Source organism: Colius striatus, chromosome 2 (genome assembly GCF_028858725.1).
Source record: "Colius striatus isolate bColStr4 chromosome 2, bColStr4.1.hap1, whole genome shotgun sequence".
NCBI classification, from domain to species: Eukaryota; Metazoa; Chordata; class Aves; order Coliiformes; family Coliidae; genus Colius; species Colius striatus.
The window spans coordinates 42,377,785-42,449,873 of NC_084760.1; the positions used below are offsets into that span (position 1 = coordinate 42,377,785).

The 72,089-nt window shown below is 40.9% G+C and overlaps 2 protein-coding genes across 2 annotated transcripts; both read right to left on the bottom strand.

Annotated features, from left to right (window-relative positions):
* Positions 1 to 15,958: 15,958 nt before the first annotated feature.
* On the bottom strand, positions 15,959 to 51,505 carry CDC5L (cell division cycle 5 like). Its single transcript, XM_061990165.1, has 16 exons — positions 51,349 to 51,505; positions 48,927 to 49,030; positions 47,863 to 48,024; positions 46,897 to 47,024; positions 45,964 to 46,063; positions 45,498 to 45,716; positions 43,976 to 44,120; positions 43,294 to 43,482; positions 41,543 to 41,691; positions 38,924 to 39,086; positions 37,373 to 37,537; positions 35,787 to 35,867; positions 35,201 to 35,446; positions 32,405 to 32,602; positions 19,081 to 19,293; positions 15,959 to 17,440 (listed from the first exon to the last, which is right to left on the bottom strand). Exons 1-16 carry the CDS (start codon positions 51,391 to 51,393, stop codon positions 17,336 to 17,338), a joined length of 2,412 nt encoding a protein of 803 aa, XP_061846149.1. The 5' UTR covers positions 51,394 to 51,505; the 3' UTR covers positions 15,959 to 17,335.
* Positions 51,506 to 52,710: 1,205 nt separating this feature from the next.
* On the bottom strand, positions 52,711 to 58,608 carry LOC104552682 (zinc finger protein 420). The gene is made up of 3 exons (XM_061990791.1): positions 58,524 to 58,608; positions 57,651 to 58,280; positions 52,711 to 56,842 (listed from the first exon to the last, which is right to left on the bottom strand). Exons 1-3 carry the CDS (start codon positions 58,564 to 58,566, stop codon positions 54,216 to 54,218), a joined length of 3,300 nt encoding a protein of 1,099 aa, XP_061846775.1. The 5' UTR covers positions 58,567 to 58,608; the 3' UTR covers positions 52,711 to 54,215.
* Between the last annotated feature and the right edge of the window lie 13,481 nt (positions 58,609 to 72,089).

Consider the following 72,089-nt stretch of genomic DNA (forward strand, 5'->3'; position numbering starts at 1 on the left):
TGTACCTGAAGTTGTCTTCATTACTCCAGAAATATGGAGCATTATCCACAAAACTACTCCAGCTTCAGATATCACTGGAGCAGACATGTGTTTCTCAACTACTGAGTTACCCCTTCTTCATGGCCAAAGGGAAAAGCAGGTTCCTCTCATCCTGTGTTATTGAAGCTTCATGTATCATACAGATAAGCTCGCAATACTTCTTTTTCTCATGTCCCTGTGATATATGAAGAATAAAACTAGGGACACATCGTTGAAAGCTGTCATGTAACATCATTAGTACCTCTATATCAAGACTCCACAATGCAGCTTATGGTTAATCTGTCATGTTTCCAATCTCTGCATCTAGTTATCTTTTGTTGCAGATGCCATGAAGGCATCTGCAGGGCCCAGTGAGACACACACACTATGGGTGTAAGTTTGCTTCTGTGCTGGGGATATGCACGTCTCAGGCTGTAGCAGAGAAGCTGTGTTGCTTTGCTGTGTTGGCAGAGCCATCTCAGGGTGGTTCCTTGTCATGGGGACCAGCTACAGCAACTAACCCCAACGGGTTGAGTTGGGTGATGGGAGTGAAGCCAGTGTCCAGGTTGAAGAGTGGTGAAGATGATGACAGCTACCTTGCAGAGACTGGGAGACCACCAGAGAGCTGTGGGCTCTAGTTTGGGAGCTGTCAATTCAGATATTTTCCTTAGTGCCTTCAGAAGCTGTGTGACCTGGCAATTTGCCTTGTGGAGTTTGCACACATTTAATGAACTTATTAGGTAATTCAACAGCCATGGGCAACCATGTATAAAACTCCCCCTGAAGTCCCAGAGCCTGAGCACACACAGGCATAGGGGCATTTAATGTCCTGCTATGTATAAAAAGGCCAAAGGAAACACAAATGACATTTTGTTTCTTCTTGCAAACTCTGACCAGCAAGAATGGATTGCATTTCAGGGACTTGTTTATTCATCCAAAGCTCAAAAGATTTAAGAGTTTAAATAAAATGTCTGAATGAGGCTCCATGTATGAAATGCTCTTTTTAAGAGACAGACGTCTGACGCCTTGGAGGAGCTCCTTAGTGACAGAGAGGGCTTTAGCAGCTTCAGTCATGTGCAATTAAACCTGATCAGGGCTTCAGACTGATAGACAACATAGAAAATCATGCCCACTTCAGCCCTCCAAAATGCTTCGCTGTGCCACATATTTGTCACAGCTTTAGCTTGAAGTTGCAGCATGAAATATACAGCCAATCACCAGGATTAGGAATAGAAATGTTCCTAGGAATTCAGAAACTTTACCAAAACGTTATTCTGACTGCTTTCCAGATTGAATCTCTCTCTTTTTTTTCTCTCTCTCTCTTTCTTTTGGTTGCTTTAATTTAGTAGAGGAAGTGAAGGCAAATAGTTTAATCATAACCATCCCTAGGGGCAATTTAGAATCATTTTCTCATTAGTGCATATAATATGTAGTATAAGTAATGTTCAATCAGATGGTTGCTACAAAGGCCTGTGCAGACACTGAAATGAAATGCACTCCAATGCTACGAATAGCTGAATGAGAATAATTTTGGTTTTTTATATCTTGCTTCTTTGTTGATGGGTGAGTAGGACTTTTTTCCCATCCTTTCTTCTCTCTTTTTTTTTTGGGGGGGTTGAGGGGAGCGGGGAGGAAATCAAACTTTCTCCTAAATAGTAAAATCAAGCTATAAACATGGAGGGATTCCAAGACTGTTAAGGCTCCAGAGAATTCAACCATAGACAGCCAAAGGCAGGAAGTATTTGCCAAGGGAGAAGAAAGTAAAAACACAAAGGAGCAGGAAATACATGCTCCATAAAGATGACTTAACTGACAGACATGTCACACATCTACAAGAAAAGTTTAACAGGAGTACCTGAGGGTATTTTGGATGAGACAGTAGCTTCAAAGTCTTCTCCTCCCTAAAAAGCTATTCAATCTAAAATGCATTTAGTTCCTCCCCAGTTTCATGATATCACCTTGCATGTATCAGGCTTAAAGTTGGATCATGGAAATGATCCCAGTTAAAAAAGCAAACTATGAAAATTCAAGATGGTGAGGCAGGAAGTTCTCACACAATATCTCCTACCAAATCTGGCATATCATGAGATTACAGCCCAGGGTGTATATGGGTAGAAAACCAAAAGTAAAATACCTAGTACTTGAATGGTGAGGCAGCTCAAAGATTGCCCGATGTGTCTTGTCAGCTGGAGTGGCCTTCTCAGGGCCAGCTATGCCACGTAAGTGGGATCTCATAGAATCACAGAATGGTAGGGGTTGGAAGGGACCTTTAGAGAGCATCTAGTCCAACTCCCCTGTAGAAGCAGGCTCACCTAGATCAGGTTGCATAGGAACATGTCCAGGTGGGTCTTGAAGACCTCCAAGGAAGGAGACTCCACAACGCCTCTGGGCAGCCTGTGCCAGGGCTCCCTCACCTGAACAGTGAAATAGTTTTTTCTCATATTTAAGTGGAACTTTTTCCCATTACCCCTTGTCCTGTTGCTGGCTACAATAGAAAAAAGGGATGTCCCAGCCTCCTGACACCCACCCTTTAGATATTTATAAATGTTAATAAGATCTCCCCTCAGTCTCCTCTAGACTAAACAGCCCCAGTTCCTGCAGCCTTTCCTCTTATGGAAGATATTCCAGTCCCCTGATCATCTTGGTGGCCATGTGCTGGACTCTCTCCAGAAGTTCCCCGTCCCTCTTCAGCTGAGGAGCCCAGAACTGGACACACTACTCCAGATGAGGCCTCACCAGGGCAGAGTAGAGGAGAAGAACCTCCCTTGACCTGCTGGCCACACTCTTCTTGACGCATCCCAGGATGCTCAGTGAGTACTACCTGTCATTTCAGCACAAGCTCGTAGCTGAGGCAGGTAAATGTTTTCTTCTTCCCAGAGGAACAAGTTAGTAGAACCTCTACTTGTCTGCCCCTCTCTGTATTTCTCAGCATGCTCACAGAGTGCTCAGGGTCATACCTGCTGGCTTTAAATGGACACTCTGGAAGAAGGATAGATTCTGGGATTTCCTGCTTTCCATCTGGCCCCAGGGAGGTGACTGGGGTTGCATACTGTCTGTTGGATATCAAAGTCTCTACAGTAAAATGTAGTGGCTTCACTGGCCTGTTTTTTATAGGTTGGAAGAGACACAAGTGTTGCTCCCAGCATCCACAGAGATCAAAGGTATGAAACAGGACTCCATAGCAAGAGGTTTTGCAGATCATTTTTCAGGATCATTCAATGAGGGTTTGAACCTCCCAAGTTTCACTTAATTCTTCATAACTGAATAAAACCAAAAATTCAAAGTGAAACTCAACCCAGAAATCCACGTTCAGCTTGGTTTTGGATGGAAACCAAAGGAAATCATTTAATCCTAACATGGTTTCCACCAGAAGCTCTGTATTGGTCTGGGTTTGGTTGAAACTCAGCTTTTGCTTCCCCTTGCTGAACAGTTCATGTAAACTATGGGATAAGAAGAAACAAATTCAGGAAATACTTGTGTGTTTTCCTTTAACGGTTTAAAAATATCTTCTGAATTCCATCAAACACATCAGTTCCATGAAACACCAGCAAATACATCTGTCCAAATTCTCTGTAAATTGGAAATAAGAGAAATTTGTTTCTGTTTATCTTCAACACAAATACAGATATCCCAGAACTAGAGGAACTCAGAATATGTAGCCTGCAAACTTTTCCCACAAGTAGGGGGAAAAAAACAGAACGGAAATAGAGTCTTTGTTCTGATAAACAAACAAAAAAATAAAGGCCTAGACAATGTGATAAACTAGATTTTTCTTCTTATTTTTACAGAGTCTGAAGGAAGCAAAAGCATTAGAGTTACTGCTATCGCAGATTTGAAGGATGTTTTCTGAGATCTTAAAAACGGTGTTGTTATACCAATGTCATCTTGTGCCACAGACTGAGGGTAAGTTCAATTATTGACTTATCTCATGGGTCACCGTAAGGAAAACTCTATTAAATGAAGGTGATAGGATAGTTCAGAGAGTATGTTAGTAGCGAGGAGTGGGCATTGGAAAGTGGATGTTTCTTATTTTAGGATGTGCTTGTAAAAGTCCCAGGAGAGACTGTCCTACAATGGCAAGTTTACTGGATAGGATTGTCTGTCTCACCCGCTGGACCATGACAATATGACGATCAATAGGAAGGGACAAGAAATCATAATTTATGCTTATGGGATGAATATTCTTTTGCAGAATTACGTTGCTAAGCCAGCAATTAGGGGTTGCCTGAACTCAGAAGATGGAATATTGTCTCCTTTGAGCTCATAGATGAGATTGTGTTGGTAAATCTGGACGACTGTAAGCCAATGTTCCCCTTTAGGCATGATCCATGGCAAAAGTACTTATTTCCAGAGGTTTGGGTATGATTGTTACTCCATAGAGAGTGCTGGGCATCTGCAAACTGTGTGCAAGGCAAGCTCACTGTCTGGAGACATTCCATGGAAATCTCACTCACTGACTTTTTGGTTGTTTCTTCTCAAATTCCTCATTAATATAGTCTCCATTAATAAATCTATTCATTGCTCAACCATTTCTGTACAAAAGAAAAGTATTGTTGAGGAAGTGCTTGATTGCACCATTTTTTTTTCTGTACAAATATTTATTAACCAATAAAGTTAGAAAGAACTTGGCATAGTTAAATCCACAGGGATTGGGTGCTTCCTCATTGGATCCTCTTGAAAAGACTCAAATTAATTTTGCCTTTGCCATGATCTGATCAGCTCTTGTTTCACATGTGGCTGAGCTTCCAAACAGAGATTTATACCTTGTGCAGATAACTTTTGTAATAACACTGGTTGCTCCTTTTGACTTCATTTAATACGTTGAGTACAGTACATAAGCATAGTTTAAACACAGGTTAAAAAAAGTAAATATCAAGAAAAGCTTTAAAATACTGACTCACATACATGATGCTGCTGTACTTCTCTCCTCGCTTTGTATGCATCAACATAACGTGTTTTGGCCAGGTCATTGTCAAAACAGGCAGAGATTAACTGACATGGCCATTTGCTCTGTTACAAAAAAAGATGAAAATAACTCATGAGTCATGACAACAGCAAATATTGTGGAGCTCAATCCTGCATCCTGTTTGCCATTTTCTAGCCTCAGCGTAGAAGGAAAGATGTGTTTTTGAGAAACAATCTGGTGCTATCTTTAGTAGCTGTGCAGTGTTTACACAGCTAGGGAAGTCTGTGTCTGGTACTGTCCTTAATGACAGGCAGACGTGGAGGAGGGTGTCCTGCTGCAGGCTGTGGCCATGGAGTGCTGCTGGGCAACTTGGGAAGGGTTCGTATCTACATCAGTAAACACATCTGCAGGGCAGACAACCCCTTCAAACACATCAGGACCCAGAAATCAGGGAAAACCCATAGCTTTGAAGGAGTCCTTCAGCATGTGCTTGGCATTTATTAGTGTGTGAAGATTTGGTCTTGACTACTTGCTTAGACCCTATGGGGAGAGGACTTCTGCTCTGAGAAAGAGCTTTGGAGGGCTCTTTCATCCCACCATGTGGGACAAGTTCCTCCATGGAGGGGACACGAATAAGAGTACCATTGCCCCTTTGCTGTTATGCCTTTACTGTTTCTGAAGTTCCCCTTCCCATGGACAAGGAGATGGACTTCACCTCTGAATCATTTTTACAGCTTTATATGAACACCTTTGCATGGGCAAGAGCCCACTGTAGTCTCCCAAGGGACATTGTCACCATCTTTTATGCAGTCTTAGAGCTTCAAATCCAGCAGCGATTCTGTCCACTAAAATCCAACAGAAATACCCACTGATAGGTCTGCATCCTCTTGCCACAGGCTCCATGTGCTGACACAGGAGGAAGAACACAATGGTGATCCTGCAGCTAAACCCCAAGGGGTTCCTTGGCAAATGGTGGGCTTAAAATCCAGCACTGGTCATGCAAGTGAGCTCCATCTCTCCTTGGCAGCAGAGAGGGAACCTGCTTAATTGTCTCCAAATCTTGAAATATATCAGGAACAAAGTTTTGGGTGCAGGAGGGAAGAAATCAGTCAACTCTCGGGTAGAGTGAGAACTCTTGGCAAATAGGCTCATAGTATTGGCAGGAAAAAGGGATCATTTTAAAATTAAGGCTACCAAGATGATTAGGGGACTGGAATATCTTTCTTATGAGGGATGGCTGAGGGACCTGGGAGGGAGCCCTGGCCCAGGCTGCCCAGGAAGAGTGTGAAGTCTCCTTCTTGGGAGGTTTCCAAACCCAACTGGACACATTCCTGTGCCCCCTGATCGAGGGTAACCTGCTTTAGTAGAGGATTGGGCTGGATGAGCTCTAGAGGTCCCTTCCAACCCCCACCATTCTATGACTCTATGAAAATGTGAGCTAGAGGTGCTTGAAACAATCTAAAAGCTTTAAACTATGTTAGAAGTATAATTCACTGCAGTCTTGCTTCAACAGCTGTAGCTGTTCCAGCATAGTATAAGAGAGAGATCTTTTAAGATCTTTTAAGATCTTTTAAGAGAGATGTCTATCGTGAATTAACCAACTTGTCCTACCTGATAGCATTAGGCCACGGCTGTGACAACATCTGCTGGGATGGGCAAGCACCATTTATGGCTGTCATCTTGGAGGCAGGCAGGAGCCTGCCCACAGAGAATGGATTTGGGTCTGTACATGCTGGCACTGGGATGTGTAACATGGTTCTGTAGCCCACAGGATAGGGAGCTCAAACACAAAAAAGGCTTTCAGCACCTGGTCATTATCTGGGGTGAAAGAGCAGCTCTCCCTTGCCTACTTTCCATTAAGTAGTTACAGACGCAGCACAAGGCTGTGTGACAGCAGTGTGCTGGAACCAGGGTCTGTATTGTGTGGGGGTTGGATACTCCGTTTGCATCACCAATTCCCAAGCTTTCCTCAGGTGTTAGCAGGGGCCAGGGACAAATTTTAACGTGGCTAGAATTCTGGGAGAATTAATTTAATAAGGGAATGGCCATGGCTCATCTCAGGAACAGATATGTGCATGGTTCATTTTCCCAATGCAGATGTGGCACTGCACTGCAAGGAGGACTCTGTAACCTCAGTCAGGCAGGCTGTGAGCAGCTCTGGACTCGACACCTAGGTTTGCTCAGATATTTTTCATTGAACAGTCACTGGATAATAACAAAGACAAATCCTACCAGAGTCTCCTAACCTGTTCCTTGGAGTGCTCCTATCTGCAAGGTCTGGGGAGGGGGTTAGAGAAGCAGTGTCACTACAGTGCAAAACTGAGCAGCCTCCAGGCAGTGCTCCCCATCAGAGTCTCTTCCAGCTAAGGCTGTTTCTCTTCTTAGTTTTTACTGGGCCAAGCTGAGGAACTTGAGCCAGAGATGGCCACAGACCAAATACGTCACCTGAGTCCCATTGTCTCTGGGAGTGTGGTGATGCCAGACAGGAGGCATTTGAGGTCAGCTCTGCACGTGTGTCAGGAGCAGAGAATCATCACCTTTTTTTCTTTTTTCTAAATTTCTCTGGCACATGTCTTGTGTGTCAGGTTGCTCCTTTACAGACAGGCATGTGTGCACTTCATTACAGCTCCTTGTCTCCCTCCCTTCCTCTGCTTTGCCCTGATTCTGCAGTATCCTCCTTCCAGCCTGGGGCTTGGAAGCTGCTCCCAGCCTTTGCAAGAAAACTGCTTCCAGCTGTGGGCTGTGACAGGCTCTCAGCCGTTGTGCAGCTGTCCTCAGGCTTCTGCTCCCTGAACCAGTAGAGATGAGTGGGGAAAGGCTGATCATTACTGCTGACTATCTTCAGGAGTAGCCACCCAAGCCTGAGTCTGGAGGTTGCCTTTGGAAGGCCTCACGGCTCTTCTTGCGCTCAAAGAGAGTGCTGGAGGAGGCTCAATGTCAGGTACTGCTGAGGGTCCTGAATGAGCCCTGCTGTAGTTGGAAATGAGTGACCACAGGACACAAAGGGCAAAGGTAATGTTAAGCTATAGAGCCTCCCTCTTCCCCGTCTTGCCTTTATCCTAGGCAACTACCACTAGAACTTTGGACCTTTATGGTGCAGACACAAAATATTGAGAGAGGTGGGACTGTGGCACTACTCCTGCTTCCTTTTCCAGAAGTATTTCAGTGGCAGCAACTTATCACTGGCAGATGGTTAAGATACGGTCTGAGGTTGTTAGCCCCGGGTATCATTCACAGCCTCTGTGTCAGCCTCAGATCTGCTGAAATTACCTCTAAAACATCACACTGGATGCTCTGTGCATGTGTCTCTTAGATCCAGAGGGTTATGAATGGAGCCATCAGAGCCTGACCAGGGCATCCCAAGATCAAGATGTTGAGATGCAGTAGCTTAAACTGGAGCACTACAGGAAATCTGTTCAACCAGCAACAGGCACCTGACCTTTCTGACAAGCCAAATCAATGTTGCGGAGTACACAAGCTAAAGGAAGGTTTCAGGAAGGTGGGTTGTAGCAATCTGGTTTCACCTACAACCATCAGTGCAAGAAGGGTCTGAGGGCTGCTTGGGGAATCTCCCCTTCTTGAAGCAAATTTGGCAAAAATCGTTCTTCCATGTGCTGTGCCCAGGCAGCTCTGTCTGCAGCACAGGCTTTCTCAACTTGTTACTGACTCAGTCTGGGTAGGTGACAAACACCATCAGACTGCAAAGGAAGCTGTTCGGGCTTCCTTAAAGCACTCTCTGACTTTGGTCACACAGCCTTGTATTGTCAGGACACTACAAATCAAATTTCTCTGTCTGAAAGGTTAAAATTCCTGTGAACTGCTTCAGCCAGTTTCCTAAGGTAACTTTCCTTTTGTGCTAAGGGCTCTTCTCAGCTGTGTCCAGGTTGGTTGGATGTCTGCTTCTGCTTGAGAACAATGGGACAGAGGTGCTAGATTCATCTTCCAGAAGACACCAGAAATAGCCCAAGTGCATTGAGTTAAGATCAACAGGAAGACCTAAGTGCTTGCAAGTGGGACTTGCAGAGAATTTAGCTAGTTTGGCCCAAGAAGCTCTCTGCAGTCCTTAGGCCTCCTCATTTCAGAACTGGCCTAAGCTGGAAGCTTCCTTCTAGTCATAACACCACCACTATGATTTGCACGATCCAAAGTGTCTCCAGGAGGGCCAGGTACAGTGTAACCCAGCCTCCAGTTTGGAGTTCAGCACAGTGTTAAGTGGTTCACTCTTATGCTTCAAGACTTCTGGAGGTACTAATCAGTACTTCTCCATCCAAATGCAAGGAAGTGCTTTAGAAAAATCTGTCCCAAAGAGTTGTCAACCCTCTATCCTGCTGAAGAGGACTTTCCAGCAGGCAGGTAGGTGCCTCCTGACCAAATGGCATCTCTTGACCTCTCCTGGCCAAGTTTTTGTCGTCATTTGTGGTTAGCCTGGCTCAGGCTTTCACTGTGAACTGTTGTTCTTCTGGCTGATTCAGCAGCTGTTCCTTCAGTTCCTGTCACAAGCACCCCTGGCGTGGCTTGGCACTTCTCCTGCCATCACTCACCCCTGCTGGAACATGGGAAGGCAGACAGACGTTTGTGCGTTCTCTGGTGATGCACAAGCCGGGTCCTGTGGTCACTGAGGAACTGTAAAATTATAACAGATCCTTGCTGTTAACCAAAAGGCATTTGCAATAAAAGGAAGTTAAATACAGTGCTGGATGGGTTGTTTTGCTGCTAACAATAGATTACAGGACCTGCTAGGAAATTGGATTTGGTACTCTATCCTTGCCCTCAACAATTAAATTCTCCCTCCCCCAGTTTAACGTGATTTAGAATTAGGTGGGGTGTATTTTATGTTGATAGTAGGTTCAACGATCTTTTTTTGCCTGGACTTCAGTAGCATTGCCATTATTAAGAATGACAGCACAGGACATGCTACAGCAAGTAGGAAACACATAAAATACAATACTTGAGTCTCCTTTCCTTTCTGTACAATCCTTTCATGAGGTAGAAGATGAGCTGGTACTCCAACCCTCCTACCTGGAGACTGGGCAGGAGGTCAGAGCCAGAAAGTTCTGCCTTCACTGGAATTTGGACACTTTCCAGGCAACACAGCAATGCCAGATGGTCCATTTCTGGGACTGGTGAAAGTGTCACCAAAGGTCCTGACCTTCAAATTCCTGACAGTGCTGAATGTTTAGCATCTCCTTCAGAAAGGCATTTTGTCACACAGCTATGACACACTTGGGTGACTAAACACCTGCAAGCACAGGGACAGAAACTGGCCCGGGCCTTCTAAACCATCCATGTAATATATGGAGGAAAACCACTCCATGGGGAGAAGGGAAGAGACTGTGAGAGGTGCAGGGCTGGGTCTCTCCTGGCCTGAAGGAAAGCAGGGTTTGTGCTCTGCTCCTTCAAGACTTGTGCCCTGTCTCCCTAAGAGAGTGTTTCAGCCCCAACATGGCCAGGGATGGTGAGGCTTTCCTTCTGCTCTCCCAGTAACTTGGATCCCTTTTCCATTAACTGCTATGCAGACTGGGGAGCTTCATCCCAAGCAGGACTCAGCTTGGCCAAGGCTCAAGTGGTGCACGTGTGAGTCCTGTTAGGCTGCTGGTCAGAGGTGCACACAGCCAAAAGAAAAAACACACGGAGCTACTACATGGTAACAAGGCAGATTTCTGTAACACCAGGAAGCCCAGGGATGGGTTCAGATATGTGAAGATGCACGACCAAGCTGCACCTTTGGGATTTAGCCCACACCGCTCAAATCTGTCAAACCCAGCTCTGACATCTCTCAAGTCACCAGGCGATGGTACAGTCAAGATACTTGAGCCACAATCAGCTCATCAACAGTGATAAAAAAAATACTCAAGTTGACCATGGCGTGGTAGGTTCTGTGCTCAGAGCTCCTTTACTCCAGGTTAAGAGTGATTTCTGGAGCAGATGGGACCCATCACTGTGTGAGAGCTGGTGAACACTAGTATTTAAGACCAATATTGTCTCTTTTCAATTAAAGCAGCTGGAAAAAAAAAGGAATAAAAATCTTTGAGGTCACTGTTGTAGAGCTATGGACATACATGCAGTATGCTTTGAAAGCAGAGGATCTTTCAATAAATTAGCTGGAAAAGGGAGGTGAGATTCTAGTTTTAGAGTTCAGCAGTTCATGAGTATCATGTGTTCTCCACCCATATGGTCTAATGAAAGACCCCTACCACTTGTCAACCCCTTGACAGTGCTTTGGTAGGAGCACAGACCAAGGAGGGGCAAGTCTAGACATTGATTTGGTTGAGTTGGAATTAAGAAAGAAAAGCAGGAGGACACAATCTAAGGAATAATTTAACTTACAGACATTTTATGGTCTGCCATGTAGATTAATTAGCATGTCCAATAAGCTCACTCTTTTTATATGATCCAGCTACAGTGATGGTCCTGCCCAAGCCCTAATATAATTCAGGAACATTAATAGATAAGAGAGAGACAGTTCTGAAACCAATGCTTTACACAAGGGCCAGATATTATAAAGATCGGTGCAATAATTAGTTTAAAGCAAAAATATGTCATACAGTTGAATTGCTTCAGGGGTGCCTTTGTGTCTGAAGTTCAACCAGTGGATTCAGTCCTTTTAATCAGAATTATTTCTGGAATAGATTTCGCTGGCCATAGAGCTAGAAACGTAATCCTGGCTGGCTCGCTCAGCTTTATTAAAGCATCTATGACTATTTTTCAAAAGAGGATCTCTTTCTTCTCCTGACAGAAAGGCTCATCAAATACAGACAAGACAGAAGAGGAAAGGAAATCTTAGCTTCATTGAAGTTGAAGCCAAATCTCCCATTGGTTTCACTGGGGCTACAATCTCACCTAAGCTGCATTACATGCTTTAAAATGCTACTGGCATGATAATTACACAAAATAGACCCCACATTTCTCTTATGGGAGAAAGGAAGGAGTGGGAGAAGAACCTAACACACGTGTTTGTCTGATCCTACGAGGCATTTACCTGTAGCATGTACTTGGCAAAAGATCTGATATATGAACTGAATAAATAATAAAATGGTCTGTGCTTCCTCACGTCACAATTCGTAAATGCTCTCGATATACATAAATGATCTTGTATGTCCTTTGAGAAATCTTTAAGGAATCCAAATACATCAGAAAGATGGCTGTAACTTGGAAACCTGAAAGTGATCTAATGAGGCAGACCCTGTCAAATCTGACTTTCACTTTGACTTGAAAGTGAGATTTTTCTAACCCTGACACTAAGGCATCTCTTAATAAATTATTGAAATAACCCAAAAAACACACCCAACAACTGGCAAACTATCAAACCCACCATGAGTAATCATACCAGCAGCAGAAGTGATGCTGTAAAACACGGCTTGTACCCACTTACTCACCTTTTCACCCACTGTGTGGATCACAGTAATGCCTGAGGCAGCAGGAATTAGTTAAAGCCACCTCATTTAAATACATCAAAAAAATCCATGAGCCATAGGCTAGCTGGAGGGGAGAGACTTACCTAACAGCAGTGCATGCGTGCAACCAAAAGATGAAGCTCCTCTTTTTATCCCCTGCTTTTTTATCCACTGAGGCCTTGACTCAACAAAGCACTTAGGACACCCTGTTAAACTTTCAAAGCGTTGGGACAATTATCTAAGTAAACTCAGTGGAGATACAGAGATGGATGGGGTCCCATACGTGTTAAGCACGTCTTCTAAGTCCTTCTCTGAATCAGGGTCTGATCTCACTCCCATGTTAGTTAACATGAGTGCAAGTCTTCCAGGCCAGCAGAACTAGGTATTCTGTTGTTTGTAAGCAAAGGTACAAGCTGGAGTCCTAGAAAGGCAGACAGTACAAGTCTGGAATCAGTTATAAGGACACTTTGCTTTTAGATGAGTATCTGGCTATTCTTCAACATGCATTTCTCTCAACTAAGAAAACGGGGGAAATGCTATTTGATACCTCACTTTTAAATCCTGCTTGGAAGACAGGTGGCACTTTGAACTCATGGTATGGAAGATAACTGCAAACTGGATTCCCGAGATGAATGTGAGGCAGATTAAATCCAGACCACAATAATGTCATCTTCTCCAGCAACATCACTGTCCTGGGATATCAAAGGCAAGCCAAAGTTCACACACTAGTTCAAGATACTGCTAGCTAGTTTGCAGCCAAAACAAAAAGTTCAGACACGGGTTTTGATGCATTTTATTTAGAAATCTACATACAAGCCATGTTTGCAGAAAGCAATGAATCTCCAGCGTTTATCATCAGGGGCTCAGATCCAGTTGTACCAGTTGGAGTGCCTCACTGCAGGTCCTTGGCTCATGTTAGCTACTTGCCTTGGAGCACTGCAAGCCATGTTTCACCATCTTTTTAAGCAGTAAAGCAGGACAGTTCCTGAAAGAGGCAACTCTGCCCCACTTCCACCTCCACTTGAAACACAATAGTTGGCCCAACTCACGTCTGCACAGACAACTGGACAACCAAGCTGGATTAATACCTTTTAAACCAAGTGTGGCTGCCCCAATGCTTGCACCAGCAAACAAGGGTGTAAAAGCAGAACAAGCAGCAGTGGGCAAAGACAAGATGTTCCTTCTGTTGGCACTATCTCTGCTTAAGGAAGCCAGAGGATTACAGAGTATCTCGGCCATTGCTGGCAGCAGTGACTAATTACAACCTTAAAACTGCTTATTTATCTGGACATGTGCCATGTTTTGAAGAGCTGACTCCAGCTCTGTTGGATTCCTCACAGGGAACCTTAGGAAAATCTCCTCCTTAACTCTACCTCATGCTTCATTTTTGTTATCTGCTGGGTCTGGATGAGACACTCAGCTGCTATAATTTAACGCTGCTGTCCTGTTCACTTTCCCAGGTACCTGAATTGAAGGAAATGACATGTCTTATCAGCTCCATGGACTTTGAAGCAGGCTCCAGCCACAGGATTGATCCAATATGTAAACACGAAGTCTGATTCCAGGAAGGGAGGAAAATCATCAGCTAAAATTCTTTAAAGACATGCAGATATATCTTGGCACACTAAATGGAAATGAAGGAATTTCACAGGGAGAATGTCAAATAATTCTCAAAATAATTGTTAACAGACACAACACAATCCCCCATCCCACCTCTGTCACTCACTCAGGTTATGGCTTCCCCACTGCAGTAAACTGTTAACTAGTCTGCACTGTCTGAGGTTATACTCACTATTGTTCTTGGAAACATAAATCAAATTAGGAGCTGGCTTCAGAAATTTAAAATAAAAATTTGTTGTCAAGGTGCACCACTCACTCTTGTGTCCACCAAACATCTGCATTCAATTACAAAGCATTTTAGAAAGAGATTCAGGAAGCATTGTTGCAACATAAACCGGGCCCAAGCCCAAGAAAGAGATCTAGAAAGCCCAAGCTCCATCACCACCTGCTGTCGGAAGCACTGACATCTACCAGCATCCGAATTTGCTTCAACAGATTTCTTGTAGTGCTCCAGTTTAACTTACTACACCTCAACTTCTTGACCTTGGGATGCCCTGGTCAGGCTCTGATGGCTCCATTCATAACCCTCTGGATCTAAGAGACACATGCATAGAGCATCCAGTGTGATGTTTTAGTGGTAATTTCAGCAGATCTGAGGCTGACACAGAGGCTGTGAATGATACCCGGGGCTAATAGACCGTATCTTAAGCATCTGCCAGTGATAAGTTACTGCCACTGAAATACTTCTGGAAAAGGAAGTAGGAGTAGTGCCACAGTCCCACCTCTCTCAATATTTTGTGTCTGCACCATAAAGGTCCAAAGCTCTAGTGGTAGTTGCCTAGGATAAAGGCAAGACGGGGAAGAGGGAGGCTCTATAGCTTAACATCACCTTTGCCCTTTGTGTCCTGTGGTCACTCATTTCCAACTACAGCAGGGCTCATTCAGGACCCTCAGCAGTACCTGACATTGAGCCTTCTCCAGCACTCTCTTTGAGCTCAAGAAGCACCACAGGGCCTTCAAGTACCTTCTGAACAAAAACGGTCATTGCCTGGCTCCCAGCAAGACTTCTTGGCAGCTCAGGGCAGGTAAATAGCCAAATCAGGGTACAACTGAGCTTTAAGTAAGGCAAGAGACTTTTTTTCATTACTTGGGGTTTTTTTTTCTTTTATTATTGAGATAGGCAGAAACTTCAGGACAAGAACTGTTGACCAGAAGCCGGGAAAACAGTAAACCCGCTTATGCATTGTCTGAACAAATTGAACTGGAGAAAACACTGAACAAACTTCCTGAGGGTCCCCTATACAGGTAACCACCTCCTTTCTGCTGCTCTGCATGACAGAAATGCATATCTGCTACAATTGAGGACCGGTAAATTGTATGCATTCCAAGAAATAAAAGAGTCTTTTGCAATTTATCAGTCCTTCTGAATTTGCCATTGAAAATATTTGCTAAAGGCAGAGTGTTTGAATACCTGTCTAGCTCGGAAGCTGTCAAAAAATACAGGAAACATCAAAGAGGCTTTGCTGCAGCCCTAAAAAGAAAGGGAATAATTGTAGTTGTGGTATTGGTAAACCTACAAGGGTTTTCTGTTAATACATCTAGCTACCACACAACCACAAGAACTGTCAGGATACGCATTTATATGATTTTTCCTTTTGGGTATAACCATCCAAGCTAAAATACCCCATATGCGAGAAGATTGATGCTTAATACTTCTTTCCAGATGTGCTCTGGTTTAGTCAAATATTTAACACATTTCTAAAAGTATGTAGTCTGTAATTGCATTAATACTTCAGAAGAATGATGTCCTGGTGAGTAAACGGAAAGATATGCCAAGGCTGTCTGTGTACCTACTCCTGCCAATGATCAGTAGAAATCAGACAGTTTGCCTTTAAAAAACATCTAATTACCACTGATCCCCGTGGATGGCATTTAAACAGCTCCACAACCACAACGCTGTCAGTGTCCCCGAGCAATGTTCCCAAAGTCTAAGCAAAGTGAAGCTCTGTAACACGGTAAAACTGCAAACGGCAGTGTCCTCGTTTAAATTCAGATGTGTACAAGCAAAACTGCACGATGCTTGCAACTGGATGCATTTAATTGCTGAATTCTCGGCTGTTAACAATACATTTTTACCTTTTCCCCCATGGCATTTCCATAAACAATTGCTCAAAAGATCCAAAGTGTGAGAGCTAGAACTGAGGTGGAGCCCTGAAGAAGCGATGAAGAACACCGGAATAAAAGCATGAAAGCAATTTTCTAAAGAGATGCCCAACTCTGGCAAATGCAGGTATTAAAAGCATTGGGAATAGCTGACAAAACTTTTAACAGTAACATCTGATGAGTGTGGTCTGAAATGAAAAGCACTCAGAAAGATTTTTAATTGAGATTTAGAGAAGTACCTCAACGAATAGGAAATAATGCATGCACCCCTTTCAGTAATCCCTTCCTCACCCTTCAGAAGAACAGTCAAAGCAGGGAGAAAATGAAAACCTGCCACAACGCAGTGAGAGGAGTAGTAAACAGGGAGTGGGCAACAAAGCATGCTGAGTAACCTGCTTTCAAGGAGCAACAGGAAGTTAGGAAGGATCTCAAAGGTACAATGTCATGACTCCTTAAATCCTTGAACCATGCTGTGCAACAGCAACCTTGTGAGACTCAACCATGTCCACAGCACACTCCCAGGCACTCGGGTTAACTGTCACAGCACAGACTTATGCAATTCAACTGCCAAGGGTGGCCACATCCCCATGGCTTACTGAGCATCATTCTCAGTGTCTCTGGCCTATATTAGTTCACAAACCATGACCTGGAGATGTTTTGAAGGTTGATCAGAGCCAAAATGCAGCAAAGGACCATTGTAAAAACTCAACAGAACAAGCAATTGAGTTCCAGGGTCTGTGATGTGTAAGGCATATGGACATAGCCTTGGAAACCGTCTTCTACACTTCTTCTACATAACTTCTACAGTGAAGTTATGCTTACTGCAAGTATAACCACTTTAACATTGTGCTAAAAATTGAAGTGTTTAGCCACATGCATACAGAAGAATTGGGACCAAGGTAATGCGTGAACTACAATTACCCCACACAGGTCTTTCCTATAAAAATTACAGTCTTGGGGAAGAAAAAGCAGCATGTGTCTTACAGGTCCTTAGACTGACAAAACACTGAATATTGTCATAATCCTAGGAAATTAAGACATGTCTTAAAATCATACCAGAGTGATTGTTGGGATTTTTTCCTTTTAATAAAATGTCAGACATTTCAATCCGATTTTTAACACTGACTAAAGCCATTCATACCTACAGCATTTGAAATAACAGTCCATTAAAGGAACAAAACCTGACAAGATGCAAACAGCAGACTACACTGGTTTCTGCAACTGATGGAAAAAGCTGATGAAGTATCTGTACACCTTAAAAATGTTAAATCAGTGATGAATGAAATTTTGTGCTTTAATACTTCGCTTGAAAAGTCTCTTTATCCAACATGAAGTCAGCAAATCTCTGCTGTAGCTCCTTTTCTCTCTCCTGCTGTCGCTGCACATCTTCCTTCAGACACTGCAAGGAAAACAAAATAAACAACCAGTCAGTTTTGCCAATAGTCACATCCATGAAGACCTTTACCAAAGGTTATTTTGTAGTTCCTAGAGAGGAAGGGGTCAGAACTGGAGACACAGTACTACTAAAATTACTTACTTTAAATATAAATATAAATCAGAACAGACGATGCAGAGTATCAAGAATCACAATTGCCTTACTTCAAATGTCAGGTATCTTAAGTACTCTGTTTTTGACTGCAGTGAGTCTCAAATGCTTCAAAAGGAGAGATTTCCAATAGGAAACTTGTCACAAGCAGAAGATTGTATTTAACAGTTATCCACAGATTCTTCTTCCACGAGTTTGTTACAAACCTCCTTTGGGTAGCTTTCCTAATAAACCCTGCATCCTTCTCCCACTAACTACACAGTGCATGAACTACTGCTTGTTCTAAAACTGTCAGTTGCTTGTTCACTTTTGTATCGGAAGAGACAGTAAACGCATTTTGAGGATTAGCTCTGAGTAAAATGCCATTTAATATATTTTTACAGTTAAATTTCACTAAACCAATTACCAGTGCAGAGTTTGTAAACACATCCATCAGCATTTCTACACTGTCTTCAAAAAATCATTTTCACAAACTGATAAACTTCATTTTATAGCAAGTGGTTGAAAACATTTGAGCCCCCATGGAACCCTCTCTCTGGAAGGAAAAACAAATTCAGAAGAAAAATTGTGCTGAGTACTTATTTATTGGAAAGCAAGTCTGTCACTGGCTCAAGTCTGGGACTGTCTGGGTTGAAGGTTGCCTTGTTAGCTGAACAAAGAAGAGCAGAATATCCTGGAGAAAGGATATTTCAGGTTTCTTGGTGTACCTGCTTCTGTTAGTTCTGGGCTGAAGTTAAGGCTGCTTAGGAGAAAAAGTCACCTTCCTCCTCAAAGCCATGTCAAGCATCAGAGGTGGGTAAGGCTACTGGTGTTGTTGAATAGCAATGGTCCAGATCACACTTGCACATGTTGGTAGCCAGCAACAGGACTGCAGGCAAATGGTCTGAACTCTGAAGATGGCTCAAAATTTTAATTACAGAACGACTGTTCACCTTGTGAAACTGAGAGCCATGTTTAAATCAGTGCAAGAACCCCATTTTGGTCCTGGCTTTCTGAAAGTCCAGCTATCTGCAAGTCTGAAACACATTAGCTTCAAGGAGTTATACAACTGACGTGAAAAGAAAGGAGAATCTCCTGTAGTAAACATTGACACTTGGTTCACTGACTTTTAAGGAAGTACAAGGCTTTATACAAGTTTCAGATCTACTCTAAGTTCTAATCAAAACCAAAACAAGCCAAATTAAGATAGATACGGAAATTTTGCCAATATGCAGAAGATCAAGGAAAGAAACCACACAAAGAAACAAAATAAAAACAAAGTTCAAAAACACACTAGCAGATTAGTTCCAGCTTCTAATATACATATCACAGAATCCTTGACATTAAAGTGAATGGCAGAGGAGTCTTGTAACAGCCCAAAAGCGAAATTTAAAAAGACCGTTAAAAATGTGATACAAACCCAGGTTGTGAACCTCAGAGCCCGTGCACTGCAAAAGTCTCTTTTCTACACACTACCCATATTTGACCTAAGGTATCACATTGAGGAATCTCACCTCCAGTCTCCGAGGGATTGCAGCATCTTCATGTTTCTTCAGTTCCTCAAAAGTACGTAGCTCCAGATGCGCCTGTTCTATTTGGTCCCACAAATCATTCAGTTGTTTGATGAGGCCCATTGCTCGAGACTGATATCCACCAAGCAAGATCTTTAGCTTCTTCTCCATCTTGGCAGCCCTCTTTGCTTCAGTTGTCATGTGACCTCTGTTTATCTGTCACAAGGAACCCAAGAATTGTTTTATTTATCCAGAACTCAGAAGTCAAGAGAAAAAAAAGTAAAAATATATTTTATCTGTGGAACTGTATCAAGTTGATTGAGTTCTCTGATTTCTATTACCAAATCATACTGCACATTTTACAATAAGCAAGATTTCTGGATTAAAACCTTTACAATGTAAATACATTATTCCAGGAGTGAAGTCCCTAGCCAAAAGAAGGGTGATGATACACAATATGAATACAGCTTTACAGGGAGGAATCGTTGTAGCTGCTGAGCTAGGTAAGCAGTCAATTCACACAATAGCTTGCTACGACACATCCCAATTACACACATGTCCTTTGCCTTGGTAAAAGAAAACTAAATAAAGGTATTTCTGCTTTTCAGAATGATATTCTTAGGCTGCAAAAACAGCCACAGCTTTCAGTACTTCTGCCTATCCCAACAGGATTCATCTAAATCATATTCTAAAAAACAAAAAGGCAATCAGAAATGTTAAGACAGCTCTGAATCTGCCTCTGTTGCAGAGAATCACAATGAAAACATTTAGACTGGTCTGAATAGCAAATGAATGACAATGGTGGGGCACAGAAGGACTGTGAGGAACAGAAGGACCATTAGAATGGTAAGTAAATCCTACCATCTATCTGAATGCACTTTTGAAGGACAGTCACACCAGGAGACAAAGGAGTAAGACTAAACTCTGACAACTCACAGAGGTGATACAGGATGAAGACACTAACTACTGTCAAAAGGAAAAAAAAAACAAAAAAACAAATCAAACCAAACAAACCCCATGGTCACCACCTCAAGAACAACTCAAGTGCTACCAGAAGAACTCAACATGTGCTGATTCTACACAGATTCACAGAATCGTTTTTGTTGGAAAAGACCTTTAAGAGGTCCAGTCCCTCCCCTCACACTGTCAAGCCCACCACTAACCCATGTCCCTCAGCACCTCAGCTACATGGCTTTGCAACAGCTCCAGGGATGGGGACTCCACCATCTCCCTGGGCAGCCTGGGACAGGGGCCAACAACCCTCTCAGGGAAAAAGTTCTTCCTAATCTCAAATCTAAACCTCCCCTGGTGCAACTTGAGGTTGCTTCCTCTTATCACCTGATGGATCCCTACCTAACTACAACCTCCTGCCAGGGAGTCTAGAGAGTGATCACATCTCCCCACAGCTTCCTCTTCTCCAGACTCATTAACTCCAGCTCCCTCAGCTGCTCCCCAGCAGACTTGTGCTCCAGATCCTTACCCACCATCGCTGCTCATCTCTGGAGACACGTCAGCACCTCAGTGTCCTTCTTGTAGTGACAGGCCCAACACTGAACACAGTACTTGAGGTGCTGCCTCACCAGGGCCCAGTACTGGGTTCCTGGTGTCATCATAAAGCATCTCAGAAAGACCATTTCAATTCAAACACCTTGGTAGATGAACAATGGTCAGATTACTTGATTACGTGTTTAAAGACAGGCTGGATGGGGTTTTGAACAATCTGATCTACTGAAAAAAGTCTGTGCCCACTGGCAGGGAGGTTGGACTAAATGATCTTTAAAGGTCCATTCCAGTCCAAATCACTCTCTAATTATGCATTTCAGTGTGTTTAAGCATGTGAGTAGGGGACCACAAATAAGTCACCTCAACTATCTCCAAGATCTCTCATTAAGCTTTACCACACTGTTACAATGTTGCACCATTATTCCCTCCTATGCCACAACAAAAACCTAAACTCCCTGGTGTCCTCTCTAGTGACACTGTCTTTGCATAGGGTTTTTACCTTATGAATCTTATGCCAAGAAGGTAAGTTTATCTTTCATTAATAAACAAATATTGAGATACCACAATGAACCAGCTGTCTAAGGTCAATGGCAAAAGCCAGAAGCAAATTCCCGCAATTTATAGTCCTACAGTGTATATATAACAGATACAACAAAGGGAAGAGATTAAAATGTGGTATCAAAACCACAAAGCAACTGGCATGTTAGACATGAAGCTTCACATGCTGTATCAGTTTGGTAAGTGCCACCTGGTGTGCCCTGGATTTAGAAAAGACATCTTAAGTTTCTCCAAAATTGTCCAGGTCAGTCATCTAAAACCACGATCCAGACAGTGATACCAATTACAAAATTCTGCCAACCGGGACATAACATAACATATTCATAACAAGCATATTCAAATTACAAATGTTTTATTTCATATTTATAAATAGTAAAGGTAACAGAAGCCTTTGTGTGTTTTTATACATGTAAGTCAGTAGGGCAAAATTAAACGAGCAGCCAAAGCATGAAACAGCCATCAGCTGTTCTAAAGCCTGACACATGGCACTGGAGATATTAACAGTGAATCACAAACCAAGAAATAACTCAGGACTCTAGCACTGAGCAAAAATCGTGGAGAGGTGAAGCATTTTGCCTCTCTAAATACAGACATAAGATTCCTGGTTGGGGTTTTTTTAATACTATTTCATTTAAAAAAAAAAAAAAACAAATCAATCAACAAAACACAATAAAAAAACTCAGCCTTTCTTTTAGAAAGTATTGTGTGAAAGATGCCAAACTCTAAAATAGGAATCAGGCTTCTCATTTTTTTTTATTTTTACCACAGTTAAAGACACATTAGTGCAGGAGATGAAGAAAAATGTGTCAGTTTTGTAAGCACTAAAATATAAGAGTCTAACTCGGAACACCCAGTGCCTGAATCACCTAGCCTGGCCTCATTTCTTTAAAAAAAATCCAAGCTTTGCTGGTGTACATTCTTACACACAAATGAATTACCACAGACAACCAAAAACCAGATGCTTTTCACTGCTTTGAACCCTACAATTACCAAAGATACCACCTTCTACCAATGAAACTAAACTCCATAGGGAAGGAACTACTTTCTGATATGTCCTTTACAGTGGTAACTACAGTCAGACAGACAACCCCAGCCACTGGGACCAGTACAGCCATCACAGTCTTAAGCACCAAGTCGTTGCAAAGTGCATTTCATCAGCCTTTCAGTCTTCCAACTTTATTAAAGAACACTCTATTATACAGCTGCATGTTTCTATAAAATGCTCTAACTCCTTAACAATTTATTCACTCATTTAAAACAGTTTTAGTAGGTGGTACAGAGATAAACAAAGTGAATGGTCAAGGGAGCGAACTGTTAATGGGTGAGTGAAAGAGCAATTTGACTTTCTGAGCTGCCTAGTTTGCTCCTGGGAAGAGAGATGCAGACTGCTATGCTTTTCAGATTCTGTTTGCAGTGTAGACTTAAGCTATGCCCAAGGTGCTTTAAGCATACAGAAAGGCGCCTCTTTTTCAATATTTATATAAATCTAGAGAAAATTAAATAAATAGATTAGGGATTTGTGAGGATACTCTCTGACGGAAAAGTATGAAAGCTTTAAATGTTTTCGGCAGTAAATAATATGCTATTACTTCAACAACAAATACAGCTGTGTGGTAAATGAACTATTTTCCAATTACTGTTTCTTGGATGAAAAACGTGTGTTGAGAGCTGCTGACATTTAGAGATCATGGAATAGATGGATGCACAGGCAAACAGAATTTTGTTTGTAACAGAGGTCTAATGTAACAAAGATCAACTGTCTCACGTTGTTTCACAGCATTACAGATTGCATAGAGTATGTCTGGTGTGAAATGAAACTTCCATCAAAACGTCACTTTTCTAGAACAGGTTAAAAAAAACACAAAAGTTCCACTATTCTGTCGTCCCAAGCACAGCTCTGTTAACAATCTTTCTAATAAAATGTTAAACACTGAGTATCTGGGGACAAGAAATACAGTTGTGAGACATCTCAGCTTGTAACCCGAGGCTCTTCCATAGTCAGGAGAGAAACTAGCAACTGCAGCCTTGGCTCATAGGCTCCAGAGCAGGAACAGGCATCCACTGAAGTTCTTGTCACTAAGATGGGAGTGCACACTGCTTGCTCAGACACTGTTACCTGCGGTTGATCAACTCCAGCCTAAGCCTGTCCTGCTTTGATGTACAAGATATAATACAGCAATTGTTTAACTCTTAGAAAAATTAAAGTCAGTTGAAATCTGATGCTTATTATAGTATCAGACCCTGATTATTTAAACACTCTTGCAACTCCCAGACAGCAAGAACTGGACTTGTTTCTAAGTTGTTCTGGGTATAGATCCTTCACTTTTAACTGCTAGAGCTCCTTACGTTGTACACTGCTTCAGCCCTTGCTTTTCTACTCAGTTCCATGTCTATCTCAGATTATCACAGGCCTCACTGCTGAAAAAACAAAACACCAAAACCCCAAAAACACTCCCAAGTATCTAAACCCAGAAATAACAGCCCTTTCTTCCTTTTCTGCTTATAGAAAGAAATGTGAACACTCACTCACCACCTTTCCTCCTCCCTCTCAACAAGATTTTAGGACCTACTATGAAAAGGTCAGAAGAAGGTCTCAGCTTTTGTAACAAATACTATTTATTAGAAATTGCTGACTGCTGCATTAAAGCCAACAACTGCATATAATTTTAGTTCAAGCTTCATAAAATTTTAAGGCTCAGATACCATGCTAAAAATTCCAAGCAGTTATGAAGTAGTGTGTTTAAACAGTAGTCCATATTATTTGCTAATGCTACAAAATAGATTTTGGTAAAATCTGACGACCATTTTCCCCCTGAATGTAGCAGAAAACGTAAAGACATTTGAAAGATTCCTCCACTTAGTTATTTACTTTGTACTGCTCCTTTGTCGGTTTTGGTTCCACTGACTTTTGCACCAGCTAAAGGAAAACAAGAACAGCTTGTACAGACATGGGGTAAAATAATATGTGATGTTAAGGCAAGCGAGAGCCTCATTCCATCCCAAATCTCTTTTGTAAAAGCATTCTCTGATGCCTGGTAGAGTTGTGTTCAGTTTTCAGTACTATAGGAGAGCTCCAAAGAACAGGGTCTGAAAAAACATATATATATGTGTGTGTGTTTTTTCTCCATCTAACAAAAAGAAAGAAAATTAAGAAATACACAACAACATGTTTTAAATATCCCAAACATCACTGTGAAAAGTTAGTCTGTTCTGATGTCTACTGAGAAAGGAAGAGAGATTTAAATTTGGCAAGGAAATTCTAGATGGGAGGTCAATTGTAAGGTTTAACCAAGGACAACAAAGAACAGGGAAAGGCTGCTTATGAGAACAAACGTCTACTGGGAAAGATTTAAGAAAAACTGACTCTGAGGAAGGAAGGGCTCAAAGTGCCTCCAAAACTGCATTTTCACAATTCCTCATCTCACTAAGTCTACTTAGAACACCCCTCCTCAGTTTAAAAGTGCTGTTTTTTCCTGTACTGACTGTTTTGTTTTCCTTAAATGCGTAGCTTCTGGCAATCCTTAAATGGCATTAAGCTCTCTTGTCTTCTAATCGATCTTCTTAATTGTGCCTGATGGGCAAAAAACATGGAAGAAAAAACTGCTGCATGTTCTTACCAGGGCTTTAGTCAGAAGGAAACCAACTTGCTCTGTGACCTTGAAGAATCAACAGATCATTATAAAGCTGCTTAGCTTGTGCAGAGAAATCCTCTGCCAGCTTCAGCTCCGCTGGCTGAATAGGTTACTCTCAGAACCTATGCAAGACTACTCCAAATGTTACCAGAACTTCCTTCCTCACTTCAGACCCACAAGTGGCTCTCCCACAGTCAGTCCTGCTGGCAGGAGCTGGATTAACTTCATTTAAACAGCAGTGCTTGTGAACTTGCCTCATATTAACTCAGTCAGCCAGAGTAGCTAGATGCACGCTAAGGCAATAGCCCTCTGCTCAAGCCCAGGTTGTATCAGACTGGTTTTACCAGCATTTCAAACCACCCCAGGGACAGTGATGACTGTAACGCTAGAGCACCCTCTCTGCATGTTTGGGTGATCTGTCTTTACAATCTTGATGGTGCACTCTACAACGGCACATTTTTAAACAAAAATTCCTTAATTCCTCTACTGAAAAATGTTTCCATTTCCCTGCTCTTGAACAGAATTCTCTATTTTTTGGCTTGAAACACTGTTTCATCTGTCTACAGCCTGACTAGCCAAAACTCTCTGTAGAGCCTTCCTCTTACCTCTAACTTTGTAAAAGATAACAGTCAAATCAAACAAAAATTTGTCTGTCCAGTGTAGAACAACATGGGCTCAATCTATCAAACTGACAACACTAGTGCTAAAATCAACTGAAACCAGTCCATGGGGCTTGACAAAATTTCAGGGCTCTGTTGCAACACTGAAGGTGATGCTTACTTAACATATGAGGAGATACAAGGATCATAAAGAAAAGGTGCTGATCAGTATTACAGCAGTCAAAAAGGGACACTGGTTAACTTTCAAGAGATGACAGTAGGATTTAATTCTAGTTGACTGGGATCACACAAAGTTTTTCATGGAAAGATTTACTCATAGTTGATCCTCAAATTAAGGCACTACTGGGTATGCAACTGCAATTTCACAACTGAAACTAGCCCAAATGTTCAAAGCTTTCAAAGAATATAAAGTCACCTTTCCTCAATTTAATAGAGAAGCCTCAAAATAAACACTTACACTGTACTTTGTTATGTAGACCATGACTTACTGCTGTCTGCAGAAGGCTATTCTCTCTGCTCGCAGTCAAAGCAAGTGCAATCTCTGTGTGAATTACATTTCAGAAATTATCATGATTTGCCTTCAAACGTCTTAACGTGATTTGGGAGGACTGCTGAGTAAATGGTACAGGGTACACCAAGAGCAAGTCTTCCCACAGAAGTTCATGGCATACAACTTTCTAGCTCTAGAATAATTCAGAAAATTACTAACACTGCTGATCTACAATGCTGACAGTAAAGCTCACTTTGAATGTTCTTACTTACGAAGTGCTAAGACTAGAAGTGTAACTAGTGATATTCATTTATCACAATCACATCTAGAAGAGTATAGTCTAAGAAAAAAACCCAAATATTCTATTTTTTTTTACTAAGCTCTTCTGAAAACTCTCTACCTTTCTCTGGCAAAAAAAAAAAAAGAAAAATAAAGCAAGATCACAAGCAGCAACAACTACCTCAGGCTATCACCTCTAACTGCAAGCAAACATGGGTTACTGCTGTGTCTGATGAGATAATATGGCAGGGGGCACTGTGTAATTACCTTCAAAAATTATCATTGCAAACCCATAGCTCTCAGACTGGTCTCTTCCAAAGAAGGTAACAATCCCGGGGAAATCCACACAATAAACAAGTTAGCAAACAGCCTAGTTTCCTCTCAATACATAACAGAAGCCCCATGATGAACTTCCAATGGTCACTAGTAGTCTGTTCCAGCAGCTACTATGACACAAGTATAAATGAAGCAAGTTACTCTGTGAGCAGCAATTAAGAGTAGCCCAGCATTCACAAGTTCTGACACTGCTTCACATTAGGACAGGCTTTAAAGACTGATAGGTCTGCAGATGAGGAAAAGATTGCATCAGTTAATACTCCTCTCTGTCTTAACACACTTTTCAACACTGATGGTGTGCAAAACCCTTTGGCAACGAGGAACTTTGTAAATGCCGAAATTTTTTTCTAAGCACCTAAGCTCCCATTATGAACTACATTTCCAAATATGAAACCTGATTTCCCCAACTACCACAGAGGAAATAAATGGTTTTAGACGTGGAGGAGAAAAAAAATCTCCCACCATATGATGAGCAACTTGCCAAACGAAAAGTAACTGCTATACAGTCCAAGCTTATTTTAAAGATTTTTTTTTAATTGTTTTGGCACATCCTGGGCGGAGGACATGCACAAAAATATTCTACACAAAAAATTATCCAGCCTCCTCCCTGAAAATTATGACCCTAGAAGGCTATCACAATGGTACAATTTGAAGACAACTTTCAGAGTTATAGATAAGATTATAGAAGTCAGAATATGAAGAATCCTCTTATTGGCATTCATCCGCATTCTTCCAAGGTCTCAAAGTAAGCCAATATTAAGAGAACCAGTATAAAATTAGCTAGTAGCATTGTGCTGAAAATAACTGTTTAACAGCAAAAATACGGCTCTGTTTCCCAAAGCTGCTCAATTGTCAATCCAGGAAATGTCTGCAGTTGACTACTTACATTTGAATAAAACTAGATCTGCTTTCCTCCTTCTTGCTGATGCCAACGAAGAGTTGGTAGGGAGTAGGGGAGGGAGCATAGCTGCTAACAGCAAATGTAATTTGTGGGGAAGGATCGGTGTCAGGAGGATGGAGCCAGGCTCTTCTCAGTGATATCCAATGACAGGACAAGGGGCAATGGATATAAGCTGGAATATAAGAGATTCCAAAGAAATATAAGGAAGAATTTCTTCCCTGAGGGTGACGGGGCACTGGAACAGACTGCCCAGATGGGTTTGAGTCTCTTTCTCTGAGGACATTCAAAACCCATCTAGATGAGTTCCTGTTGGGGCTGGACTGGATGATCTTTTGAGGTCCCTCCCAACTCTTAAGATTCTATGATAGGTTAATTTACCTAAAGAACAGTGAATAAATTATTTTTTTATTTTCATATTTCTAACAGGCAAAGACAAAAAGCTCCAGCTTGACTCAACAAGCTGTAAACAGAAAAGACAACTACTTTCCAGACAGTTAAAGTACACTTCAAGATCTGGCATACTGAAGAGCAGCTCTGCTGAGAGAGACCTGGGAGTCCTGATTGATAACAAGCTAACCATGAGCCAGCAATGTGTCCTCGTGGCCAAGGAGGCCAATAGCATCCTGGGATGCATCAAGAAGAGTGTTGCCAGTAGGTGAACGAAGGTTTTTCTCCCCCTCTACTCTGCCCTGGTGAGGCCTCATCTGGAGTCCTGTGTCCACTTCTGGGCTCCCCAGCTCAAGAGGGATAGAGAACTTCCGGAGAGAGTCCAGCACAGGGCCATCAAGATGATCAGGGGACTGAAAAATCTTTCATATGAGGAAAGGCTGTAGGAACTGGGTCTGTTTAGTCTGGAGAAGAGGAGACTGAGAGGAGATCTTATTAAGATTTACAAATATGTAAAGGGTGGGTGTCAGGAGGTTGGAACATCCCTTTTCTCTATAGTAGCTAGCAACGGGACAAGGGGTAATGGGATGAAACTGGAACACAAAAAGCCCCACTTAAACATAAGAAAAAAATATTTCAATGTTCAGGTGAGGGAGCAGTGGCACAGGCTGCCCAGAGGCGTTGTGGAGTCTCCTTCCTTGCAGGACTTCAAGACCCACCTGGACATGTTCCTATGCGACTTGATCTAGGTGAACCTGCTTCTGCAAGGGGGTTGGACTAGATGTCTAAAGGTCCCTTCCAACCCCTACCATTCTATGATTCTATGATTTTAAGTATGGTAGACTTCTAGAAGATACTGTAGAGATCAGAAAATTCCACCAGGATTCAACCAAATCTAAGCTGTACCACAGACATATAATGAGGTCCCAGAGCTTCACTTGCATAGACCTGAAACTCCCAATATGTAATGCAAAAACATTCACATACAAACCTTGCAGTACTCATAAGCCATGTTAAGCAACACATTCCAAGAGTCCAAGGCCCTCCAAATGACAAAGTAAAAAGTATTACTAATTACATTACAGTACATTCTAATATTAAAAGTATTGTTGTGTGTTACTGCTACTGATGCCTGAACAGGATTAGCCAAATAGAAGCTCTCCACAACTTCTTGAGTTTATCAATAACAGCACAAATCTGTTTGTGATATCACCATCAATTTCAGAAAGAGAAATGTCATGTCAGCATCCATGAGGCTGCCACCACTAAATCACTCAGGCAGTGAAAACAGGTCAATTAGAGAAAGACAACTGTTTGCCCACGCCATCAATCCACCCAGCAATCTCAGCACAACTAAGACAGCACTAGAAATAGCTGCAGCTTTTGCACAGGATCTGCAGGGTGTTAGCAGTCCCATATGGAAGTATTAGCAACTACCCAATGCACAGCTGTCTCCAGCAAATATCACTGAACTCTGTTTGGTTTTTTTTTTTTTCCCTAATGGTCTTAGTGCAATTATGAAGGGGAAGAAGCAGCCCAAAAAGCTGACCAACATCAGTTTCTGTTGCTGGCAAACTCTTATTTTACAATTTCTACTCTTCTCTCAAAGGAAGTTAAGAACTCGAGCAAGTATCTTGGGGTATTGAAAGCTGAGCTAATATCCCTGCTTTTCATTAAAGTTGTCTGATATTCTCCATTAAAATATCTATTTCAACTGATATTGCTTTCAGACAATTTTTCTTGGAAAAAAAACAATAAAATGAAAGTGGGGTTTGCCATTGCTGTGCTTTTTTCATCATATGTTCGCTTAGTTCATTAAACTGTTATGCTTTTTATTTATTACTTCAAAAAAATTATTCAGCTGACAGCCCATACTTGGATAGCTGTCTAACTTGCTTTTAGGTAGGGCCTTTTAAATAGGTCAGGCAACAGAGCTGCATTAAACTGCATTTTGCACACACTTGGGAGAGATTTTCAGCTCAAATTTAGACTTTGCAAAGAGTCCACCTGTGCTCACTGAACAGTGAGCTGCAAAAGGCAGCACAGTACTTTCTGTGCACCTGCGGGGCACAGCAAGCTCAGGAGGCCTTGTGTGCCTGACTGAATTGGGGGGGTGGTATTTTCAACACAGACACAAGATTGCTTTCTCACCTTGCAATAAGTGCAGCAAGCAATTAGCTTTGTCTAGTAGCACTGCAAACTCCCAGCTAATCTGAAGAGATGTGGCTGCATCTCATGATTGCAGCAAGTGACTGTATGCAGTTAGCTGGATTTTGTTAACTGCCTTCCACTGAGTCCCATGCAACGTTGGGAGCAAATTAAACACAATTTTTTGTTCTTTGCAAGACTTTATATGATTTACATTTTACTTTCTGAGTGACTGTCTTGTGACTACAGAGCAATAAGCTCTTACAGAATGAAGACAGTATTTTGACAAATGGATAGCTTGACCTTGCTTTCCTCACTTTGCTTTAATAAGCATACCACCACCAACTACTCATTCACATATTGGAAGAAGATAAAGAGGAATCAACAGCATAAGAAAGCCCACACAAAAGTAACTAATTTAGACTGCAGGAATAGTGCACAGCATAAAGGCACAGGGCCACACATTAAACAATAACAAGAAAACAAATTATTCAACAGCTACTCGTTAAGTAAGTACCATCCACCCCGTGCAGTACACGACTCTGTGGAAAAACTACATTGCAATCACGAAATAAAAGACTGTCTCATAATGCATAAGCAAATTCAGGCTGTTAGAGCAAGACTTTTTGTGCATTCCCTAACACTGACTGTTTGACTTTGCAACTATAATAACACACTTCTAATGTTGTTCAAGGCGTAAGGCATTTAAATTTCAAAAGCATTTGTACACAAATTAGGCACGGCCCTCAGATTGCTGGCGGGATGCCAGCGAAGCCCCTGCTGCCGCGCAAGCTGGTTGCTTGCTCTACTCAAACGCTATTTTCGGGGAAAGAAGAGCGGAGCCGCTCCACGAGCGGGCAGCGTTTCGCAGGGCAATGGTGCTCTCTGCTGGGTAAGCACCGGCATGACAAACGCTCTGTCATCCACACTATAACCCTCGGCTCCTGGGCTACGTGCCGGTGAACAGCTCCTAGCCAGAGTGGTTGACTAACAACTATGGAGTCTATACCTGGAAGACATTCCTGACTGGCAGACTTTGCAAAACACACGTTCATGTTGTACTTCACATGTATGAATCAAGTTAAAATTCATCCTTTCTGGCCGCTCTCTCATGGTAATTCTTCAGTAGTAGCTGTGAGGTTCCTTCTAGCAACAGTTAACTATGTTGATGTGAAATAGATGGGGTTTTTTAAGTGTCCTTTTACCATGAAAAAAAAATAATCTGATGTCTGTGTAATTTAGAGAGACTTTTAGGCTAAAATGATATTTTGGAAAACAATTAATGACTTCCTGCAAGTCTGAACCAAAACAACGTTGTGTGGGAAGAAACAATTTAAAACCAACTTACCTTCTATCATCAGAGCTATGTATTTTCATGTGGAGTGTTTAAGTGAAACCAGAGATGGGCACGGCACGGGAAATCAGTGTCAAAGAGTTTGAATTGCCCCCCTGTACTCAGTGCATCACACCTCAAATGACTTCCTCTCCACATACAACTCTCTGAACCCTAGGACACCTTACCAGATTTTAATGCCTTGTTGAGTTGGTATCTGTGACTGTTGCATTTTGAATAAACCACTGCAAGCAAGTTCACACTGGAGATTGCTCTGCTCTAAAAATTAGCATAAAAAGGTGAAGTTTCAGTTCCTGGTCCCTTAGTACCAGTGCCCTGTCACAGTACTCAAGTGGCATGTGAACACAGTGGTAAGATGTTGCTATCTGAACTCTGGCAGGTTGTACTTAAAGAAAAAAAATAGTTATGCAAATACAGAACAGCAAACTAGGAAACTGAGTTTAAAACACACTGATAAGGAAGCCTGCTACTTCCTGAGAGAGACGAATGAGATCACAAAAATCCATCGCTCTCTTTTTCAGAGGGAATCACTGTAATTTGCAGAGGATGACAGTCTGGCAAGAATTCACAACTATCTGGACCTTTACATACATAATACTCAATCAGAAACAAAATCCTCAATTGGAAAGAGCTTGAGAGGAGTTTTGGGACAGATGTTGTTTTCAAGCATCTTTCTCTGAAATCTCAGTCTGGTCACTATCAGGGAGAAAGTGCAAAACTAGAAAGATCAAGTATCTGACTTGCCAATAGCAGAGATTAAGAAAACAGCTAAAAATCCACACAGAATTAAGAGGGAGCAGAACCTGACATTCTCTCAAGTTAAGAACATGGCTGAGACAATCAGTGCAATCTGTGCTAATAGTGCACAGAGAAACTGTGTGGGGCAATACTCCAGGGATAATTTAAGAAAATAAGGAGGGTGAGAGAAGGCGATTTAAACACCTTGAGAACATCTATGAAAGTGATAGGAGAATTACTTGACAACCTTTTCAAATCCCACCAAAAGATCCAAATGATTTATAAACTAACCAGCAACTTGTACAAAAGGAATAAAACACAGAGGGAGAAACTTTTTTTTAAAAAATGCAAGTGCAAAAAGCAGAAGAAAGTGACACTGACCTCAAGTCTCTTTTCAAGTGACTCTATCCTGTCTTTTTTGCTGGCCAAGTTAGCCCTTGTGTAGCGGCTCTGTCCAGGCAGGTATAACACTTGGCTGTAACATTCTTCCCACACCTGGTTATAAGCTTCACTTGAGAGTTCTCCATGCCCCATTCCTTGCTTTACCACTTCCATCTCTTGTGCCAGTAGATCCTGTGCCTGTTGGAAATGATGAGAAAACAATACACAGAATATAAGAAAATTCCTTGTTTCCAATCCTTCAGTATACAATTCACAGGAGCAGTTTCTCTTTTCGTACTAAGAGCTCACCATCAGGTTAAGATAACTATGAAATCTAACACAGACACTGTGGATTATAAATGAAATCCAGACTAGAAGACTACTCACAGTACAACTATCCCTCATTTCATAAAATGTGGCTAAACCTGACATCACTCTGCTGTAGCTAATGAAAGCTGTGGCACAGCTAGATACTTCATTTTGCTGGAGATAAAAGCGAGGACCTTGAGGGGAGGGAGAACTAGACAGACAGAAGCAGCTTTTCTATGAAACAAAAATTAATTTTCATTTCCTTTTGTCTGCCTTTCTCCACACAACCTGGAAAGTCCACTCTCATATTAATGGGGGAACTGTTTAAGCTCCATCACAGGAAATATTACTCTGACTTTAACATGCATTCTGTTGCTAGAAAACTACTGGCAAGATATGAGCATTCTGCTGTTTCCAGTTTAGTTTACTTACAGTAACTGAAAAGATTCACGCTGTTCTCACAATATTTCTAACAAAGAGCCTGGCCTACAAAACTACACAGGCAGCCAAGGTCCTTACAATTTTAAAGTAAATAAATCAAATTATCTTTGCCAGTCGAAACTTCACTGGTTTTAAGCGTGCATCTTCCCTTTCAATGGGATTTCTATGTGCACCGCTATTTTCCCTATCAACAGATATTGCCCTACAAGCAGATATATATTTTAGAACAGAATATTGCCCAGGAAGCAATTTGGGTACCACCAGATTTGATGATTGCAGGGACAGTGGGGAAAGGAAAATTAATTACTTGTCTTAATGGTCAAGACAGATAAGATAGAAGTATTCTAACCACATCTAATGAAGCTAAATATTGTAAAGGCTCACTTTCAATTACCCTCTATTTTTACACTGTGAAGAACTACTTAAGGCTATTTAGTTGTGGCACCAAAACCGTTCCACAGCTTTAACAGCTCTGCACACTGCACTTAGAACCACTGCTAATCCTTCCCAAAAGAGCACTCCACATCAGGAAAACAGTATTTTATGAAGGGATTTTAGCCAGAAGATACTTTAAAAACAAATGAAGAAATAAAGCAAAATAAGCAAGTCTCACACAAGAGGGCAGAGACAGAAAAGCTTCCTGGTTTTAATCTGATTTTGGACAAACAGGGCATACTATGCTGATTGTCAGAGAGCAAGCAGGGGCAAGGATGCAAAAAAACTTCTGCCTGTAAGTTAGGAGACAAAATTTCCAGAGACTCTGAAGAAAGCTTCCAGACAAAAACTACTGGGCTGTGTAACAGGCTTTAAGGGAAGTGATAGAAAACTGAATTCTAGTTGCACTTCAAAATAACCAGAGAAAGCACTCAGAGAGTGATCCTAAGGGAACAATCTGACACCGGCAGGGCAGCAAAATTCATGATCTAACTGTATTTTCCATCTTTAACTTCTGTTCAGAAATCTTCAAGTATAATTTTTTGTTTAACAGTGAATTGGAAGTACACACTGTTCACTGTTTCTCATTTTAGGCCCTTGATTCGTTGGTCAGATATGGTCAAGGAGATGAATTTAAAATCTGCTTGTGTATCTTTAGAGTCACTCTGAAGTAATATAGGATTTAGGTGTGGAGATACCACAGCTATTGTCAGAGCATAAGTCTCAGATGGCAGGAATCTTCATAAAATAGATGACTTGGTGGCACGTGATTTTGTCCTTTTCACTCATTTTTATTCCTGTAAGCATTTGGTCAAAGGTTACTGGCACAACTTCATAGGTGAAAGTCTTTGAAAGAACTAACCACAGCACTGTGTTTCCGAACTGTCTGTCTGTCACTTGGCAGCAAAAGGCAACATCTGTAGCTGCTTAAATAAATGAACAACCCGAACCAGAACCCTTGGTACGGGACTGCTATTTAACTTGGGATTACAATGCAAAACAGGACAGAGTGCCCAGACAGCCTACTCATTTCATCCATCAACAACCTCTTCTGCCTATTCAGCACTTTTTAACCAGGGATGCTTTAAGATCAGTTGCCATAGCCCAGCAGGCTCTGCACTAGCACAGCCCGGTTGGATCAAGCTTGACAAGCATAATTAAAGAACTTGATTCACTGCTTCAAGTCATAAGCTGGCTACCACTGTCATATTTAGTCTGCACTGCTATGGAAAAAGATGCTTAGTAATTCTGGATTAAGATAATACACAGGCAGCAGAAGGTGGGTATCACATCTAGTTAAATCCCAATGATTTAACGTCAATTTCAGAAACAGCAAGATAGAACTTGGTAAGCTGAAGTATTGTAGCTCTTACCCTTACTTGAAATGATAAGCAATCACAACAAAACTGTATCTAAGAGACAATATCTTTGGACAAATACAGTCTCCTCATCATTCTGCTGAGTGCCTAGATTAACATTAGCTGAAATGCCCTTCATACAACCCCTCTTGTAGATCTGCCAACTAAATTCTGTGCAGAATCCACCTTTTTTTTTTTTTTTTTTTGAGATTACAGGACTGTGACACTGACAATTAAGCCATGCAATTCTCACCTTCTTTAGATCCTCTTTGGAGAACTTCTCATAAGGATTTTGTTCCAAGTAAGCCATATGTTCTGCATTGTTGCTTCCAAATCCTGGGCCTTTCCCCTTCTTACCACTAGGCTGTTCTCCAAACGGATGGTGTAAAAGATCATAATGAAGCATAGTAATCATCTCTTTCTTTATTAGCTCTTCGCTTTTCTGCAAGTCTGTCAGAGGTGGCTCCACATTTAAAGGTCTCAGTATAGTTTCATTAACCTGCCCAAGAAAAAAAACACCACATATACCAAAGATCATATTAAATTCATATACATCCACCCGACTAAAAATTTTATCTATCAGTTAAACCGTGTAGAACTGGTATTGAAATCCCCTGTAGTATGACACACATTCAGCAACCCGAACACCCAATTATGCTCTCATTTGTGCACATGAAATCTCATTACAATTTTGCTGGAAAATTTTTTCTGTAACACTGAAAACAGCACACTCAAATAAACATTTTATTCTTTCATGATCTATTTAGACTGTATTTTCTTCCTCTTAACAGTGAAAGTCTTTATTTTTTTCTTTAAAAGTTAATTTTGTTTCCACTTACTTCTGAGGGCCGTGGTAGATTCTTCTGAACAGCTTTGTGCATCCTCTTCAGTTCCTTTGCACGCTCGGCATCACGGAGAGCCTAGACAAACAAGACAACTGTTTTTCCAGCTAATGTAGTAAAATCAGATGCTTCCTAGAAATGTACATTATAAAAACTAATTGATTACTGAAGCAAAGATTCCTTAAAGGCTTTATGTTATGAAGCCAGAGACAAACAATGTGATGACATAATAATTTACTGCCTCTAAAGAAAAGAGGAAGAGCACAGCAGACCGGGAGAAATCCTAAAAAGTCATTTCCAGTCATCAAATTCTCCTTTAGCCTCAACTCCTGAAGACTGTTCCTTTACAAATGTCTCCACATAAGGTTTGACAACTGCTCTAATTCTCCAGACACACAATCCACCAGAAAGACTTATATTTGCAGCCAGGAATCTGTCTACCTCAATGGCATAAAGTAACTACTTCCTTAAATAATACCTGTGAAAGTGTAAAAACACAAGATTTCTCTTCATGTTCCACATAAAAAGGAAAAAAAACTTCAGAGGTGACAACCAAGAGATCAGCCATGTCACACCTTCATTTGAAAGGCAGGATGCTACTCATTACAACTCAATTATTTTCTCTGTTCTGTACACATAGACCATCTGTATTTATTCAGAATTTTTAATAGGGTGTGTATGCAGAAGATACACATATATATGTATATAATGTGTTCCTCTCCAAAGGAAAGAATAACTTGCTAGGAATCAAATTCTGGGAAATTCTTATCATATTAGGAGGTATCAGAGCATAAGACTTTTTAAAATATTTTGTTCATTTGTCAAAGTGCAGTCATTGGCAAGATTCCCTCTGAACTCAAAGAAACTCATTTATTTGAAAGTATGTAACAAAGTCAGATTGGTATCCCAAAATTTAGGATAAGCAATAAATAGAAAAGAGACTGCTCCTATAAACAGAAAAATTTAAAGTGCATTCTAATACTGGCCAGTACAGCTCCTTAAGCACTTTATCCAGCCTTCCTGGATTCTGAAAAAGAATTAAAAAAAACAGGCACCTAATTCACAATTTGACCTCCTCGCTAATCCTGTGGTACAAGTCACACTAAAGAGACCAAATCACTGTATTTCCATCTGCGTGGTATCAGGCTGCCTGAATTTGTACACATCTTGCATTTCACAAACAGCAATTTTTAATGCTGAAAGAAAAACCTCAAACTAAAAAAAAAAAAGCACAATTCTCACATGCTTAAAATCAAGCACGTTGTCTCTACAGAAAAATGCCTTTATCTTTTGGGGGGCCAAATAAAGGAGGAGGGACATGCACGCTTTTAAGAGACTTACTTCATTGTAGAAAATGGTATGTGATACACATCAACAACTAATTAAGAGAAGTATTCAGATAGAAACCTGGTTTAGCCACTATGTGTGCACACTCTGATGGCAGCAGGGAAAACAGGCACATTTTACTTTGTCATCCTGTAGAAGCTGTATCACTACTATAAACAGGTGTGAAACTACGAGAAACATACAAGGAATAGAATTTACTTTAAACAAAAGGTATTATATGCATCACATACACCTACCTGCTTGCGGGCATCTATATCAGCAGCATCTTCTACAAAAGCTTCATCTACTTCATGTTCCTCAAGCTCTTTCTCTGCATTTTCAGGCAGAACAATCTCAAAGTCGTTCTTTGGAGCAGGAAGAGCCATGAGCCCAAGGCGCAGGTGTTCACGAGACTCTCTCTCCTGTTAAAGAGTAAAATTTAACGATTCTCAGCTCATGCACTAAGGTGCAATACAGTCAAATTCCATTCATCTACAGTAAAATAGATGAACAATTCACAACTAATATGCACAATCTGTCTGTCTTAGTCTGCTACAAAGCCGACAGAAACAACATCTTAGAAGTCTAATAAAAAAAACCCATGTAACTAATACTGGCTGGCACGTAGGCCATCACCTCAGAGTTTATGCACTCTAATAGTGCATCACAGAAACTCTATGATACTAATAAACAGACAACTTTCTTAAAGGTGGCAAATGAAATCTTCAAATAAGCTAAAGTACACAAATAAGCTGAAAACCAGAATGGCACTGTAATCTCCCAGTGGTTTCAGTACCACAGCACAGACTCTGTCTTTCAAGAAATTGAATGCAAATATGTCCCCCCAATGATGGACATATCTGTAAGAATACGTAGTCATATCCTCCCCACTGTAGGCACATCTGTAAGCCTAACTGGAATTTTCCTCCATGCAGCTGCTCACAAATCTGGGGATTGTGGCACAATAAGAAAATGAGACAAACAGCACCAGATCTGGAAACCAGGCGAAACTGAAGCCAGAGTTTTCCTTCTATCAGCAAAAAGCCTTTTTACTATAAAACAGCTGAGACAGAACCAAAGCAAGTAAGTAAGACACTGAACAAACCTCATCCTTCAAGCTAAAAAGAAACTTCCCAAAAACTTGGAAGTGGATATTCTTAGTTAGTCCAAACCGAAAAACCTTAATAGCTCTGGTGGGAGATATCCAAAGCCAGAATTAAGCCTGCAGAATCAGACACATAAAGGAGTTTATTAGGTAGATGCCCTTTTATACCATGTCTAATTGGCAGGGTACATTTGGCTGTATCTCCAGGAATGGAAACATCTGTTGCCAAAGGCAATGAAAGAATCTGGATGGGACTCAAGATTACCGAACATCTCAAACCACGTGCTCCTAATGGCAAAAATTAAACTTCTTTAGTATAATTTTGTCAACATAACACAGAGATGAAAAAGTCCTGCAGGTAAATTGGGAAGGCAAGACGATGAGGGATCTGAGAGCTGCACAGGATTGCAAGAAAAATTAATCTTTCCTTATGTTTCCTGCCCAACTTCAAAGATACATGTAGGACTGAAATTTCACTATGTCTTCTTTGACAATTAGCTTCAGAAGGCTTTTACTGAACATGCTGAAAACCACTTTAAATGGCAAGATTTCTCTTCTTTCAAATAAAGATTTGGAGTACAGACCTGTACACAAGTGACAGAAATAACACTTGTTTTTATTATACTATAAAATTCTCTTCAGGAGAATTAAAACCCCTGAAAATTAATAAAGCACCAATTTCTGCTTCTTAAGTACTTCTCACCATTTGTTTTGCATAAGATGGGTCACTGTAATCTACCATTCCCTCTTCCGGGTTGATGTTCAATTTATCACGCAGTGGAGTTCTACCAGGAGTTGTACCAACCACAGGTTTAGGAGTTAGTCCTCCACGAGGAGTTAAGCCTTCTGGTCCATGAGAAGGTGTTCTAGAGGAAGTGAGGATATAGTCATTTTTTTTTTTTCCTAAAGAGCTGTATTTACAAAAGTTTGAATGCTGCAAAAAGTTATACAAATACAGTTATCAAATTCAATATACTGAAATTATAATATGTAATTAAAAGAATCCAATAAATAGTTTAAAACTCTCAAGGTGTAACCAAGCTCCTGTCAAGCTGAAATCTAGGCAAACCATTATGCAAGAGAAGTTTCAGGAACATCAACACCAAGTCTCGCTGCTGCTTTTGAGAGATTATAAAGTTAGTAGGCACTATGCTGGGACACAGTAATCAGGATTTAATTGTAAGCTCTGTGGCAAGTCATTCACTCTAATTCATCTGCCTTAACAGCTGTCCTACCTTACAACTGAATTAATCACTCTGAAGTGCCTCGTTGCTTTCACTGATTATTGAAGGAGTAACTGCATTACATAATTACTTTTAAGCACCTATGGTTAGGCAAGATGGATTAAATCTTAGATTTTGCAGGCCTTGGTTGCCTCTCCTCTAGACTGGGAAGAAAAATTTTTCTCTATCCCAATAACCTACTGAGTGAAAGGTGTGCAGATGTTGTCTTGCATATGGCCACAAGTTTTCTGATGCTGACCTACAATGAGATTTCACATAGTGACGATGACAATAACAATAAAAAACTGATATCAGATTGTTAAATGTCTCAAAAGTTCAGGAAGGGGAAAAACTTTTGAGAAAAAAGCCTACGTTATGGTATTCATCTACACTGAATGCAAATATTTTCAGACACTAATGACAAGTATGCATGCTGTAGAGAATAACCCTGTCAGAGACACATTGGACAAGAGGATTTCAAACATCATTTCTACTACTAGTTAACTGTGACTCTGCTGTGTCAGGAAGATGTTATAGCAGCGGACAAACACAATTGTGCATGTGGCCTGACACAGGTCCTCTTTTAAGGGATACAGCAGTGCCTTATTTACTGGGTATGTCTGTGAGAGAGAAGTGATACTTCCTCCTTGCTTGAGGCTGTTGACAGACAGATTTTTCTGAACTCTTATTTAGGATAACAAATACAAGCAAAAACACTGGCAGGATAAACAGCAAAACTAATTTTTATGTTTTCAAATGGATGCTTCATAGGATGTAATTACTTGTTGATAAAATGTTTTATGTTGACTTTGCAGAAGAAACAATTTCCAAGTAAATAGGTTGGCTTTTTCTAGCTAAGTGGTATGCAGTGTTTAAAACCCTACTACAGTTTTCAACTTAATTTTTAAGAAAATTCTCATAACTAGAATGTGAAAAAACAAAACAAAAAACCTAACACAAGGCCATTACTTCCATTAAAACCTTGCATCAAAATATTATAAATATCAGAGCATCACAGGAAAAAAAGGTGTACTTAAGTATTTGCTCTTTTGGCCTAAATAATAAGATCATGGTTCTACTTTACCACTCTGTCTCGTTAAAAAGGTGTGGCTTCCTTTTATTTATTTTTAACCAATTTTCTCTCTGCTCAAGGCCTTCAATTTTCACACTGATGGAGCATTATTGTAAGCAAGTTAATCTGATATATAGGTACTACATGTTCAAATCTGACAACACAATTAGAATGTCTTGACATTCTTAAATATAAAAGAACCCAAATAAACAATCAGATCACTCCAGGCCAAACTCTACATTCATTCTGCACCATACTGACATGAACAGATCTCAAGAAAAGGATTAGTTTATGTAGATCCAATTAAAAAAGCATGGCTTTTGCATACCGCTTTTAAATAAGAAAATAATGCTGCTTTTGAAAAGTTGCCATAAAGGTCGTTTTTATTTCATTCTCCACTTTCCCTACTAGCATGATACAAGTAAATTAGAACGTTAGGTTGAAAAAAAATCGACAGAAAAAATGTACCACATGTAATATTTTTTAGGTGTATGGTATTTGGCGTTTGTAGGATATATATTTATTCAGGACCCACTGTAAGAGTTAAACCAGCAATTCCATACTATTTAGACTGGCAATATAAGAAATATTTTATTTTACATATATATGGCTTATAAAATATTTACTCCAGCGTTTCAAAAATTCAATGTGGGTTTGGGACCTCCCACACCTTTGACTCAGAGGTAATACTTCGGAAAGGCTGTGATCCATATACAGAATGAGACTTCATCTTACTATTTATATTCCTGTATTGCCTCAGTATAGTTTATATTGCTCCAGACCACAGAAGACCTCATTTTGGACCAAAACTCCAGCGAGCTATATACTGTACAAATATACATGAAGATGATGTGGCTGAGCTTGTGAAGATTAAAAAGTTGTACAACAAGGACTTGAAACAAAACAAGTTAGAATTTTTTTTTAAGCACTGATCACAACCTACCATTTCACACACTGAAATTCACTCTCTCCACCCCCTAGATACACACAAAACTAAGCATCCATTTAGAAAAAGGCTCTGCTTTACCTGAAGGGTGTAGAAAGCACAGTATTCGGTGTCTGAACAACCTGTTTCTGCGGTGTTACTCCTGAAAAGTCACTTTCATGCAAGGGAGTGTTAAGACCTCCTTTCAGAGGGGTATCCACATTTGTGAGAGCCATCAAGTTCTGGGCTTCCTGTATAACAAACATATGCAGTACATCACTAAGACTTTCACAGTCACATACTAATATATGTGTTCAACAGATTCAGTAGCAGTAAGAGCAGCTGAAGAGTTATTTGAATATCAATCAGTTTGTGGAAAATGTTTAACACTTCTTAGTATCCAATGCACTGCTATTCACAAACCCTATTGATTCCACTAAAAGATATTTCAATCTTCATTTCCAGTAAAATATATTATGAATCAGAGCTGCAAAAATGAATGGGTTACTTCATGTTTTAACTTCTCTCAGTTTACCAGACTCTGTAAATCTGCAAGATTTATTACTGACTGCATACTCAAGTCATCCTAAGGATCCTAATTTTCAGAGGGAACAGCACACTGAAATCCAACATCAATTAACTTTATCCAAACTGTGCTTCAAACAGAATGTTCCAAAAGAGATGGTCACTACTCAGACTTTTGGTCCATGACTCAACTGAGGTTTTTATGAATGCTCCCTATTTTGTGTTTTATTTTTCTTTTTCACAGAGAAGAACTAAGTCACTCTGAGAACAAGCTGACACAAGCTGTTGCATATGGAAATTATTTTCACAGAAGACTACCAATCCGTCTACAGAATTGTGTATGTGTGTAATACTGTGTGTCAGACTACTCCGTACGAAGCTGAATGTGACCATTCCAACATTGGATCATGACTTAGGACACAACACAGTGAGGAGCTTTCTCTTTTCCCCTATCATGAAAGAAAAACTGTTGAAATACAGCTCATTGTCAATGGCGGGGGTGGGGGTTTGGAGTGGAATATCTGGGGTGGAGTTTTGTTTGGTTTTGAACTGATTTAACTAGCTGTTTCCTCACACTCAACAAAATATTACCCAGTGCTACCAATTTTTGAGAAAACCGAGACACTCACACAATCAGCACAACACAAATATAATTCAGAGGCTGCAAAGACAGGCTTTTGTTTTGTTAAGACATAACATCTTAAGTGGTTTTAAACCACTTTTCAGCTTTTTCTGGTGGTCTTCAAAACCTGCCTGGACGTGTTCCTGTGTGACCTGATCTAGGTGGACCTGCCTCTGCAGAGGGTTTGGACTAGATGATGTGTACAGGTCCCTCCAAACCCCTACGATTATCTGATTCCATTATTCTATGAAACCAATAAAACACGAGGAAAATAATTATTGCATTGTTGCAATTAATTAGTTCCTGTTAACAGGAATAAAAGCTGAACAGCAAGACTAAGTAGGAAACAACATAAAAGAGATCATTTTAAGGACATGAATGTGATACATATCTTCTGAGAGGTACCCAGGACAAGAGGAAATTTTATGAGACATCAGGAAAATGATTAATACTAAAGTCACACACAAAGTATAATTAATAAAAAAAACTTAACAAGAAGTATCACAGTGTTTTGAAGCATGATGACAACTGAGGAGATAGAAGTGGATCTGCTTCTACGCATTTCAAGTGTGTCCTGGAGACAGTGTGCCGGTTCAAACTCCAGTACCACACACATACTAAGGAATGCTTCCACGGTACTTACACACTCTATTCAGTTGATTACTGCACCAAAACTAAAAGCTTGTTGTGTACATTTATACTTTACCTGCAGAATCCTGTCCTGTGCTGCCGGAGTTTTGGGAGTCCTTAGTGCTATGCTGTTGTTGGTCACATTATATTCAGATAGAAGAGTGCTGGAAGCTGAGTTTGTAATTCCAGATTCTTCAGCAGTCTGTCGTGCAATCTCACTCGCCTGGCCTACTTTTACAACTTCTTCAAGTTCTATATCAGATATCTTCAAAAGAAAAACAATACCAAACAATGCATTATCATGTGCAAAACCAAAATTTTTATTTGTGTGTCCAAAAGTACTTGACATTTGTTTTGACAGTACTGCATATTAATCTCCTTGTACCATTATTCCCCTCTCAAGTGTGCATTTCTTTAGTGTAACTTAGCATGCCTAAACAGCTGAAGAAAAACCAATCAGTTTCTAAAGTATCACAGTCACAAAATAGACTCCATTTATACCTTGCAGAAGGCTCAAACATATAACAATACAATATAAAATTCCCATGACCTTTCCAACTCTACTTTCAAAATTACTCCAAGATAAATCTCTCACCTAGGCTTATTAGATTGGGTCAGCTTGTATCTTCCAGTAAAGTGAAAATCCCAAGGCATAGTAAGACAAAACAGTGCCACAAGATCCACTTGATAAAACAGAAATCACTGATTGGCACTGGGCCTTATTGATCAATTGATTTCTTGATGAATGCAAAGCTTACCTGAGGAGCTGGAAGCACTAGTTTACTTCTTTTTTTGGTAAATTCTGACACTCCACTAGTCTGTAGAATAGCTGAAGGCAAGTCTGACTCTTTTTTCCGTTTCATATGTTGTTTGTCTTTTTTGCGCTCTCTCCCCTCCCTTTCACTACGGATAAGAAAATCACTTTAGAACACACGGAACAGCTACAAAGTAAAACAAACAAATAAAAAAAAGCCCGCACTCTAATCAAAAGTTTGATATGTTAAAGTAAAACATGTTGCAGGAAGAGTGAATCACCTTGTGGTGCAGAAGTTCAGTGATTCGATACAGTCTGCAGATCTTCCAGCAGAAACTATTAGGCAGTGTAATGCTTCTAAACTATGGAATTCCTTAACTACGCCTTAGTTTATATTATCTTTTCTATAATATTAATAACATGTCTTGAATTGGTTTATGCTTAGTAAGAAATGACCACTGTATTCAAGTTATGGCTATTAAGCACTGGAAAGGGCTGCCCAGGAAAGGTGGTGGAGTCACCATCCCTGGAGATATTTAAAAGACACACAGAAGAAGTGTTGGGTAATTGGGTTTAGTTGTGGGCTTGCAAGTGTGAAGTGAGGGGTTGGACTCGATTTTAAAGGTCTCTTCTAAATGAAATGACTCTATGATTCTATAAATCACACAAAAAGTTTTTGCTTCATCTACAATCAACAGCATCACTAGAAAAAGAAAAGAAGGAGGATGTGAATATCTCTTATTCTCAACAGATTGCTAAGGGAAGAAGAATATCTTCTGTGGGATATGGGAACAATTTTTTTTCCTGCATTCAATAAATATAGTATTTTCTTCAAAAGAGCAACAGAGTCAGCCTGTGAAATCGTAAGCTTCACTTTAAAGCTCCTCCCAGATCCTCTGAACTAAGTGTCATACAGAAAAAAGAACAATGAGATCACAAGCTAACAAATCAAATCATATGTAGCACTGTCTCAACTCTCAGTAAAAAGCAGTTGGCAAAAGTAGCGGGAAATGCAATGGCACAATGAAATATGTACCATACTGGTCATGATGAAGACAAGTATTTCACTTCTCAACTGCATGTTATCGATTATTTTGGGAGAGGGGGTGAAATTAAGCTTTTAAGGAGATTCTACTTTAGAACAATTCAATCAAAGTAATACCACTGCATGTAAAATGTACTTCTGTAAGCAATATGAATACGCTCATGACTTGGAGAAAGGACTGAAAATACACAAGCAAATCTACTGTTAAAAGAAAATGAATCTCAAAAAAAAAAAAAAGATTTAAAGAGCAAAAATGTACAAGAGGAAGTTTATTCTCACAGAAAAAAGATAGAAAAAATGGAAAGATAAAAAAATGCAGGAGACTGAAAAGGCAAACAACCTACACTAGTATCTGTTCCAAACAAAATACAACTCCTTCCCATCTTATAGTTCAGATATTTCCAGAACTTAACACTTTTATATATATACATGGGTTTCTTCACAAACGCTTCATTTCTTCCTTCGGATAATACACACTTACGATCTTAGTTCTCCATCCAGGTCTTGCTGACGTAGCTTCCTGAAATCTGCATCCAAGGACTGGTAGTTTTCCTCTGAGGTATCATAAAAACCAGGGGCAGGCTTTTTTTCAAATGGAATTTCTGCATTATAATCCACACCTCTCTTCTTCTTTCTTTTCTTCTGGATCTCAATTCCAGCAGCCCGAAGTTCTCGTCTTTTCTGGAGAGCAGCAAGTCGTCTGAAGAAACAGAAACACGATAGGATTTAAAGTGCATAGGTGGCTCTTGCATCCTAAGACCTGGCACTATTTTAACCATCTGCTGCTGAGATAGGGTTACATATATTTAAATAATAAGAATAAAGCTTTTGTCACAAATGAGCACCAAGAAGTTGGATGACTTAAGGCTGTGCCTGACTTGATGCACTGTAAATGCTCAAGAATCAACAAAAGCAGCCCCAGTACACAAAAACAAGCATACGTTTACCTGGCTTCTTCCAGCTGCTTCTCTCTTGCTTTTCTTTTAGCCTTCTTTCCTTGTGTATTAGCCAGGCGAGCTCTAGCTTCAGACAGCATTTCAAGTTCATCTACAATAGTACAGATACATACAGATATGAATTTGCACTTAAAGATGGGAGTAAGGGAAAAAAATCAGAAAGCTGTCTTTAAAAGCTGAATGAATTAATGTTTTCACAGGCATTCTGCAGGACTGCTAGTTTTCTCCAAGTTGCTCCAATATATTTTCTAAATTGTCAGCCCGGTGAAATGAAGACTTTCAGGAAAAAAAAAAGTCTAATGTTGAAATAAATTCAATTAATACCTACAGTAAATCAAAATATCTACATTAAGAGGCAAACGGACCACACTACATGAAATGATAATTTCATTATAACGTAACCTGAGAGTACTATACTAGAGAACTTGTTAACTTCATCTACATCCATATCCAGGAGCGCTCCATTTGTGAACCTGTGATTGTTCAAAACCACTTTCGGTCCATTTGTAGAATTTCAGAAATGTTGATTTTTTTAGTTCATAAGATTACTACGTGCAAGGGAAAATTGATATAGTCCTCCTGTGCCCCAGCACAGATTCATCTGGGAGGTATGAGCTGATGGGAAATAATGAAGATACAGAAATAAGAATGCAAACAAGTACAGCAGTTGTCAAAGCAAAGAAGAGCCAGCCACTCCAAGAGATGATTAAAATAGATGAGAAAGCAGCAAATATATCAAGAAGAGGAAACAAAAAAGTCTGGAAAAGTATAAGTGATTGGCCAGAGACAAAGCCTGTAAGAAAAAAAAATACGAGGCGGCAGAGAAAAAAAGACAAAAGAAACCCAGGGTACAGAGGCTGTGTAAAATTAAAAAATCAAGATATCAGATTTGTGTCAAAAATGGTAAACAAACTCCCATCTTACCCTCATCCATATCAATAGGATCAGGCCGGGCTGGTTTGGTTTCTGGGTTTGGATCAATTTCTCCAGGTTTAAGTTTCCGAGGATCATCAGCAGTTTCTTCCTCATTGTCTCTTTGAGCAGCTTTGTCCCTGAGAGCACAATGTATGTATGTCACAACTGGCTCTTTAATCTTGCCCTGTACTCATAGAAACCATCCCTTAAGCGTCCCCAAGAACTGACCAAAAAAGTAACCTTGTACTATGCACCATACATTAAACTTGTCTACAGTTAGCCCAGAAAAGATTCACCAACATGGTTAGATAATCTATAATCAGACAAGAGAAAGAAGCCAATGTAGTATTACATTACAACACTAAAATATAAAATACAATATTAATGAATCTGATCATAGAGAACTCTCCTCAAGTAATCCTTAACAGCAAGGACAAGAGTTCAAGTAGCACAACGAAACAAAGAACTGAGTTTCCAATCACACTTTTAATCTCAACCCATCACACCAGAATGAAGAAAGCTCACAAGGCAAAGCAGTACTTCTCATGGCCCAAAGAAACCCTCTGTAGCATACAGAGATGGCAGCTGCACATTCAGCCATTTCTTGTGTCTTATGACTGTCTTTTCATCTGTCACACACCTATGCATGCTGATCAGCCAGTAAAAAAATACTCAAAAAAAATGACACTGAAGCCTGTAAAAAGCATCAATCTTGAAACTCCTCACACTGGAATGTCCAGAAGCAAGAAAATATACACCTATCTCTATTCAAGACCACTCTCAAAGTTCCAGAAGCTTCTTCATTCAAGTTAGACACACTGACTGAAAAGAAATGGTCCTTAAGGGTTTGCTTACAAAAGGACTCAGTCAGCCTGAAACCACCATACTTCAGCACCATGGCAAAAGGGAAAGACACATCCCTACAACAAACTCCACAGATTTTCCTGGTATACACCTAGCAAAACAGTAACTCACAGCAGAAATTCATAGTGTTCCAAACACTGGGCTGCAGTTCTCCCAATAATTGGAGCTATGGTTCTCCACTGGGTTGGCATTAGCTTGGCCAGATGCAACAGTTTCTCCTCCTCTTCCCGTGACCACTCTGTCTTTTTGATGCTGGGGTCGAGCCATTCATACCTGTTGAAAAATGAAAAAATTAAGGATGACAGATCCAAGCTATCCACTGATTTGTCTTGAACTAAATTAGAACAGTGTTATCCAAATCATCACATGAGATTTCAAAATCTTGTCATGGAAACTTCATACAAGTTCTTTTTTTCTGTAGAATTTTACTCCACAGTAGTTTCAATGACACACATACTTGAGCTTTCAAAGATAGTATTTATCCAACGTTTTTCATATACTGATTGTCTCTTCCTCCTTTCCTCATCTCTATTTTGGCAAAGCAAGGAGTCATAAAATTAATCCAAAGAGACAAAAGTATAAATTGCAAAAACCAAAGGTACCAGAAGTGGCAGACTTCTTTGGTCTAATCTTGAACCATGTCAGTACTGTTATCTTCATACAGAAACATTCTAATAGATCTGTGTAGTTCAATACTCAAGAAACTAAGCCTGGTTTGCAAATAGATTCATACTACATTTACTTCCATTAGCTTTAAGCTTCTGGTTTTTAATATGAAATGAAATTCCCAGTGCAATTTCTGAACACAGCCTCAAACCAAACGCTCATCATGAAAAACTAGAAAATTACCCATAAGAGAGATGAGTATCTTACAATTTTCCTTCTTTGGTAACATTTACTAATTAAAAACATGTAAATAGGGTAGAAAAATTGTTAAAATCATGTACAATTTTAAGTGATCCTTCATTTGCAAACACTGCAGACATGGTAAAAGAGAATATCTGTCTACTTTTGTTCCATTACTTTCAAGCAATGGGAATTCAAAATACTCACAATAGGAGAAATCAAACAATCTTAATTTATTGTTCCTTTGTGAACATAAATTTATCTGTGGCAATTTCTAATTTCCACTAATCATGAATCCCTTATTCCCAGACATGGCACTTTTCACTTACCATCTGGCTTTGCACTGCTTTGCTGATTTTCTGTGCAATAAAGAAGCAATACGAGACCACTGGTTTTTGCCATATTTCATCACAGCTGCTTTCAGAATTTCATCCTTAAATAAACAAATAAAAAATACTGTTACAGATCACAAGAACTTGCAAAACAAAAATTCTGAGCTCAAACAGCAAACAGCACAGCACAGCTGCTTCTTTTCCACATTTTACTCTCAAGATGAATGAGGATTTGTTTTTCAAAGGCCAATGAATCAACGAAGATTAAGTGACAAAGACAAGTGATGATTACTATGGCCAACTTCATGGACCTGACAGAACTCCCAAAATGGTTATTTTCAATGCTCTCTAATGCACACTTTTTCAAGGTTCTGTGTGTCTTCCTTGAAGGACAGTAACAAATAGGTAGGGAAGTGTTTGTCTGGTAACAACACAACATTTGGGAAAAAAACCCCACAATCCACAGGTAACTTTGAGAGGCTTGTTTGAAGTAAAACCATAAAATTGCTTCTTGGGGTTTTTTTTCATGTTTTAATGAGGATGGAATATTTATTTATCAATGGAATATGCTGTTAAAAAACAAACAAAGCATCACAAAAACAAAGAAACTTTATAGTAGATTTCTTTTAAGTAAATCATAGAATAAATCACTTTAATATTCAGAATGTAACATACAAAAGTGCTGATCCCAAAGCTTATAAAATTTTCCAGCCTAAATGATTCTGTGATTTTGCGAAAGAAAATGCAATGGCTTCAGCTTGGAAATCAGGCTGCTTATGCACATCAAAGTGTGCACTGAGATTTGATCAAAAGCTGGAAGTGTTATCAATTGTCTGTCAACCCATGCAGCAATCCCTCTCTCCCCTCCTCCTAGATAAATGGATTCGTTAAATCTGGGTTTCTCACATGTCAGAAAGTGGTATTTTAAGTGCATTGAAGCTGCTCTTTCAGCCTTGTCAACCACAGATGTTCCTCTTCCACATCCAGTAAGTACTTGTGTTTAGAATCTGTTTGGCTGTACAGTTCAGATGCTAGTCACCAAGGACAGATATTCTGTCTAGCACAGACACCTCTAAGAGGACACAGTAGCTTTAACTGTAAGCTGCTGCTGAACTCTGTTTTGAGCTGCTACAGAAACAATTAATGTCATTTTTATTTAAAAAATAGTTTTTTATTTTTATTTACTTGCTGTTATATGGCATGCAGTAGCCATACTGATGATACTAACAAGCTTTTTTTTGCAAGTAATTGGTCCTTTGCAAGTAATTTTCCTAATGACTTGGTATCAAGTAGTTCCACTTTCTGTAATTTTTATGTTACAGGTAAAGTCAAAATATTAATGAAAGAAATAGCACCAAGGAGAGCTATTTTACCTCTGGTACACAAAAAACAAGGGTTAAATATTGATCTATTTAACCCCCTTATGTTTCTCTTAACAATCAGCAAAACTAGCCAGTTATGGAAGACCACAGAATAGGTTAAGCACACAGTGGTTCTTCCTGTCCTCTGCCAAGCTCCAATTTAGTTGCCTCCTGGCATATAGCTGATACGTCACTGTTTTATGGAATTATGTACATGCCTAGTGTTCACAGTAAACAGTGGCAGAGTTGTGGATTTAACAACATGGGTGACTCCTTTTGCTTTAAGTGGGCCAGCTAATACAACTGGTAATTCTCAAGTTGTTATCCTCCTTTTCACAATCACTTGCACCTCTAAAAACATGTGATAGCAAAACAGGAGGGGGGAGGGGTTGAACATCACAGATTTCTGTGTACAAACTGATGAAGTGCCCATGGCCACCTTCATCATTCCTGCATTCGGAAGGATCTTCAAAGGCAAGACATTCCAGCTCCCTCATATCCCTAGAGAATAAGAACCCTGCCAATGCAATATAAGACAAGGACATCAACCTACCCAAGGGACACCTCTGCGGACAACAAGAGGTTGAAGTGCTCTCTAGAAATCATGCAGTCCAACCCCCTGCTAAGCAGGTTAACCCAGATCAGACTGCATAGATACGCATCCTGGTACATTTTGAAAGCCCCCAGAGAGGGAGACTTCGGGGGCTTCACACTTTCTCTGTGCCAGTGCCTGTGCCAGGGCTCCGTCCTTCCCAACGCGCAGCCTTCAGGTGACAAAACACCGATCTGACCTCTGCCCACTAGGGTAGGGGCCGAGGAGGATGGTCAAGACTGTTGAGGCATGAATCCCAGCAGAGTCACAGTGCCTACAGATACCCACCTGTCCCAGGATGATCATCTCTCCACACTGTTACAGGACACCCCACTATTTGCACACCAGAAGCGCACGCGCACCACGACCCCCCTCCATCTGCGCCTGTGCAGTAGCGCTGGATAACCCCCAGCCGCTGAGGCCCGAACCCTTGGGGGGGGGGAATCAAAGCGAGCAGAGTCCCTACCTCGGTGTTCCGCCACACCCCGCCTTTAATCATAATCCGCGGCATCTTGGCGGTGGCGTGGGGGAGGCTCGAAGCCCTGCCGAGAAAAAGCGGTGAGAGGAAAAAAACTCGACAGGCCGCTCGGTCCCACCGCGGCCGCCCCGGAACGCGCGCAGGCGCTGTGGGCCGCGTGTGCGTGCGCTCTGCGCAGGCGCGGCAGGGCGGTGCCAGTGCGGGGGTGGGGAGGGAGCGCGGAACGGCGGGAGGGGGTGTGGCGGCTGATCTGCGCAGGCGCGGGCCGCCAGCCCCTGCCCTGCCTCGCACCGCGCCCCCCCGTGGGCCGGAGGTGTGCACAGCGCAGAGGCCCCGGAACGCTCTTCCTTACAACCGAGCCGAGCAGCCTGAACACGTTCCTATGCGACCTGATCTAGGTGGACCTGCTTCTGCAGGGTGGTTTGGACTGGATGATCTCTAAAGGTCCCTTCCAACCCCTACCATTCTATGATTCTATGAACCATAAGTGCACCACTGCTTGATTCGCATCTGTTCATTTACTTCACCCCGTGTTTAAGTTTTACTCACATATTCCATAGATGCATGACAAAACAACACCTACTTGCTCAAATTGTCACTACTGTTTTGCCCAAATTCAAGATGCGTTCATAAAGCAGATTAAGTCTTTTTTTTTTTTGGTTGAAATAGAAATCTTCATAGTATGATTCAGGAAAGGCTTTGACTTTTGTTAAAACTCTTCAAGAGTAAAAAAATATTACATGTTTAGCTGGCAAGAAAAAAAACCCAAAAACCACAGCAATAGCTCAAGCCCTTATTTTAAAACAAGTTTGCTTTTATATATATAAAAGTGTAGTGCACTGCATAAGGACAAGGGCAACCGTGAACTATGAAACATTTTTATTAGGGGAAACCATCTGGAATAATTATTTTTACAAAACTCAGCAAGCTCCAACAGAAAACATCTTCTGTTGCTCTTACTTAAAAATTATGCTGTTTACAAACTCTTTATCCCCTTTAAACTGAGCTCCTTTCTTCAGTATACTTTTAATTATTCTACACTTATCCTATAGTAGACTTTCCTAGTCTCATCAGATATAAAGGCTTACAATTTTCTTCACTGTTTTTGTTTCCTCTTTGGAATTTTCCTTCAAATAAACAATCAGGATTGTACAGTAATACAGGTAAAAACTCATCCACACTTGTAGAATAGTGTTAACACTTTCCAGAAATCTCTTCTTTATTCATAACAGGATAACTTTCTTCTTCTTCAGAAATGCATCAGGGGGGTAGCTTATTCTGGTATCTGAATCACCCACTCCCAAACGGTGACTTCCTAGCTTGTAATAAAACCATCTGTAACGAGCGGGGTTCAGAGTCACAGGCATTTAATTTTCTGACTTTAATGCAACTACAAAGAACTGTATCACTTAAATACCTCCATGGATCTTCACGGCCTAAAATACATACATCTACTCCTGAGCTTCCATCCACCCTCAGAAAACTGTGTTTTGGATCACAGAATGGCTGCAGGACTTCTGGAGGCGTCCTGGTCCAAATGAAGGAGACTTCACCACCTCCCTGTGCCACTGTTTCTCACCTGTCCCCTGGCACCAGAAGGACTCAGAGACAGATTATCTATGTTTCCAATGAAAAACATACACTTGAAGCAGTAGTAGATTTATTTTTACAGTCTCTAAATTAAGCTATAGGTTTACTCATCTGTTTCAGGGGCTGAAATGGAACATTAGGGGACAGTTCACACCAGCCCTTTGTCATCATCTTTCTCCTCTACAAGAAGTTAACATCGCTGTTACCAATAGCACTGAACATATCACAATGAGTGATGTCCCTGTAGAGTTTCTAGCACTGTATAACTCAGTGAAACCAGCAAAGATTTGCCTAGATTTGAATATAAAGTGAAAGAAGCTCCATCTGTTGTCTTCGTACCAAGTAACATCTGCTGTTTGGCACAAGTGGTCCCTGTATGTGGTATTTTAGATGTACAGTAAAGCTCTTTAACAAAATAAATTTTACAGTTCAAGATCTTGCTCAAATTTCTGCAATACAACAGCAAGTGGTTAAATTAACAGAATTTCCTTGAAAAGCACGATATTGTCTCTTTTAAGAAAGAGCACATTAACTATCAGCCTGAGAAAATATAGGGAACTTCATACCAGATTAACACTTACATAAAATTGAAGATTAATTTAAGGTGTCTTAGTATCATAAAATATCTGATCAACATTTCTGTCAGCCTACTCAAAGAATTATCAAAAGTACAAACAAGATAACTGTCTAATAAAACTTTTATATATACATACAGGAAATATCTTCATATCACAACTATCTAGTAACCATATGAATCTTTTGTTTCTGCAATTCAATGAGATTTCTTCTCTTACAAGTATTGCAAGACAACCTGGGAGTAGGGAATGCAACCTTCAGCAGATGGGAGGTAGCACTAAACTTGCAAACACTAATTTTTAAATGAAAAGTTGTTACAATGTGTTTCTTTCCCTCTCTTTAAACAATCCTTCAGTTAGAAAAGAATTTTTTAACTTTTTTTTTTTTTAACAGAAAATAAGTCGCAAAGAATAATTGTTTAATCTGGCTAACTCATAATTGACCTTATGGTACTGAGAAGTTACACAGGCATGAAAAACTGCCTCCAAAGTATTTTTTAGTAAAAGCCTCTCTATTGTAGTTCTCAAAAGGATCTGCAGCATTCTCAAGTTTGATACTCTAGGCAAAAAATCTGGATGCATCCATTACCAGCCATCATTCTGGGGACAACACAGGAATGTAAAGCAAAAAACCAAATTCAAGACATATAAACTCCTACAGAACCGAGTGCTAACCTGCACTTCCCAAGCTTACATTCCTGGTGTGTGTTGCCGCCTATGCTTCTCCAGAAGTTTTCTGGTAGGCAATGTCACATTACACTTTCCACACTTGTACTTTTTTCTGTGTGTTTTCACATGCTTTTGAAAAGCTCGTTTATCTACTGTAGAAAACTTACATCGTCTGCAGTGCAATTTTAAATGAGTTACCAAGTGGCGCTTCAGGTGGCTAGATGTGCGGAAAGCCACCGCGCACTGACTGCACTTGAACGGCTTTTCCCCTGTGTGAATTCTCAAGTGGGGCTTGAGGTTTCCATTGTGGGCCGTGCAATAGCCACACTCTTGGCACGTGTACGTTTTGACAGGTAGCTGCTTTTGTTGGTAGGGACAGCCATTAGATGAGCTTTCCTCAGAGGAGTGCGAGGTCAGGTGCTGTTTCAAGGACAGCCATTTGTTTGTCGAGTAGTCACAGTTCCTGCACTTCAGGTGCCTCATATTAAAATGTGTGACTCTGTGCCGTTTCAGGTGACTGGAAGTACGAAATTTCTTCTGACAATCACTGCAGCTGTAAGGTTTCTCACCTGTGTGAGTTCTTACGTGTAGTTCGAGGTTGCTTAAAATGTAAGTAGTGTACTCACACTCTGCACACTGATAGAATTGTGGCTGACTCTGTGCTAGCAAATCATTTTCTTTGCTCCTCTGGTCATCTTGCTGTACTTCACAGACTTCCGAACCAAGTGAGTAATGGACACTGTTTGAGTTTTCCAAGGAAGTAAAATCTCTTTCTGAATACACACCCACATGCATTTCACCATGCAGTTCAAGATTCTCTAAATGGCTGCCTATATAGAGGCAATGGCCCAACTCACATCCGTTCTTTACATGAGTAAGGCTGTGTTTCTGCAAATGGTTTGATGTCTTAAATGACTTATTGCATTCTTTGCACACAAAGGGTCTTTCATGTATTTTTAGGTGCAGCTTAAAGTCCCTATGAACACCAGTAGCGTAACTACAGTGTTGGCACTCGTACGCTTTAAATGTAGACAAAGTGGAAGGCCATGTATCCTTTAAGTTTTCCACAAATCTATGATACGCATCATCTTCTTGAACTTCCGAATGAGAGGCCTCGGACTTGAAGAGAGGTTCCTCTTTATAAACAACAGTGTCCATTTTGTATGAATTCAGGGGAACTTCCGATCTCTTCCCAGTAACAGGTAAGCAGTTACTTCCATGGCCGTTTTCAGGGAATTTCTTTCCAGAGCCCGTTTTCTTATTATTGTGCACATCACTTGCATGCTCAAAGTCTACTTGTGAAGCTACCATTCCCCCACTGAGACAATAATTTTCTTCACCAGAAAGAGATGGAGAAGCGTGGTCCTGGGAATCACTGTCATCTTTGCATTTTTTTCTCTGATTCTTACAACCATTAGCGGTAGCCTTATACCGTTCATGAAACCTCTTATGCAAGGTGAAATGTCCTCTATTGTGAAACAATGCGTTACACTCATCACAAATATAGTTCTTTGAAGGTCTTTTAGTTCTCTTTCTTCCACTGGTGGAGTCGAGTTGCTGTGCTTGGCCTGCTTCTTTGCCTGCATGTAATCTTTTGTGTCTCTGTAACCCTACAATGCTTGTGAATGTCGACTGGCAGAACTCACAGGAATACGGCATGGTGCCTATGTGCATGTAGCTATGCCTTACCATGCTTGCAAAATACAATGAAAAAAAGGTGCAAAACTTGCACTGGTACAGCTTATACCCAGCATGCCAGTACATGTGATTTAGCAGATAGGATAACGTAATGCAGGAGTAATCACACTGAGGACACTGGTAAGGTGGTCTCTCTTTATGTCCTTTGATATGATTAATAAAAATCCTAGGGCTTGACGAAGCAAAGAAACAAAGTCTGCAGGAAAAACTAACTGGAGTACCCAGAGGTGTAAAGTCCCTTTCAATTTTGATAAAAAATTTCTCATATTTACTTTCTTTTTTCTTGGCCTCAGGTTTTCTTTCTTCAGATCTTTTCTGCTTAATGTTTGTTGCATTTATTCTATTCTTTCTTGCCTTTTGCAACTTAGTCATTTTCTTATGAAATTTAAGGTGATTCTTCAGGTTGACAGAAAAGAAAAAGGCTCTTTTACAAAAGCAGCATTTATGTATTTTCTTGTCTTTATGAGCTGAATAAACATGTTTCTTTAGATGTGTACTGCATTTATATACAGAACTACAAAACCTGCACTTCAAATTCAATCTCTCATGCTTATTTACAGAATAAGACCCTTTAGAAAGAGGTTTGATGGTCACATTATTACTTAGCCATGCTAAACCTTCTTGCTGGCTTTGGAATTCTTTTGAGCTTGCACAAGGAGGAACTTTTTGTTGTCGGCATCTTTTTTTAGGAAATGGTGTTAATGTCTTATAAATATGCTCTCCAGTAGTACTTGATTCAGCAGAAGTGGAAGCCTCTGGTTTCCCTACATCTTTTAGCAATGTTTCTGAAGCAGAAGAACCTCCATTAAGTACTGAAGCAGAACACTTGAAGGTAAATTTCAGTTCTTCTTTCAAGTCACATTCCAAAAGATAACTTGGTGTTTCATCTTGTTCTTTGCTTCTCTTTTTGTTATTAGCTTCTGTAGCTCCATTCTGTGAAGAATTGGGATCTATAGGGGAATAAAAAGTCACATGCATGACATTTCATACCATCACCAATATTCATGACTATTTGGTAGTAATATTCCCAGACTGTCTAACAACTTGCTTATCATTGCTTTTGCTTTGTTAATATTTTCTTGTCTCTACTTCTTTCCTAATGTCTCTTCCCCTCCAACAACATTTAAATAATTACTTTTACCTAAAAGCTCGCAATTTCACAAGTCAACACTGTATCCCCTGGAGTTTTTAAAATAACATGTTTATGCCAGAATTCCTACGACAGTACCATCACCAAACTTTGCTAGGGCTCTATTATCACAAGTATGATACTCCTTCTGTTGACTTCTGCCTATTAGAAGTACTCTTGATAGATCTCTATGCCTTTCTTCCTGAAGGACTTCCATCTGCTACAAGGAATGGTGAAGTTTAAACCTAAATTATTCCTCTCTCAGTCCCTACTTGTATTGACAAGTTACTGCCTGTTGGTTTTCCCTCCCTACTATCTCCAATTAAGATTAAAAAACCTGTAACTTTTAATTTTCAGATTCTTTTCCTTAATGAAAGATCACCCTTATGCAAACTGCAGCAGAACGAAACTACCAATTTACTGCAGTTTCCTCATTTTTCCCAGGAATCTGTGAAAGAACTAGGCATACTCCAGTGAATACCCTCCTGCTACACACATTATTAATCAGCGTTGAAATGCTTACTCTGAAATAAACAGGGTTAACATTCTTCATATACACTTTCCCGTTTCAAAAATTTTAGATTTACCAGATTCCTTAAGCTGCTGCACTGGTCTTGTTAACAACATACCTTCCATTTCAACAATTGTCTCAATCTCCTTGTGGATTTCTGGTTGTTTCTCTTGACTGCTATCAGAAAGAACACTTGTAACACTGACAAGTTCTTCTTCATGTCTGGGTATCGCTGCCAATGCCAACTGACCGCTTGTACTGATGACTTCATCTCTGCCTTCATCACCAGCAGAGAGGAGGAGAGGAGGTCCATTCTGAAAGCTGGCACGACCACCACATTCTTTTCTGTCACTGGTTTCATTTATCTCTGTCAGCTCTGTTTTGCAAGATGATGTAGGCAATGCGTAATTTTGACCATATTTATCCTTGCCTGCGTAACACCAATCACTTAAAGATAACTTTGATTCATTACACACACTCTCAGCAATGCATTTTTCTTCAGAACACTGCACACTATCATCCCCTTTAGAAGTAGTCTCATTTTCTTCCCCTGTGTTTAAGCTGTTTGCATCACTTGAAGATGTTACACTTTTTTCGGAAAAGGTATTGCTTGAGTTGACCTCCTTCGCATCCTCCTGCTTTAACTCGAGAACTGGCGCTACCGGTTCTTCAGCGTCATCTTGGAGGAAATCCTCATCGCTCAGCTCAAACACGGTGATTGGAAGAACAATTTCAAAGACATCTGGCTCTGAGGACAGAAGAAGACCGTACTAAGGCTATTTCCGAAATACCTAAAGCGACCCTGGACCACCGACCCGCACCCGCCTCCGCTCCGGCCATTGCGCATGCGCACGCCGTCGCGCGTGCGGGACAAGGGTAGACCGTTCCTCCTCCCCCACCCCGTCGTCACCTTCCTGCATCCCTCTCGTCCCCTCGGCCCCCGGCCCGCCCGGAGCCTCGCTGAGTCTCTACCGAGGAAATGGGCACCTACCGCTAATCTCCGAGGGCTCCGACCTCTCCTGCTCCGCCGACATCGCCCTCAGGCCGCCCCGCGCCCGGCAGCCTCCCCGCCGCAGCGTAGCCGCGCATGCGCCGGCCGGGCACGCGTGCGCGCGGCGCCGGGAGCCGTGAGGGGGGGAGGAGCTGCGGAATGGGTGCGCTGCTTCCCGCCTCCTGATTGGAGAGGGCGGGGGGCTAGAGGCCGGAGGAGGGGTGGTCTCCGCCTCGCTCTGCGCAGGGGGCCGGTCCCGCCGCTCGCCCTCGGGGTCGCGGTTTGAGCACGGGAGGTGTTAAGCGGCTTAAAAATCGCTGTAGCCAGCCGTTCTCTGGATCGGGGGTAGGGGGCGGTTTTCGAAAGCTGTCGCAAAGTCCAGTCCCGTTTCAAGCAAAGCCGGGCGGTGGAGGACGTGGTCCTTTATGCTGCCGAGAGACGCCCCGACGGTGCCCAGCGCATGGGCACCTGTGCTTCTCAGCCTCCGGAGCGCAGGGGGAGGACTGTGGGCTGCGCAGGGGAGGCCGTTACAGAGCAAGTCTCCAGGACGTGGTTGCTGGGTGGGGCGCCGCTGGGGCTGCGGCTTACGCGGCTGTTGCTGACAAAGCCTCCGAGGTGGCCTCGGGGGTGAGCTTCAGAGTGTGTTGGTCGGGGCTCAGGAATCGGTGAATTTCTTTCCCCAAGGATACACAGAAGGAGGGTTTTCCTGATTAGTTTCTCAGGGTTTAAAGACTACTTTGCCCCACTCTGTGTCTGTCCATGCCAACTCAGCTTATAAATGGAGGAAAATCAGAGTTCTCAAGTCATAAAGCCCAAAGAGTTTCATGGAAGTTGAAGCAGATTACTGTATGGATCTGGGCGCAACAGAATTTCTTTTCTTTGAAGCAGCCAGGGTGGTGCTGTTTTCTATTTGTGGCCAAAACAACACTGATTATGCACTAATATTTTGGCTAAATAGTATTTGCACAAAATCAGGGCCACCGCTGTTTCTCTTTTTGCCCTCAACGGGACAGCTCACTCAAACTGCCCAAGACAAAATCATTCTATACCATATGACTACCTGTGTGTTATTAACCCTGCTTAATTACAAATCTAAACCATGACAGTTGCTGTGTATGAGGAAAATTAACTCCATCCCAGCCAGAGCCAGTGCAACTACTGATGGCTTTTTCTCTGATGTACATGCAGCTGCACCCATTTATGTTTTTCTATCAACAGGCGGGTGTTGTGTACGTAGGTTACTCCAGTACTGCTTCGTGTTGAATTAAAGTAAATCTGTAACGTACAGCAGTTGCTGATTAGGTCTAATCAAAACATGCATGGATAGTAAATGAAGACACAGACAAGGTGCAACCTTGTCAAAATTCAACTAAATCTCTGCTAGCTTTGACATGTAGGCAGTTATGGTTTGCAAAACTTTGGTTAAAGTGCAAAGAAATGTTACAACTGGAAAGCTAAAAGAGGATAAAGGCAGTACTACTCAAAACTAAATATATGCCTATTTCTAAGTTTGTCCACTGTACTTTTTTGCTTTCTGTGAATGTTGGCTGGGTACATACTGGGCAGGGTAAATTTCCTGTACATACAGTTATGTTGATAGACTTTATTGAAAAAATAATATAAATTGTTTGTGTTAAAAGCTATTTAGTCCAACCTACCTGAAATGAGCAGGGACATCTTCAACTAGATCCAGTTGCTCAGAGTGTCGTCCAACTTGACTTTGAATGTTTTTAGGGATGGGACATCTATCATCTCTCTGGGAAACCTGGGCCAGTGCCTCACCATCTTAATTGTAAAAAAAGTTACCTTGTATCTAATCTGAATCTCCCCTATTTTAGTTTAAAACCATTATCTGTTGTGCTATTGCCACAGGCCATGCTAAAATGTCACAATCACAAAATGGTATGGATTGGGAGGGACCTATAAAAATGATCTAGTCCAACTCCCCTGCTAAATCAGGTTCCCCACCATCAGGAGGCACAGGAGCAAGTCTAGGTGAGTTTTGAAGACCTCCAGAGAAGGAGAGTCTCCCTAGCCAGCCTGTGCCAGGGCTCCCTAACCCTTACAGTAAAGTAGTTTTTCCTTATATTTAGGTGGAACTTTTTGTGTTCCAGCCTCTTTCTATTACCCCTTGTCCTGTTGCTAGATACCATCGAAAAAAGGGATGCCCCAACCTCCTGATACCCACCATTTATATACTTACTAATATTAATGAGATCCCTGCTCAGTCTCCTCCAGACTAAAGAGCCCCAGTTCCCTGCAGCTTTTTCCTCATAAGGAAGATGCTTCAGTCCCCTCATCATCTTGGTGGCCCTGTGCTGGACTCTTTCTGGATGTTCTCTGTCCCTTTTGAGCTGGGGAGCCCAGAACTGGACACAGGACTCGAGATGAGGCCTCACCAGGGCAGAGGAGAGGGGGAGCAGAACCTCTCTCAGCCTGCTGGCCACACTCTCTTGATGCATCCCAGGATGCCGTTGGCCTTCTTGGCCATGAGGGCACATTGCTGGCTCATGGTTAGTTTTTTATCAATCAGGACTCCCAGGTCTCTTTCTGCAGAGCTGCTCTTCAGCAGTTTAATCCCCAGCCTGTACTGGTGCATGAGGTTGTTCCTTCCCAGATGCAGGACTCTACACTTGTCCTTGTTGAACCTCATGAGGTTCCTCTCTGCGCAACTCTCAAGCCGATCAAGATCCTGCTGAATGGTAGCACGGCCGTCTGGTGAATCAGCCCGTCCTCCCAGTTTGGTGCCATCAGGGAACTTGCTGAGGGTACCCTCTGTCCCCTCCTCCAGGTCATTGATGAAGATGTTAAACAATAAAAGTATCAAAACCCCCAGGCAGGAGCATTGGCAAAACCTTCATGAGTATTAAATTAGGCAAAGATGAGAGGAGTATTGGCCTCTGTTTTTCATCTGTCAGGGAATTTGAGAATCTTCTACAGAGTTAGAAGAATTATTGATACCCTACACTGGGTGAAGCAGATGCTGGGGTGAGCAGGGTACCTTGCCTCGACTTTTTCCTGCCACAGCAAACCATAGGACATTCTTCATCTTGTCCTCCTATGTCCCTCACTTCAAAAAAATACCTCCCAAAAACAAAACCAAAAAACCCAACAAGTCTCCTCCTGCCAGAATCGTCTGAATCTCCTCCAGAGGGCTCTGCAGCCACGGGTTTGCTTGCTGGCTGTGCTGAGAAAAGCTCCATAACTTGAAAATACCGGAGAGATCACAAATAACCCTACTCCTGATCAGCTGGTCCAGAATGTCTGTCCTGGAAAGGAATGGCAGAGAAGATTTGAATTTCAAGGAGAATTTAGGGGTAAAAGTGTATCATCTCAGTTGTAATTATCAAAGCTAATGGAAACATAAGATCCCACACTTTTGTTGTTCCCATTCCACAGGTGACTTTTGAAATGCACAAAACCCATCTGTTTTAAAGAGACTAAACTGCAAGAAAGCCATGGTGAACAGTATTTCTTTTTTGGCTGTGACATATCTGTTAATTCTAAATCTGTGTTTTAAAAGCACAGGGAGTTAACAACTGAACGGGATGTCATCATCTAAAAATGATGTCACAACTCAGCTGGTATTTCTTGTAACCTGGATCTGTCTGAGGAAAGGAAGAAAATGAGTAAAAATAACTTCATTGAGAGTGTTTTAGTTGTCCATATGTTCCCACTGGAAGGTGATTAATATCTGTTTCTGTTCTTTCTTTTCTATAACAGAAACTTTTAAACAGTCTTATTTGAAAAATATCTCCCTCCCCCACCTAAAAAAAAAAAAAAACCCAAACTGTAAATCTCTGTGCAATCTTCACAAAGCTATAAAGGACAAGCCTTTTTCCTTGAAAGTGAATATTTTCAGTCTTTTCCTTAAAGTAACAAAGTATAACTCTCAGCCTGATACTTCTTGATGCTATCATCTAGAAAATTAAATGGCTGAAGAAATCTGGCCTATGGAAAGCGAGTCTGGGGTACAGTGGAGCTGCCTTCACAAGCCCATTGCACAAAACTCTGTTCTGTAAATTCAACTTGCAATGGAGTAGTAGAAATGTGCCTGCAACGATGCTTGTTCCCACACTCTAGCACAAATAAAAAAGAGGCATGAAAAAGTATCTTGTAAGGAATCTCTCCTGCATCTCTGCCTTCTAACCTCTGTCAGAGGGCATCTTCAGACCCACTCTTGCTAAGGGAAGGGGGAGGAGCTGCCCCTAATTATTAATAGCTGAAAGTATTTATAAGCTTTGATTATGATTATCTGTGCATGCGTGTGTCCTGGTCAATGAATGTTCCTTTGATTTCCTAGACAGCAGCGACAGAAACAGGAGAATGCATATGAGATAGTAAATATTTGAAAAATGTACTTTGACAAAGAACAACCCATTAAACTTTCAGCTGTCTGAAAGATAAAAATCAGAAGTTGATTTATACTGAAACTTTGTCTGTGCTGATTAAGAGTCAAATATGTATCTTGTATTTATGGAAGATGATAAATTTTGAATCAGAATATGGAAAATATTGGACACTATAGGAAATTGTATTATACCCAAGAAAATGTAATTATTTGAAGTGTGAATATTTGATATCACTAAGCATCATACAATCATAGAATTGTTGTGGTTGGAAAAGACCTTTAAGATCATTGAGTCCAATAACTAACCTCACACTGCCAAGCCCAGCACTAAACCATATCCCTCAAATGGTGGCCTAGACTTAACTAAAATGAAATGGAGTACATGTGTTGCTCTGCCTCTCTGTACCAGATTTAGTGCAGTACTGCTTGATCATAGCCTCTGTGTAAATCCTGTTATTGCAGCAGTTGCATGTGCCACGTCCTATTTCATGCTCCTGATTCCAATTCTATTAGTGATTATGTGCCATTATCACTCACAGTGGCAGAACCTGTCAATTATAAATGCTGGCAGATGGCAATAGAAGCCCTTTCCTAGGCCTTACAATGTACTCTTTAAAACCTCAGGACAAATATTGTCATCTGTAGATGCATTCACATTGTCATCTGGCCACAGACATTCACTGCTCCTAGTAATTTCAACTAAACCTTTGGGGGTTCAGCACATAACAAAAAAAAAATCAAGCTGGAAATATCTTAATTGAGCAAAAAGCCTGAAACCTCAGGGACAGAAAATAATGTCACTTTTAGACCAGGGGCAGTCTGAAAATTATTCCTAGGAAAAGAATATAAGAGCAGTTATGGTCTAGCAATTTGCAGGAAAAAGTGATATCTGAGTATGAGTCCAGCTGGAAAAGCACAGAAGCATGCTGGATGAGTTGGGAATGAAATCATTAATCTATCAGCTAATGTAAAGAGGGAAAATATCTCTAGAAGGGTTTGGTTAGGGATTCTGTATTAGGGCTGTGAGCTTCAATGACCATGACCTTTTTGAGAGCCAGGATTTTACCAATTACAGACTGAGAGTTAGTAACTAAATGGCTTATTTTATTGTAAAACCTGCTAGGTTGCTGTTTTTCTCTTTTTCACACTGCCACTGACTCATCTGTTTTTGCTTGGTTTGTTTTTTTTTTTTCTTTGCAAACAGCTTCACTTAAGTCTATTCCAGAGGGAAGAGAAGAAAACACATCAGTGAGGAGCTACTCATTGGCAGAGAACTGAGCAACACTTAGGTGCAGAGCTGACACCAAACGCCCACAAAGAGATGCAGCGGGAATTGACAGTTACACAAAGTCCCTACTGCACTCTTCAGTACTTTCTGCCCCAAGCTGATTGTCGTTAAGTTCACCTTGAATTTGTTGAAACTATAAGTCTGGGGGGAAAAAAGTCAGTCTTGTGGTTAAGGCATAGGAACCAGAAGTTTAATTTCCACTCCTGATCTTTCTTCAGGTTTGTGTAGATCACCAGTGTTTGCATAGTGTTTCAAGTTCTTCATGTTGCTTAAAGAGAATAGTGCAGTGCTATTATCCAAGCGTTTGCACCTCTTGGTAATTAGAAACAGAGTTTGATTTATTTGGTATACACAGCATTTCCCTAAATTGGGAGACCTATATCCAAGGTAGAACTCAGGAAGACCTGGAAATATATGTATGTCCCTTTCTCTGGTAAATTTGGCATGGTCTGTTCTACTGAGTTTACTGTTTGCCTCTCCCTCCACTTCTCTTGTTCCTTTGTGATGTGAAAGACAGAGAATCTCTACCAGCAAGGACACGAATCTGAGAACTTCTGAAACAAAGGATTGCTTTTAATAAAGCTACAGCAAAATTGCCATTCTTGAAGGTATGCAAAAAGAACTAGTAGTGTTTTAAACATTGAAACCTATATGTTGTTTCCCGATGATTAGCAAAAAATTCTGAATCATGAGATTTCTTGCAGTTTGAGGGAGTAACAAGAGATGATACCAAATATTTCTATCATGCAGTCCTGGTTGCAACTGTTTTGCGAGAAGAGAGGAAGTCCTGGAGGTCATGTGTCTTAATTGCGTGCTAAAATACATAAACCAGCCACTTCATCTCCTGTCCATGTTCTGCAAGAAACATTGCAGAATTTGCTCTTCCTTTGGCTCTTATTTCCATTATTTTACAGTTTTCTGTCTGATTTTTCTACCTGCCACTTTGCTTTTGCATTCCCCAGATTCTCATGTTTTCCTGCTACCTTTTCCTGATCTTTCTCTCCTAAGCCTTTTCACAGAATCACAGAATGGCAGGGGTTGGAATGGACTGGATTGTCCAGTCTAGCCCCTTGGTAAAGCAGATTTACCTTTACCAGGATGCACAGGAACACTTTCAGGTGGGTTTGGAAACCTCCAGAGGAGACTCCACACCCTCCCTTGGGAAGCCTATGCCAAGGCTCCTTCACGTGAACACCAAACAAGTTTCTCCTTGTGTTCCAGTGGAGCTTCCCACATTCCAGCTTGTGCTCATTACCTCTTGTCCTGACACTTTTGATACAGGCTTCAGTCTCTTGACATCTGCCCTCCCCAGGCTAAACAGCCCCAGTTCCTGCAGCTTTTCCTTCTCAGAGAGATGTTCCAGTCCCCTGATCATTTTGGTAGCCCTGTGCAGGACTCTTTCCAGAAGTTCTCTGTCACTCTTGAACTGGAGACCCCAGAACTGGACACCAGCTAACTACCAGTCTTATCTTCATTTTTCAGAAATCTTCATTTGGCCTGGTTCATGCATTTCTTAGCATGGTAGGAGACCCATCAATTCCTTCTGCTCTCTGTATCGCTGACCAGCACTTTGGTCACTTTCAGCTTCTTAGAGTAATCTTTACAGAGCACACCTTACTCAGCCCCAGTGATCCCTGAGTGTATGTGCCTAATGATCCAGGGATGGTAGGAGAAGGAGTTATGCTGGGAGTAGCTCAGTGCCAGCACATTGGACAATATAGCTGTCAAACTAAATCTCTCTTGAGCATGTATTAACTGATTTTATCATGGGTTCAGAGCTGTGTCATGTTTGGGAGAGCATAATGAAAACAGCCAAAAACACATTGTCCCTAGGGTTACATGTGTGGCTTGATTTCATGTTCCTGCTTCCAAGAGCAGAAATGACAGAGATTTTCAGCAGTGATGTACAACTCATTGTATTTTTATTATTATTATTTTACATACACAGAATCACAGACTCACAGAATCTCAAAATATTAATATTTGTCTTGGAAATGACTGATTTTTTTTTTTTTTGTCATTGAAACTTTATGAAAAAATATCAATGTGAAACAAATGTGGCAAATGAAATTTCATCTTGAAAGTTCCAGATTAGCAAGACTTTATTGTGGAAAGCATAAGGAAATGTTAATATAGGATACTGATGTCTCTGCCTTCAATAGTAATTTGAAAACTGAACATTAAAATACAGTTTAACAGAAAATAATGAGCCATCATTTGTCAAAAATAATATTGTAGGAAGAGGTCAGCTCTTTGGAAAAGCAAGTGCCTCTGGGTTGACAAGGTTAATAATAAAAATAAGTGTATTGCTGCCAAATCAACAGTTGCCAGGTAACCTTCAGATGAAGGAAAGTATATTTGCTTAATGGAAGGAATTTAATGATTTACCATCTGTATGAAGTTTTCTTCAGTGGAGAGTGTCAGACTAAAATACATATTGTACAGACAAAAAGAAACTCATTTTACTGGTGGAGTTCAGGTTATGATTAAGACATGAATCGTAGAATCATAGAATGATAGGGGTTGGAAGGGACCTTTATAGATCCTCTAGTCCAATCCCCCTGCAGAAGCAGGTTCACCTAGATCAGGTTGCACAGGAACGTTTCCAGGAGGGTCTTGAAGACCTCAAAGGAAGGAGACTCCACAACCCCTCTCGGCAGCCTGTGCCACTGCTCCATCACCCTCACAGTGAAATAGTTTCTTCTTATGTTTAAGTGGAACTTTCTGTGTTCCAGCTTCATCTGATTACCCCTTGTCCTGTTGCTAGATTCCATTGAAAAAAGGATTCCCCAACCTCCTGATACCCACCATCTAGACATTTGTAAATATTAATTAGATCCCCCCTCAGTCTCCTCTTCTCCAGGCTGAACAGTCCTAATTCCTGTAGGCTTTCCTCATAAGAAAGATGCTCCAGTCCCCTGGTCATCTTGGTGGCCCTGTGCTGGACTCTCTCCATAAGTTCTCTGTCCTTCTTCAACTGGGGAGCCCAGAACTGGACACAGGACTCCAGATGAGGCCTCACCAGGGCAGAGTAGAAGGGGAGAAGAACCTCTCTTGACCTGCTGGCCGCACTCTTCTTGATGCATCCCAGGATACCATTGGCTTTCTTGGCCACGAGGGCACATTGTTGGCTCATGTTCAGTTTATTGTCAACCAGGACTCCCAGGTCTCTCTCTGCAGAGCTGCTCTCCAGCAGGTCACCCCAGCCTGTTCTGGTGCATGAGGGTTGTTCCTTCCCAGGTGCAGGACTCTGCACTTGTCCTTGTTGAACCTCATGAGGTTCCTCTCTGCGCAACTCTCAAGCCGGTTGAGATCCTGCTGAATGGCAGCACAGCCTTCTGGAGAATCAGCCAGTCCTCCCAGGTTGCTGTCATCAGCCAGCTTTCTGAGGGTACACTCTGTCCCCTCATCCAGGTTGTTGATGAAGATGTTGAACAAGACTGGCCCCAGAACCGATCCATGTGGAACTCCACTGGCCACAGGCCTCCAACTCGACTCTGTGCCATTGATCACCACCCTCTGGGCTCTGTCATTCAGCCAGCTCTTGATCCACCTCACTGTCCACTCATCCAAGCCACACTGCCTGAGCTTTCTGATGAGGATGTTTTGGGAGACAGTGTCAAAAGCCTTGCTGAAGTTAAGGTAGATGACATCCGCTGCTCTCATCTAGCCAGCTAGTTATCCACTCAGAGAAGTCTCAGTCCAGTAGATGGGTGCCTGGGGCTGACTGAGAAGACCAGAGCTACCCTAATAGTTCTTCTGGTGGTCTAGAAGAAGCAAGTATCCTAACCGTGCCATATTGGCCATCCCTGGGAGGATGGATTCCATATCACAGAGCATTTAAAACAGTGCTAGAAGTCCATCTGTGAACTGACTCAAGTCTTTAAAACGAGATGAGCTACAGATTAAGAGACTTGCACCACATGTGTCTACAGGTGTAACAGGTGTCTAAGCTCCTATTACAGATAGAACCCAGGGAGTAATTAGCTCATCAGCCAATACAGACATGGTTCAGTGTCCTAAACATTAGAATCATAGCGTCATAGAATCATTACATTTGGAAAAGACCTTTAAGATTATTGAGTCCAACCATTCACCTCACACAGCCAAGCCCACCACTAAACTAAACCATTTTCCTCAGCACCTCATCTTTGTGTCTTTTCAATATCTTCAGGGACAGTTACTCCCCCATCTCCCCAGGCAGCCTATGGGTGTCTAGAACCATCTGAGGTGCCATAGGTCATGTGACACATCTGTATGGGCTGACAGATATGATAAATAGGATGGGTAAGTAAGCCCTTCAGGACGAGCGTCTGTAGACTAGGCAAGATAAATCAGGGCATCTCAAATGGCTTATTGCCATTTGCCTCATTTAGGCAATGCAGTCTACCTGCTACATTCAGCCAACTATCTCCCTCTAATCTCCACTGATAATATTGCCTGCAGACCCAATTCAATTGGCTGAACATGAATAACAACAGAAAGTTCCTTTATTTAGTTTTGATACATTCCTTATCCACACCAGATAAACTACATGTGATTTATTTATGGAAAATGTCTGCACAAGTATAAGGGTTGAAGACTATTTGATTTAATTTGCTCATTTGATGTGGCTTATGGAACTGTAGTCAACTTGATTTTTTTTCTGCAGTTAGGAGGAGTGTCTCAACTGAAAACAAAACAGATAAAGGGTTTTTAATCTAGTTTTCAACTTTGTTGTACATTCTGCAACTTCTTCATAATCATTGCAAAAAATGACCTGTATCATTTATGCTGATGAGATTGAAAATGATGGAAAATTATGAAAAAGGAGAAGCCAAAGCATTTTGTGTTTGCAACCTTTCCCTAGCTAAATAAATAAGGTCCCTCCTTGCCTACTTTTGTAATTTCTTCCAGCTTATCTTTTTCCATCCTAAAAGAGTTTAGGTTATAATAATGGCAAAAACACAGGGGATACAAAAGTCCTCTCCAGAATTGAATTTCCCCTGCATGTTGCAGAGTACCAAGTCTGGCTTCAAGCAAGTTCCATTAATGCAAGTACAAATTACTCTTTTGTCCCATCATTTTGTCTTGCATCAGGGACAGTTGCACAGCATGTTAGAAGTGATTGAGGCTTTCGGCGAGTGGTATGGACTTATTAGAGCAAGATGATTACTTGAGTGACTTATCAGTCAAAAGGCATCACATTCACAATGCCTGTGTTGTAATTAAGCACAGATGAGACCCACAAACAAGCAATACTCTGAAGATGCATTGCAGTTCGCATAATGCTGAATGGAAGGAGAATTCCAAGGAAAGGGCCAAGGAAGAAATTTAGTTAAAAAATTCCTACTTGAGGTGCTTAGGGATATGATTTTGCAGTGGGCTTGGCAGTGTGAGGTGAGTAATTAGACTTGATGATCTTAAAGGTCTTTTCCAACCAAAATGATTTTTTGATTATTTGGCACATGTGATTTCTCTGAACTGACCCAAGCCGCTACCTTGTGGTGTTTCCCCAGAGACCAACCTGTGACATGCTATGGGAAAACAGTTCATTCTTTCAGGCAGAAACAGCACTTGGCTTTTTTCCAGAATGTCATTTGCTTGTGCCTGCATTTAGCACATATTCCAGAAGCAGCAAAGTTCACACTGACAGACTTCTCCCTAGCTAAATTTACCTGGATAAGCTGTGGTTCACTCAGAAACAAAGCAAACCATATTTCTATTAGGATTCTCACCAAATATATGACAAAGGAAATGCCTCCTTTTAGAGATGGAGAAAACACAGAGGACTCGCTTTCCTAAACAGAAAAATGAAACACAGTCCTGGTGTCCAAGGTGCCATCTCAGTGCTGTTTCAGTGGGAATAAAAGAGGCAGTTAATGCTGTTTATTGGACAGACAGTTTTGAAGCCCACACTATGTCCTTGCACCAGGTCTCCTGGCTGGTACTTTGAACCCGAGTGCTGTTTCTCCAGTGCAAAAGAGAAAAATCCTGCTTACCGACTCTCATTAAAAAAATAAATAATTCAAAACTCATATTCAGCCTACCTGAACATCCAAATTGGGCTCAATTTTCAGAAATCTGTGTTTATGGCTGATCTGTATTTCTTTATAGAATTGCTGAGAACAGAAAGTCCAGTTTTTGCCCCAGAGGGAGCTGTGTTCCCTCATAGATGATTAATCCGTACATCTCAGTTAAGTCTGTTAAGTTCACAATGTGCTCTGAGATTTCAAAATACAGCTATTATGGAAATAGCCATTGTTATTCCTCTTTTTAATAGCTGCTGACAGCCATGAATATTCTGAGTATAAGTGCCAAGTTAGAAGCTGTGTTTCTGAATAGAACTTTTCAAATACGCAAGGATTCTATTATGTCTTGGGTAGTTTTGTGAGAAATTTTATGTTGGTATGTCTCGACTCTCATCCAAGAAACATGTGGAGGAAGGATGTCAGATCAACAAAACAAAGACTGGCAGTCATAATTACATATTCCCTTATGGAGCCAGCTTATGTTTTTGGTTGTGCTGAAGATGATGTACACTTTGTCTTTACAGTGCTTTATCAAATTTACTTGAGCTGTCTGAAACTCAGCATTTTAATTTCATGGCAGACATAAAAGTTTCACTGTATATTTTCATGCTCAGTATGAACAAAACCACAAGTATAAAAAGTTTCCTGCCCATTTAGAAAAGTGTTGTCTAAATGTATATATATACTTATATATGTCTATGTACGAACACAGGAAACCTCACTTCAAAGTTTATTTTGGTTTCTTTTTATCTCTGTGTTAGTCTGTTCTAGTTGTCCAGGATATGATATTTCTCATCACACTATATCCTTTCAGGTTATGGTCCAGGTAAGGATGTTATTACTTGACAACCAAGTGAGCAGTTTCCAGTGTATGACATTCAACTACAGTTACCTAATTTTAGATATCTTTTTTGTGTAGTGACTACATTGGACAAATTGAGTCCAACCACTAACTTCACACTGCCAAGCCTGTCACTAAACTGAATCACATCCCTCAGCATCTCATCTATGTATCTTTTCAATATCTCCAGTGATGGGGACTCCATCACCACCCTGGGCCCCTGGTTCCAATGCTTAATAACTCTTTCGGTAAAAAGGTCTTTCTAATGTCCAAACTAACCCTCCCCTGACATAATTTGAGCCCATTTCTTCGTGTCCCATCATTCATTACTGGAGGAGAAAAGATTGAACCCCCACCTCACTACAACTAACCTTCAGGCGGTTATAGTGATCATATATCCTCTCAGCCTCCTTGAGGCTACACATCCCTGTCTCCCTCAGCAGCTCCTTGTAAGACTTGTTCTCCAGACCCTTGACCAGCTTCATTACCTCTCTCTAGGTCTGAATGTGGTGCTGAATTTCACCCTATACTGGTCACCAGTGGAATGAGAGATTTCTGAGAACAAGTAATGCCAATGTTTTGAAACTTCTTGTCCATTTAATATTATTATCTTTGGGATATACCTAATATAATTTTGAACTTGTAATCTGGAACATATACCTAAAGCAGGGTACAGCAGAGTCTATCTTGTCACTGAAAAAACTTGTTATATTTTTAAGCTGTCAATAGAAAATCCTGCTGAGGCAAAGTAAGACAACTCAAGGCTCACTGAGTTTACCAGAACCTGTCTCCACTAGGACCTTGTGTTGATTTAGATCTTTGATTTAGCAATCAGATGTAAAAACACAACATTTTTTAATCTTGTCTAATGCAGATGATCAGAGTGAAATTCTTCTGACTACATGTCAATGTCTGAGAAAATTACCTCAGGCTTTCTTTATTGTCAATGGGAAGAAACAGGCATTTAGAGTATGAGTCATCTGACCTATTTTAGATAACCATTTTGGAGTGATGAGTTGCAGATGAAATGCTGGCTTCTCACCATTGAGTACCAGAGAAGCAGAGGCTAATAAAC

What these genes read in the sequence shown, in the direction of transcription:
- LOC104552682 (XM_061990791.1), bottom strand. Translation starts at nt 58,566, where the DNA reads ATGTCGGCGGAGCAGGAGAGGTCGGAGCCCTCGGAGATTAGCG. An exon ending in GGAGCCCTCGGAGATTAGCG is followed by an intron (nt 58,281 to 58,523) that starts GTAGGTGCCCAT and finishes TTCTGTCCTCAG; the next exon opens with AGCCAGATGTCTTTGAAATT. An exon ending in GACAATTGTTGAAATGGAAG is followed by an intron (nt 56,843 to 57,650) that starts GTATGTTGTTAA and finishes ATTCCCCTATAG; the next exon opens with ATCCCAATTCTTCACAGAAT.
- CDC5L (XM_061990165.1), bottom strand. Translation starts at nt 51,393, where the DNA reads ATGCCGCGGATTATGATTAAAGGCGGGGTGTGGCGGAACACCGAG. An exon ending in AAGCAGCTGGAAGAAGCCAG is followed by an intron (nt 45,717 to 45,963) that starts GTAAACGTATGC and finishes CTGTTTCTTCAG; the next exon opens with ACGACTTGCTGCTCTCCAGA. An exon ending in CAATCCCTCGGAGACTGGAG is followed by an intron (nt 17,441 to 19,080) that starts GTGAGATTCCTC and finishes TTTTCCTTGCAG; the next exon opens with TGTCTGAAGGAAGATGTGCA.